Source organism: Tursiops truncatus, chromosome 1, assembly GCF_011762595.2.
Source record: "Tursiops truncatus isolate mTurTru1 chromosome 1, mTurTru1.mat.Y, whole genome shotgun sequence".
NCBI classification, from domain to species: domain Eukaryota; kingdom Metazoa; phylum Chordata; class Mammalia; order Artiodactyla; family Delphinidae; genus Tursiops; species Tursiops truncatus.
The window spans coordinates 35,190,035-35,261,470 of record NC_047034.1 but is presented as its reverse complement, the minus strand read 5'-3'; the positions used below and the strand labels follow the sequence as shown (position 1 = coordinate 35,261,470).

Genomic DNA, 71,436 nt, shown 5'->3' with positions numbered 1-71,436 from the left:
TGGCTGGGCCCGTGAGCCAGGGCCGCTGAGCCTGCACGTCCAGAGCCTGCTCTGCAACGGGAGAGGCCACAACAGTGAGAGGCCCGTGTACCGCAAAAAAAAAAAAAGAATCTGCATGCCAATGATGCAGGGGAAACAGGTTCGATCCCTGGTCCGGGAAGATCCCACATGTCGCGAAGCAGCTAAGCCCGTGCACCACAACTACTGAGCCTGAGCTCTAGAGCTCGCGAGCCACAACTACTGAGCCCACGAGGCACAACTACTGAGCCCACATGCCATCACTCGCTGCAACTAAAGAAAGCCCATGTGCAACAACGAAGACCCAACGCAGCCAAAAACAAATAAATAAATAAATAAAGATCTGTTCAAGTCCTAAACCCCCAGTACCTGGAATGTGATCTTATTTGAAAATAGGGTATTTGCAGATGTAATTAAGATGAAGTTATACTGAAGTCTTGTGTGCCCTAATCTAATGACTGTTGTCCTTATAACAAAAGGGAAATTTGGACACAGAGACACAGACACACAGAAAAGATGGCCATGTGGAGACAGAGGCAGAATTGGAGTTATGTTGCCACAAACCAAGGAACACTAAGGATTTCTGGCAACCACCAGAAACCAGAAGAGGCAAGGAGGAGTCTTTCCCAGAGCCTTCAAAATGAGCATGGTCCCGGTGACTCCTTAATTTTGGACTTCTAGCCTCCAGAACTGTGAGCGAATACATTTCTGTTGTTTTAAGACACACAATTTGTGGTGGTTTTTTACAGAAGCCCTAGGAAACTAATACCCTGGGGTCAGCTAAAATCCCAATCTTTTAAATTTGAACTAAGACCAAGTTACCTCAACCTCATTCTGTGTTGTACACTGAAGATTTTTACAGTAAATTTATGGCGTGTGCTCATCCAGGTCTGCTTTACTCTTAGATATTTGGACAACTGATCTAGCTTTTGATAAATGTGGCTTCTAGACTTTTGCCCAAGTTGATAGAACATTAAACATGGTGTGTCAAGGCCACAGCACATCAGCTAACAATCAAGGTCTTTCTGTCAGCTAGAGATAATAGACAACTATAGCTTAACCAAACATTGACTTTCTCAGATGCCTTGATGAAATCAAGATACTCAAGTCTGCATAATGGAAGTTCAAATCTACCAGTCCAATGACCATAGGAAACAAATAGCTTATTTAGAGCAGAAAGACCTCAGATCTGTCCTGTCCACACAAGACAGGCACTGTGTAAAAGCATCTGTTCATTTTGTGAACGAGCCTCAATTTCTCTGACCCACTGACAATCTTGCCCCAGCCTTCAGATTTGAGGTACTTTGTCTCCCAGGCATGAGTTTAAGGCCCCTCTAACATATGAGTCTGCACCCACGTCTGCAGACTCTTCCTGACTCAGGTGTCTCCCTAATGACAAGTGGCATGGCAGCCTTAAAGGTGAAACCTTCAACAGTGAAAATTTACTGAATCCTAGTGACAGCTGCCTTCTCCTCCACTTGCTCACACACCATTGGTTTAATAATCTGGCATTCCTCTCCCCTCCAAAGGTAGAGAGAGGCAGTGGGGGCAGTGTTTCCACATAGAAACTGGGAGTGAGTGGGAGACTGAGAAAGGAAAGATGCTCACATATTAGGAAAAAGATGTCACAGAAGCTGAAATGTGTTCAGTAGGAGATGGGACAAATACAACTCCATGTTTACTGCCAGAAACCAAAGCTCTGGGTGAGATCTTGAATTCATAGAGAGGAGGGAGGTTAGGGAAGTTCCTGACCTGCAGCTCCCTTGGGCTTTGGTGCATGACTGGGGTGTTTACTGGGTGGTTGATTTTGCTGTACTGGTTTCTTTTATTCCCTCCCTTCTCCTACTGTTTTTTTGTTGTTGTTGTTGTTTTGCGGTATGTGGGTCTCTCACTGTTGTGGCCTCTCCCGTTGCGGAGCACAGGCTCCGGACGCGCAGGCTCAGCGGCCCTGGCTCACGGGCCCAGCCGCTCCGTGGCATGTGGGATCTTCCCAGACCGGGGCACGAACCCGCGTCCCCTGCATCGGCAGGCGGACTCTCAACCACTGCGCCACCAGGGAAGCCCTCCTACTGTTTTATAACACATGATAACTTTCTCATCCTTCTCACTTCCATGGGAAAATACTATGAATGAATAAAGTCATATTAATACAAATAAATAATCCACCATTCCAGAATCACCACATATTTATTCCTATATCCTGAATCAAATGGCTTTCCTATCCACAATCTCTGATAGATAAGCAGTCAGCACCTTCTCTCAAGCCAGAAAGGAAGAGATCCAATGTTTTGGGTTTTTGTTCCAGATCTCCCAGAAGCTTCTTAGGATATTAGGATTAGTTAGACAGACATGATTAGAACTAGAGAGTCAGCTTTATCATCAGCTATGTTAGTTAAGGTAATACCATAATAGCTTGCTGTGACAGATAAACCCTGAAATCTCGCTAACTTAACACATTGGAAATTGATTTCTCACTCCTGGAAAGAATGTGTGTAGAAGGGGAGCAGCAAGGGAGGGTGTGTGGAGAGATACAGACAAGAACTCTGTTCTACATGGTCATCCATGCTGATGGAGGTTCTGTGTCAGAGTCACCCTCAGAGATAGGAGGGACCCCAAACGCACCCAAAATGTGGTTCGGATGACAAGACTGATCATCACACGCGCGCACACACACACCTCAAGAGGATATGGAAATGTTTATTGTTTACATAATGAGGCTTTCTGTGGGGAACAAGGTGGCTTCTCAAACAGGTCCAGGAATGGCTTGGGAGAGAGCAGGGGATTGGGGTTTCGTGATAGTTAGCTGAGGGGGCTTGCTAAGGATTCCCAGGCACAGGCTGAGACCTGCATGGTTTGAACCTCCCACCAGTGCCAAGGGAGGGTGTGCTTAAGCTTTCTTAAGTCTCCTGCGGGCAGAAGAGACAAGGGGAGTCGCAGTCTCTACGGATGTCAGCAGTCAAACATCAAAAACGGAGTCAAACTTAACCCACTTTGCTATCGTCGACCCATAGCTTTCGTGGTTGTCTTGAATTGTCGACATGGCAGCCCGAAGAGAAGGTATTGAATGGAAAGGAAAATGGAAGATTTATGGAGGTTTTTATAGGTAAGGCCTGGGAATGTGGGCATTTCCTTTCTGCCCACGTTCCACTGATTAGAACTCAGTCACTGAGGAAAATGTAGTCCCTGGCCGGGCATCCACTTCCCAGAGACAACAACAGAAGGGACAGAAATCTGCAGTGCAGAGCTAGCCTTTCCTGCCACAATGAATTGCAAGCAGTGAGGGATCTAGGTTTTGTGGGTCCCAAAGCTTGAATAATTTGGAGGCTGTCTCTAAGAAAAAATAAATTAAAAGTTACAGGTATGGACTTCCCTCGTGGTGCAGTGGTTAAGAATCCACCTGCCAATGCAGGGGACATGGGTTTGAGCCCTGGGCTGGGAAGATCCCACATGCCACGGCGCAACTAAGCCCGTGCACCACAACTACTGAGCCTGTGCCCTAGAGCCTGCGAGCCACAACTACTGAGCCCGCGTGCCACAAGTACTGAAGCCGGCACGCCTAGAGCCTGTGCTCCACAACAAGAGAAGCCACCACAATGAGAAGCCCGTGCACCACAACAAAGAGTAGCCCCCGCTCGCCGCAACTAGAGAAAGCCCGCGTGCAGCAATGAAGGCCCAAGGCAGTCAAAATAAATAAATAAATAAATAAAGTTATAAAAAAAAAAAAAAAGTTACAGGTACAAAATTAGAAAAGGCCTGCGCAACTCAGGGCTCTGAATTGAAGCTCCGTTAGCTTCACTGTGAAGGCCTCGCAGGACGAGTCTAAAGTGGCCCCCACTTGCCACTCTTCAGGGTCACCGAGGACAAACCAAGAGGAAAGCGTTGTGGGTTCTGACAGGGCTACAGAACTCTTTCCTGGCGGGGGGTGAGGGGTTGGGTGGAGTAAACTGTGACATTGGTGACAAGCTATAGAGTTCATGGAACTCCAGTCCAGATCCTATGAAAACAATGTCAAATGTGTTATAAGAATTGGGAAAAAATATTGTTACATATTTTCTTGTTATTATTGTCATATTATTGTTAGTGAAAACAGATAAAATGTTACCACTTTTGAGACAACAATCCCTAAAGAAATTACTTCCCTTTGGTTTTTGCTCTATATGTAGCTACTCAGTGTCTTGGAGCAGGGATACTTTTTAAGTAACAGGTTTATAAGGGTGAAGCATGAGCAAGATTATTTGGTAGTCTATGATTTCAGAAAGTCTGGGAAACAGCAGTATCCCTTTGTAGGCTTCCAGCCCTGAGATTCTCTGATTCAGGGATGTTCTCAGAATGTCCATCACTCAACCTATTCTCTGATGTACCTGGATAGGAGCATGTGATACAAACCAGAGAGGTTTTATGGGGTCTTAGGATCCCATAAGAATTGTGACCCTCCACTCTCCTTATAGACAACAGTAGGACTTTAAAGATTTTTTTTTTTAATTTATTCGGCCATGTCGGGTCTTAGTTGAGGCATGTGGGATCTTTCATTGCAGAGCATGGGCTCTCTAGTTGTGGAATGCGGGCTCAGTAGTTGTGGCACATGAGCTCCAGAGCACTTGGGCTCAGTAGTTGTGGTGCACAGGCTTAGCTGTCCCGCAGCACGTGGGATCTTTGTTCCTGGACCAGGGATCGAACCTGCGTCCCCTGCATTGGAAGGTGGCTTCTTCACCACTGGACCACCAGGGAAGTCCCAACAGCAGGGCTTTAAATATCTGGGTTTCAGCTCTACTGAGTAAGGGCTTCTACGGGATGTACTCCTCCTTACTACCCCACTTTTCTTTTTTCCTTGATTTTCTTATTTATTTTTATTCAGCTTTATTATACCACATCGAATACAGTTTGGGAAGCTTCTATGGGGAAAAGTGATATAAAAATAAAATACTAAACACAATAAATAATAAAGTGAAATAACCAAAAATTTGTTTAAATGATGTAGCTGCTGAAATCTAGACAGATGCTAGGTTATTAAAAGGAATTCTCAGGGCATCTTTTAACCCTCAGCCACATCCATCCACTCACCCAATATTTACTGAGCATCCTCTGTGGGTCCGCTTCCGACAGGTGCCGGGGATTGTGCCTCCAGGGGTTCACCCTACTCCAGGGGCAAAGCGTTTTCGGCTTGCCCTCCCGAGCTGCACAAGTTTGTAGCTACTTTGTGGCAGCCCCTGCTGGGCCTGCTGGGACATCAGGTTGAGGAATGAGGTGGGTTGGAATGGTTGGTGCGGTTACTGCCACAAGACCCACTGAGAGCAGAACGAGAGGAAATGGGCTGAAGCAGCAACAGGAGGGATGGGGGTTTGGCAGAGGGAAGGCTTCCCCTCTGTCCGGGAAAGAGGAGCTGACTCAGGTGACAGGAGAGCTGGAAGGATCAAGGTGCCAGCTGCCCTCTGGCACCTAGATCCAGGGTGGCTTTCCCTGTGTCTCACCAACCTCTGGGGACTGCTCCTAGCCCCATCATGTGCTGCTGTCTCCGCCACACCCTTTGGCGCTTAGTCATACAGTGCCTGGTGTTGCCTCCTCCAAACTGTCAGGGAGGTGGGGTCTCCGTCTTGTGCTTGTTACTAGGACGTTACTAGGTTCCTGCCAACGTTCAACAAATAGGGACTACTGTGTGCCAGGCGCCGGGATGTATCAGTGAATAAAGCAGACACTAATTCCTGCCCTTGTGGAGCTTGCATTCCAGTCATTATAAATAAGTTAAATGGCTTTTTAGAAGGTGATCAGATCTATGGGGGCGGGGGGGGATTAAGTAGGGTAATTGTTTTGTATGTACATCATACATCAATAAAAAACGGTTTTTAAAAATAAAGCCATGGAGGAGAATCCAGTGCCCAGAGTAAGGAGTTGGGGGTGGGAAGGAAGCTGGCAGTCTGAACTAGAGCTGTAAGTGCAGACGTTATTGAAAAAGTGACACATGAACAGAATGTAAAGGAAATAAGTTGTGCAGATATCTGAAGGAGGAGCGTTCCATCCGGGGGGCCTGGGGGCTGGCGGGAGGCAGGAGGTGCTGCACGGTGCCCTTCCAGCCCTCAGGTCCATGAGAGCTGTGGCTCGTTCACTGACAAGCGGCCGTGAGCCTCTCTGAGCCTCAGATGACTTCACTGCCTCCTCTTTGCCTTTGGGAGGTGTTCCAAGCAAGCTGTAAACTCCTGCTGACCATGTCAGGGCCCTGAACTCCAGAAGATTTTTTTCTAGGCACTCAATCAAGTTGAGCCTCCACTTACAAGTCTATAAAATGGGGATGATAATACCACTATCTCATAGGGTTGTTGGAGGTCAAAATCCACGAGAAGAGAGGTCGCAAAGCGGGAGGGGGCCTCTGAACTGAGCTGGGCGGTTCCTTCATTCACTGTGTGCCAGGAACTGGGCTAAGGGTTTACACTGATTAGCTATTTAATTCTCACAACACAGTATGACAAAGCTGCCCTTTCTGTCACTGTTTCACTGATGGGAAATTGAGGCTTACAGAGGGTGAAAGCTTTGAGCTGGCAAGTGGAAGAGCCAGAACGTGACCAGGATCTGTGGGAGTCCAGGGCGCTGGCCCACACCGCCTCTCCTGCTCAGTCACTCAAGCCACACTGTATTTGCTGGTGTGAGCACAAAGAACCAGGTTCTGAAACCCAACCTAGACACAGCTTCTCTCACATTTCCTTTCAATCAGCCCCAATCTCTGTGGCCTCCTTTGCTGGGATATAACCCAGTGGTTTTCACCTCCAAAGTCAGGCACCTGATTAATTTTGTCAACTGTGCGAGGGAGGGAAGGGGATGCATTCTTAGAACTGGGGCCGAGGCTGGGGCTGGCGGGCTCCACTTTCAGCTCATGCTAGATACCACCAGCACAGGGGTTTTGAGAGAAACCCTATGACTCAACCTCACCTCTCACAGCCCCTGTTTCACTCGAAGGCACACTGTCTTCGCATCAGCCTCCCTTGGCCCGCAACTCTGCCCAGCTGCTAACGCCCCCCAGTGACACTACCGCCACCCCCCCTCCCAGCTACTCGCGCTGCCTCCCAGCAAGTCACGTCCCAGCATGGGCGGGGGTCCTCTTTGCGGGCTGAAGAGCAACAGATCCAGTGGGTCCGAACAGCCCTGCCCCAGACCCTATAGCAGACTTGCTCAACCAAAGCCACCCAGTGTTAATCACCTTTACCCAGGCAGAAAGCAACGGGTGCCAGTCCAAGACACTGCTGGGACAGCTGCCACTGTTATGAAAGGGCATGGGTCACAGGAAGAGAGAGCTCAGAAGGAATAGATAAGGGAAGGGGCAGGAAGACACATTTCCAGATTCCCAAACCCAAACTCTCCTTTTTAGTTAAGTCAACCTGCTTGCACTGATACAATAATAAGACTACTTCCTATGATACATAATAACGAGTGCTGTGTGCCAGGCGTTATGCTCAAGCTTTTACATGTCTCTTACACAGTTTTTCATTTGTTCCTCACAACTGAATGAGGTCAGTGATATTATTTTGTTAGTCTGGGTCCTCCGAGAAGCAGATGACAGAATGGGATTAAATATGCAAATGTTTTACGAGGGGAAATGCCTTTACGAGAGAAAATAGGGTGGGAGACAGGCCAGGCAGGGAGAGCCATCATACCACGTCTGACCCCTTCGAGGAGCGAGGGAGAGGAGTCTGGGCACAGGAGTCCTAGAGGTTCCACAGAGTTGCCAGGGAGTCCTCCAGTCAAAGTCACTAGAGTTCTGGTTCCCCCAGGAACCCATGTGCCTTAGCATCCCTGCTGTGCCCAGTCATTGGCTGGGCACAGATGCAGGGGAGGATGGCCTCAGTGCAGATGCAACAATGGGTTTCAGAGCAAGCAGCTGGGGCCCTTGGGTGATTATGCTGTAATTGGATATCTGTGAGGCACCTGCTCATAATTAATAACTAAGTATTATAAATATTAATATTTAATTAATAGTTGTGGGGTGCCACAATTATTATCCCCATTGTACTGGTTGGTAAACTGAGGCTCAGAGAGGTCACCTGTCCATAGTTTGAACCCAGTTGAGTATAACTCCAAAGCTTTCTCCTGTGCACTGTGCATCTGAGTTATTGACCATCGTGTCACAAGCCTGATCTGACTCGGTAATCAGCAGATGGCTGAGCACACAATCACTGTCACAGAAAGGGTTTTGGGGGGGAAATGTGGTTGAGCTCCTGAATAGTAAGAAAAAATCCTTGCATGTCTCCTGTGTCCCCCATAACACCTAGGACCCTGAGTCAGAGCTATCTCCTCTGCCATGTGCCTTTCTTTCCCCACTCTCCCTAGTCAGAGGGGCCATGCCTCCCAGGTAACCTCCCATGGCACTCTGGGCCTCTTACAGCACCCGCCAGTCTATCTTACGTCAAAGTCATTTGCACACTGCAAACTCCTAGGTGCTCCACCTGGGACACTCGCTTCCCAGTCTGAGGAGTGGGTCAGGTAACCTGCTCAAAGTCAAATACCAGTAGGAGGCTGAACAAGGCTGAACCTCAGAATTGTCTTTGAGCCATTCTGCCTACACACCCAAAATTTATGCAAATAACCATAACTGAGTGAGCAGAGCTGCTGATGTGTGAGGAGAGGTTTTAGGAATCCCCTTGCCCCCTCCAGATCTGATTTTTCCAGTCGCCCACAATGTGGCCAATGGTATGCATCTTTTGGTTTTGAGAAGTGCTTTGAATGTCCTCTTATTTTCAGCTGACTTATTCTGTCCCCAGATTACCCCACCGCTGGCAGCAAATCCTTTCATGGACCTCTCATTCAGAAAACAATATGCAAAGTGCATTCATTCATAATCGATACTGTCTTTTTGGCAGTGCTTACCAAAACCTAAAATGTGTATACCCTTTGACGTAACTATTCCACTTCTAGAAATCTATCCTACAGAAATCCTTACACATGTGCACAAAGATATTGCACAAGATGTTTGCAACATTAATACTAACAGTTTAAAAAAAATGAGACATCCATCAGTAGCAGATAAATTATTGTATAGCCACACTATGGGCTGTTAAAAATGAATATAATGGTTCTGAGTTCAGTCACGGGCACCCACTAAGAAATGCTAAGTTAAAAAAGCAAGTTGCGTGTTGATTGACGGTATGAAAAAGTTCTGGGGATTGGTTGCACAACAATGTGAACATACTTAACACTACTGAGCTCTACACTTAAAGATGGTGGTAGTAAACTTTATGTTATGTGTATTTCACCACAATTTTTTTTTTTTTTTTTTTTTTGGCCGCGCCATGTGGCTTGTGGTCTTTGTTCCCCAACCAGGGATTGAACACATGCCCTGGTAGTGAAAGCACCAAGTGCTAACCACTGGACTACCAGGGAATTCTCTCACCACAACTTTTTTAAAAAGCAAGTTGCCGAACAATATGCCTAATGATTTCATTGCTACTTGTTACAGCCTTCAAAGGAATTTCTCACCTGTTTCTAAGCATATATGTATGTGGACAAATAATTAGAGTTTTTGGTAAGACTGGATAAAATCAAAATAAAATCAAGCCGCTAAAAGTAGTTATTTCTGAAGAGGAAGTTGGCATAGTTAGGTGAGGAGAGGTTATAAGGAGAAAGCTTTCACATTTCACTCTGTATGTATATGTAATTATGTGTGTATATAATTTCTTTGAACGATTGGACTTGCTTGTGTTAATTGTTCTTTAGACGCATTCATCCAGCCAGCAGATACTGCGCACGCACCTTCGCTGGGTGAGCTGTCATCCTCAGAACCAGGGCTTCCCTGGTGGCGCAGTGGTTGAGAATCTGCCTGCCAATGCAGGGGACACAGGTTCGAGCCCTGGTCTGGGAAGATCCTACATGCCGCGGAGCAACTAGGCCCATGAGCCACAACTACTGAGCCTGCATGTCTGAAGCCTGTGCTCCGCAACAAGAGAGGCTGCGATAGTGAGAGGCCCGCGCACCACGATGAAGAGTGGCCCCCGCTTGCCGCCAACTAGAGAAAGCCCTCGCACAGAAACGAAGACCCAACACAGCCAAAAATAAATAAATTAATTAATTAATTTTTTAAAAAGAGCCTGGAATAGGCGGATGAAACTGGATTCCTCATCTACCTCTTCCTCTTCCTTGCAGACTGGCTCAGAGAATGACCTGCCCTCGTCCCACTGTGGGTGGGTGGGGTGAGAGGTAGGATTAGAGTCTCACTATGAGGACCATTTCCATAAAGCAGGTTTCTGATCAGAAAAGGAGACAGCTGAGTGCCAGAGAGCCACTGGCCCCTCTAGGTCTTACTACAAACACCAGATCTCCCCATACCACAGGCTCCAGTCACAACTAACCAAGGTCTCGTTCTCAGAGTCAGATGAGATTGTGATTTCTTTGAAAAGTAAACCTCTGCCTGGTGAATTCAGAACCACTGGCCTCCAAATCAGAGGCTAAGGGCTGGGAGAACTCAGCTCTTTCTGAACCTTAAGGCCTCACAGCCTCAGGAGGCTCTAGCTATTTGAGGAACAAGAGACAACCAGCTGCAGGAACTGAGGAAGGAACAAGATCACGTTTCACATGGTCCCAGGCAGCAGTGACCTGAGCCAGCAACTTGGCAGGAGCTTGGGCCAGAGCCACCCAGACTGGAGACTCATTTGCATGATTTTTGCAGTACTTTGCATCATGGGGCCCGGGAACACTGTTACCCTAGGATCAGAGAGGTCAAGACCAGTATTTGGTCACACAGGGCCTGGGGAACAGAAACAAAACTCAGGGGACGAGAGGACTCATGAAGGGAGGGGGATGGCAAAGGGAGAAAGCCAGTTCCAGTACTTCACTTGCAAATACTGGCGGGGGGTGTCGGATGGGGTAGGAAACTTCACTGCCCCTTAGAGCAAGAAAGTTATGCAAACGAATATATTTGCATGGCAGCCTGGCCCCTAAAATGACTTACCACATGCAGGTTCCTGGCCTCAGGAGCAGCCACTCCCCCCAGAGCCCCACCTGAGATCCTACAGGCTTGAAGGCCAAGATTTCCTGACCAGAGGCTCTGGGTACTGACTTCCCTTCAGAGCAATCATTATTCCTTGCAGAGTGTGGATGGACATTCCAAGGTAACTCCAGGCCTGAGATGCTGGTGTGTGACAAAAAGTGTGATAGCTTAGGTACACTAAAATGTGTATTCGTTACAGGGAAGCTCCTAAGGGCTTCAGGTTTAATACACCTGGAGCCCATGGTGTAGGGACCACGGTGAATGGGGATGAGAAAAAGACCTGCAAAGAACTCTGGCTTTTCAGTGACACTCAGAGGGGAGAGGGGCAAGGAAGCCCTTGACAACCATTCACCCCAATTTTCCAGGACCCCCTAATCTCATGTAACGTTATCCTTTTCTATAATCTGTAAAATGCATAACTAAAAATGATCTAAGTTTAACGTATAACCTTGTAAGGATTCTTTAAAAATTAATGAACTTAGGGCTTCCCTGGTGGCGCAGTGGTTGAGAGTCCGCCTGCCGATGCAGGGGACACGGGTTCGTGCTCCGGTCCGGGAAGATCCCACATGCCGCAAAGCGGCTGGGCCCGTGAGCCATGGCCGCTGAGCCTGTGTGTCCGGAGCCTGTGCTCCGCAGCGGGAGAGGCCACAACAGAGAGAGGCCCGCGTACCGCAAAAAAAAAAAAAAAAAAAAAATAGTAATGAACTTAAGAATAGGTGGTGGTGGCGGGGTTTGGGGGGGGACTTCCTAGGTGGTTCCAGTGGTTAAGACTCTGCACTTCCACTGCAGGGGCTGTGGGTTCAATCCCTGGTCGGGAAACTAAGATCCCACGTGCTGCTTGGTGCGGCCAAAATAAATAAATAAACAAATAAAGTAATTAACTAATTAGTTTAAAAGTCTGGGGGGGGGGTTGGGGGGGGGACAGACGGCACTTCCCTGAAGGTCCAGTTAAGACTCCAAGCTTCCACTGCAGGGGGCACGGGTTTGATCCCTGGTTGAGGAACTAAGATCCCGCATGCCTCATGGCACAGCCAAAAAAAAAAAAAAAAAAAAAAAAAGAATAGGCGGGGGTGAAGAGAAGGAAGGAGCAAAGGGCAAGATGGAGGGATTAGGAGGTGCAAGCTATCATGTATAAAATAAATAATCTATAGAGCAGCTATTGGGAATAATCTATAGAGCAGCACAGGGAATATAGCCGACATTATATAACTATAAATGGAGTGTAAGCTTTAAAAATTGTGAATCACTATGTTGTACACCTGAAACTTATGTGATACTGTAAATCAACTATACCTCAATTTTTTAAAAAAAAGAATATGTGGGGAAATCCCTGATAGGCTAAGTTTTGGTTTTGGGGGAACAAACATGGCAAAAGAGGGGAATCCAGGTTGAAGGGGCTGAAAAGAGAAAATGAACAGAAAATACCGAGGACCCCCCACTGAGGAGAAGTCAGGTTTCCCATGGACAGAACTGATGGCCAAAGGTCCAGCTGAAGTGATGAGCAGACAGCAGTTCAGACCAGAAGACAGAGGGGTGAAACTAGAAAGAGCTGACTCTTACTCCGCAGAAACCGGAGCAGAAATCTGACGGCAACACCTCCACCATGCTGCTCCCTCATTTTCTACCATCAAATTTGTCCAATTTGCCAGCTTGAAGGCCTCCTGAGTCTCCGCCAGAAAAGCTCTACCCTCCCCACTGAGGCCCCCTGCTCTGTCCCTGTCCCATGAAAGCGTTGATCCTCCCTGCCTTCCATCATACTAACCCCCACCTATGCCTCTGAGTCCCAGGAGAGCTGGACCCACTTCTAACTCAGCTGTGTCTCCCCGAAGTCCCAAGCGCTGGGTGTGGCACATGGCAGGTGCTCGAGATGAGCTGAATCGGAACGTGCCATTTCTGTTCCTGGAGGGAGTCTCAAAGAACAGCTCGGGCCCAGGAGGCCAAGGCACTGACACTGCAAAGGGCGGCCTGTTTGGGGGAGGGGCCGTAGCCCTGCACACCCGGACAGTGCTTCCCTCCTCTTGAAGTCCTGGCATGGCCACGTGTCATCCTCCTGTGCCTGGGTCAGGGAGGACCGACCCTTGTTGTCCTGAGCAAGGCATGCATGGAGGGCTTCGTCCAACAGGAGATGAGGATCCAGGATCCAGGATCTTCTGACTTCACTCATCCCTCCAGTCTCAAACCCTCTAGGGCCCTAAGAGGCCACTTGGGCTGGGGCAGTTTTGAATGGATCGACTCAGACCACAAAGTATGTGTCCAGGCCTCCGGATACAGAGAAAGAAAAGATAAGGCCTCTCATGGTTGCACGCAGATTTTGTATCTCGCTGGGCAGCAACTGGGTCTTACACTTGGTTTTTCCCGAAGCATAGCACATATAGTAAGTGCCTGGGTATTTATTTGGTGATTTAGTATGTTGGGTCCGACTGAGTGCAGGGAAAGGAAAATGAGTCCACCAAAAGGCCCCACCAGAGGCTGGTGTCCCTTCCAAAGAATGGCTACTCCCCAACTCAGCCAGCCTCCCCCTGGGGTGGCCCCTAAACATGGGCTTCAAGAGACAGAGCCAGGGAGAGGCTGTATCCCTGGGGCTGATCAGAGGCTGGCTCCCAAAGCCTCCTCCAGCCCCCTCTGGCCCCCTGGAGAGCACCCAGCAGGTTTACATTCACCGGGGGTGGGTGAGACAGCCACTTTGCCCAGCCTCTCCAACTCCACCCTCCTCCCTTGAATAACTGAATTTCCTTCGCACCCTGAGCAGGCCAACCTACCCACTCTACCCACTGTCATTCCCAGCCCTCCGTGTTTCCTGTCTCCAACCCAGTCAAAGGAAAACCCCAGGGCTTCCCTGGTGGCGCAGTGGTTAAGAGTCCGCCTGCCGATGCAGGGGACGCGGGTTCGTGCCCCGGTCTGGGAGGATCCCACATGCCGCGGAGCGGCTGGGCCCGTGAGCCATGGCCACTGGACCTGTGCATCCGGAGCCTGTGCTCCGCAGAGGGAGAGGCCATAACAGTGAGAGGCTGGTATACTGCAAAAAAAAAAAAAAAAAAAGGAAAACCCCAAATTTTCTGTTATTGTTTACCAACCCAACTGCCTCCTCACCCCAAGGCACAGGTGATGCCCTCAAGCTGACAGGAACATGGACTCAGCCTAGACCACCAACCCTGCTCCAAACCTGGGCTTCCCTGTGCCCTCTGGGCAGGGCAGCCCACCAGAGGGTAGGACACCAATAGTGATAAAGGCCACCTGGCCCCTGACCAAACATTTAAATCCATCATCTTGCTGCATTCCTCAACAGTCACAGGGCCTAGGAGTGCCACCCCCATTCCCTAGAAAAGGAAATTCACCTCTACTCAGTGGAGAAGAATCCAGCTGTCTCCCTGCTTGGCCTCCCTTCCCCACTCCCTTATCAAGAGGACTTAGGTGGTGGTGGTGTTTTTTAAGAAACTCTAAACTTGGAAGCAGGAGACCCAAGTCAGATTGACCTCTGCTTAGTCATGAGGCCTTGGGAGAGTCACGTCACTTCTCTGATGCTGAGTTTTCTTACAGGTAAACTGGAGGCTAGACTGACTCTGTCAGAGGGCTTTTATGATGGTGATGAGATCAAGGGAAAGAGCCCAGCACAGCACCAGTGCTTCCTAGGTACCTGCAAGTGTCCATAAGCCCTCCTTACATCTCACACCGCTGAAGGGTGTTCAAGAACCATCTCCTGTTGCCCCCTGGAACCATGCAAGCCAGCATCTGCCTTTAGGCATGAAAGTTCCACTGCCATCCCACCTGGGAGTTTAGCAGAAGGAGCTTAAGTTCTTCCTAGAGACAAAGAATCACAGGGCCACACCAGTGTGGAAGGTCAGGGGCGTGGAGAGAGTAGAAAGTCATGGCAAGACCCCACTCACCAAGCCAGGCCCCTGCTGCCCTTCATCCCAGCCACCTTCCCTGAATGTCAGATCCAGTTTTGTGAACTGGGCTGACCTAGATGGAGGAGGAAGGAAAACACAAGTGTTAACGTGTGGGGCAAGAGGATGAGAGGGCTGTGAGATGGGCCTCTGTGGCAGAGCAGCAGCCCTACAGATGCTCACATCCCAATCCCTGGACCGGGGAACATGTGGCCTTACATGGCAAAGGGACTCTACAGGTGGGACTGAGGTGAAGGACCTCCTGCATTATCTGGGTAGGCCCAGTCTAATCACACAGGTTCTTAAAAGTGGAGGCTCCTTCCTGGCTAGGTTAGAGAGATGTGACAACAGAAGGTCAGAGAGATGCGATGTTGCTGCCCTTGAAGATGGATGAAGGGGGCCGTGAGCCAAGGAATGGGGAAAACTCTGGAAGCTGGAAACGCAAGGCAAGAGAATCTGCTAGAGCCTCCAGAACACAGCTCTGCTGAGACCTTAGATTTTAGACCAGGGAGACTATATCAGACTTCTGACCTCATAAATCTAACATATTACATTTGTGTCTTAAGCCACGAAATGTATTACAACAGCAACAGAAAACTAACATGGCCTCCAAAGACAGCAGAGCACTGATAACGCCCTTCCCCTGTACCCCAATTCCCGCCCTACCACCCCTTATCCCCTCTTCCCCCGAGTTCTTATCAATCACCTCTGATACCCACATAAGCACAGACAACATGACTGGATTGCTCTGAAAGCAAAACCTCATGCTGGTTCGTTCGAATAGTGGTTTCTAGAGTGATGGGTAGAGTTTCAAGGTAGGAGCCAGCCACATTCAGGAGTTGTGAGGGGGAGGCCATGGGGCCCCAGGCATGCCCTGCCTCTGCCACAAACCCGAGCAGGGGGGCTGCGATCCCACTGATGACTGGGGGGATGAGCAGGCTCTCCTCCAGGCAGGAGACCAGGTCCGAGGATGAGACCACCCCAGGCCTTGGGATCCTGAGTTCTAGTCCAAACCCATGAGCGCTGGGATCCCCAGCACATCCCTTCACTCCCTTGGTCGGTTTCCTCGCTCAGAAAACAGGGATAACCATCCTGCCTTGCCTTTTTCCCTGACAGCTCTGAGGATCCAGTGAGAAAATGCAGTTGAACTTATCGACGACCATTTTTCCATCTGACTGGGAGGGAGAGCAGTGGGGTCAATAGACCGATTTCTACCTTGGGCCCCACCGCGAACCAATTCACTGTGCGTCTCAGATACCCCACCTCTGAGCCTCAGCCTGCTCATCTGTGAATCGAGGGGAGTGGGTCATAGGAGCCCTGAGGCCTCTTCCAGGTCTGAGGTATTCTGGCTTCTGCCTGACCCCTATCACCTCCTCCTGGAACTTTCAGGAACTACACTGACCTGCTCCTCTGGACTCTTTCCCAGGATCTGAACCAGTTCACCACCAGCAACTTCTTCACAATCCTCACACCAGCCAGCCGCCCAGGCTGAGGGTGTCAGCGCCTGATTGTGGCTAAACAAGTCGAGGAACTGGGCTGAGAAGCAGCTTGGCTCCTGATTCAATGCTTGGCAGAAGAGCATGGGCTCCCCACACCGTGGTGGGCACCGGCCCTGCTCTCCGTGTCCCCATGCCAGGTCCTGGCCAGGCCCTCAGCCTCTCGCCCGGGAGCCCTCCCCTCCTCTCCCAGGACACACGGACTCTGCCCTCCCAACTCACAGAACCGCTCTCCATGTGCGGAAAGAGGGCAGGCGGGGGGTCAAGGGGCTGAGCCCCACGAAGGAAGAGAAAGAAAACCTTTCAACTATTAAATCTGTTTAGTAAAGACAATTTTGCTCATACAAAACAACAAGAGTTTACAACAATCTGAGTGCTGGACACGCCATCAGAGACGGGAGGTGCCGCGGGCACTCGGAGCCCTTCCCTCACACCCAGAGAAGACCCTGGGTGCGCCCCCCAACCCTGCCCCTGAGGGAGATGAAAGCTGTCACCCCTGCCCCAAGGGACCATGGCACAGAGGACCTCTCCCCACACTGTTGCAAATTAATACTGGGGAGGGAGGGCCCTACCCCCCTCCCCCCTCCCCCCCACTGGCCTGGACATATGACGCTGAGTTGTTTGGGGTCGGGGGGAAGGGGCTGATGGGGAGGGGGCAGGATCGGGACATCTTTGGTGTGAAGCCTCCCCCGCCCACTCGCTAGGCCGCATGATGGCGATCTGCAGGAGGGCCGCAAGAGTGGTGCTGTCTTTGCCCACCAGGGGGTGCTGCCGATGCCCCAGAGCCCGGGAGGCACAGGAAACGCAGCAGCTCTGTGTCACTCATCGACTGCCCAGGCTCACCCACGCGGGCTGAGAGTGGGCCTGTTGAGAAACAGCAAAAATGTAAGAAAATAAACACGAACGGGTTAATAGTGGCAGGAAGGGGAAGCAGAGAGATGACGTGGCAGATGAGCGCCTCGGAGGACCAGGACCAGCACTCAGCGGGGAGTGGGGTCCTGGGCGGGGCTCCAGCCTTCCTGGTCGCTGTGCCAGTGCTAAGTCACTCCTCTCCACCTCCCAGGACCCGCTCACAGAGGCAGGCACGGACGGCCTGGCTCAGAATCTGGACACGCTTCCCAGGCACTTTGGCAGAGCCAGCGCGGGCAGGGCAGGCCTGAGGAGGGAGACAGTTCCTGAGCCCCAACGGAGGCCCTCCCTCTGCAGCCCTGCCTGCCCCTGGCCCCTCAAATGCACAGGCCCAGGCACTGATCCAGGCACACGGGCACGGGCACACACGCGCACACACAACCACACTCACTCCTATCCGTCTGGCACACCGGTGACGTCTGAGGGCTCAGCAGAGGAGGTGGGTGGCCTCCTGGCCCCAGCCCTCCACAGCCTGCAGCTCCCAGAAGGCCTCAGCCAGCGGGAACCTGGGGCTGTAGTGGGGAAATTAGAGGGCTGGTGGCACGACACAGGGACGCCCCCTATAAGAGTTTCCACAAATACCCTTTAACAAACCCCAAACCCTTGTAGTATCCAGACAGGAAAGGGTCTGGGGGGAAGGAGCAGGAATGAGGGCAAGAACAATAAAAGAAGTTTCATAAAAATTCTAAGTCAAATTATTGATAAAACTGCAAAATGAGCACAGGTTCAAGAGCACCTTGCTCCTTCTCTCCACACCCTCCCAGCCTTCCAGGCTCTCCCTCTCAGGGGTGGCCAGAACCAAAGGCAGAATTCAGCCTATGACGAGGTCCGGGCTCCATGAGGCTGAGGAGGAGGGGAGGTGGGAGTGAACAGTTCTGTGTCTCTTCATTTAAAAAATAGATTCAGGTCACGAGTTATTGCTTGTCCTCCAGTGGAGCAGGACGGGCCCAGCGGCTCAGTGAGCGAGGGCCGCGGCCTCCAGGGCCCGAGCTTTCTTCCGCCTCTTCAGAAGCAGAGGGTTGGATGCATCTTCAATCTTTTTTATCTTGATCTGCTCATAGTCGACCCGCATCGTGGCCAAGGCACTGGTCATCTCCTCCTGGGGGGGCAGTGACCGAGAGAGCCGTGAGAGGCGACAGGCAAAGCAAGGGCAGGATGCGGGTGATGGGCGGGAGCAGAGGAGACAGAGGGCAGGCTGGGTGATGGGCCCAGGGCTGGGTCAACAGAGCCTGGCCACCGTGCTGCCAGCGCTCTCCTAGAGCCCTCCAGCGGCCCCACGGGAAGGCAGAAAGAGCGCCGACCAGGAGTCAGGAGACCTGGGTTCATGTCTGCCCCAGCCAATCACTAGCTGCGTGACCTTGACCAGGTCACCCCCCCTCTGGGCGTCAATTTCCTCATCTGCAAAGTGAGGAGATGGTACCAGATGACCTTTCAGGTCCCTTTAGAGACCCAGACAGTAGAGGGCTTGTAGAAAACAGCCACGGCCAACTTTACACCAAACACACAACCTCTGCCCACAACCCAGCAGGGAAGTGGCTCAGAGCCGCTGTTCCTGTTGTAACAGAGCCCCCCTGGGGTGAGCGAGTACAGAAGCAACCCCTCTGGGCCAGCACCGCCTCTCACACCCAAGCACCTCGGCGCGCACCCTCTGAGCCCCTCTTGGCCCGTGGTGCCCTCACCTTGACGTCCTCCCACCTCTCCTTGTCCTCCTTCAGGACCCGGCTGGTGTGCAGTGGGGTCTGAGGGACCTTTGTTGATTGCTGGGGACAAAGAAAAGGGTCAGGGTGAAAGCCTGGGTGGGGTGGAGCCCCAAGGGACAGTCCGCGTGAACCCAGGCCCCTCCAGCCTGCCAGGCTTACCATGATCCAGGGGTGGTTCATGAACTCGGTGATGGTCATCCTCTGGGTGGGCTCTGTCTTCAGCAGGTTCCGGATGAGCATCTTCACTGTGGGGGAAAGCGAGGTGCAGGGAGGGGACAGAGATGGCTAAGGGGCCACCCCCCTTCTGCTTCTCCTTCCCACAGTTTTCAGAGAAAAAACAGATTCAAAGGGGCATGGACACAGACCACCCAAGGAGCTAGCCTTGAAGACCATTACGGCACCAGCCCTGACAGCCCCACGTGCCCCATACCCCAGCTCTGCCACAGGCCCTTCACACAGACAGGACGTACACAGCAGCTGTGGGCCAGGTGCAGATCCACAGCCACGCCACCCACGTGAGACTGCCCCTGCACACGCACGCACACCTGCACACACGCACATGTACACGTGGGTTCTCTACCTTCCTCTGATACTTCTGACCATTCTGGATTGGGGAATTCATACTGGCCCATTCGGATGCGACTCTTCATGCCCGGAGAGATGGCAAGGCCATGGTTGGAATAGAAGGGGGGATACCCACACAGCCTGAGCCGAGAGGAAGTGGGAAGAGAGGGACAGAGCTGATGTTATTTAGGGTCCTGCACCAGGACTAGAGCGCGACACAGGCTTCTTCTTGCAAAGGTCACAGAGAAATTGGGACTCACTGACTCAGGTACAATATACAAAGTCAAGGACAGGGCCCGGGAATGCAACAGTATCTAAACCACACATTTTCCTGCCCATAGGCTAATTTATAGCATTTAGCTGTCAGAAGCCACTAAACGCAGAGAGACGGGGAATGCAGGGGATTCTCAGGCCATCTCCCATCCAGAAGGGGAACGCTAATCTTTGCCTCTTCTTCTCATCCCAGCCCTGCCCCACTTCCCCCAGGCCCCTCCCCACGCACTCACAGGATGTACATGATGACACCCAAGGACCACATGTCACAGGACTTGTCATACTTCTCTGGGCCCAGCACTTCTGGAGCTGCAAACCAAAGGTCAGCGTGGGTGGGCCTGGCCCTCAGAACACTGGGATCCACCGCAGTTCCTCGGTGGCTGGTGCTCCCCATCCAACCCTTCAGCCCATCTTGATGGGACCTTAGCTGGGCTGGGAAGGGGAACAGTCATAGCCCAGACCCAGGGCTGGACAAAGGAGACCAGAAGACCCTTCTCCACGAGAGCCCTAGGGCTAGAATCTCAAGATAAAACAAGTCTTAGACTGCAAGAGCATTTCAGACTGCCACTTAATTTGACAAACACGTTTTGAGAGTTTATTCTGTGCCAGTCAGCTGGGGCTCCTGAACCAAATCTGCATCCCAGACTCCACTGGGAATCTGATGGGAATGACAGCTCTACTCAGGAAAAGCGTGCGTGTGTGCAAAATCCCACCCATAATCTCAGGCAGATAATTTCCTGTAATGCTTCAGTCCCAGCTGAGTTCTGACGAGCCCTAGTTTGGGTCAGGTCACATCAGAACCAGTGCTAGAAAGGGCCTGAGGATTCAACTCTCCTAGGACCTGTGGCCCTGAGACCGGCAAGAGGAGGGCTTGAGAAAAGCTCTGGGGAAGACAAGCTCCCCAGGCCTCCTCTGGACTTACCCACATAGTATGGCGTGTAACAAGGAGTGGTCAGAGAGTTGTGGCTGGTGGTTTCCTTGGCAAAGCCAAAATCAGTGAGTTTGAGAATGGCGTTGGGCCTTTTGGAGGTGTATAAGAGATTCTCAGGCTACAGAGAGAGAGAAATAAATAGAACCTCTGCTGAACCTGTGAGGGGCTATCACTCCCTCCCTCCCTTCCTCCCTTCCTTCCTTTCTGCCTCCATTCAACAACATTTGTCCAGCCCCTGTGATCTGCACAGCTGACGGTGAGGACCCTCAGCTCCCTGCCTCCCAAGAGCTTACAGCGTGCATGGGAGTCGGACACTGATGCAGAGAACCGCAGTGAACACTGCAGTGACACAGAGACCGAAGGTGCGGTGGTGAGGTGTGGCTGAGGAGCACCGCAGGGTGAGGGTGGCCTCACAAGGCTTCATGACTGGGGTGGGGGTTTGCGGGCCTCCACTCTCGCTCAGGAACCAGGCAGCGGGGATGCAGGATGACTCTGGGGACCCTCCCTAGGGTCACCACGACCCTGACCCCTATGGCCTCCATGGCACCTGAGTTGGGGGGACTGGGGGGGGGGGGGGAAAGAACAGCTGGTACCTTGACATCCCGATGCGCAATGTTGATTGAGTGTAAGTACTGGATCGCCTCGCCGATGCTCTTCATGATCTCTGATGCCTCTGCAGAGAAGAGGGAATGGGGGAGCGGGAAGTCACAAGCGGGAGTCACAAGATGTGTCATTAGGTTTGAACACCCAATACACCAATCCCCCACACACAGCCTAAGGCTCCCTACGTCCACCCCCGCCCCCCAGAAACCAGGGAATGAGGAGCAGCCCTGGCTCAGCTGAGGAAGAAGGCCCCAGCGGCGAGCCGGAGAAGGCAGCAGGCCTCCGCACCTCTCACGAGAGCCCCTTCAGACACCCTGTGTCCCTGCCTGCCCGAGCCCAGGCCCCACAACAGACCCTTTCTACCTCTTTCTGTGAATGCCTGGTCTCCTCGGTCCTGGATTCGGCTGAAGAGTTCTCCACCATCCAAACTGAAACAAAGCCACAGTCAGATCTGAGAACATAGCATCCCACTAGCACTCTCCCCGCCGCCCCTCCAAAAAGCAGGCGTCTACATTTTAAGCTTCAGAGTCCCCACCCGGCAGTCCTCAGAAGGTGGGGCCTGGGTGGGGAGTGGGATGAGGCTGGGCCAGGAGCAAAGCGGGAGGGCTGCTCACCACTCCATGACAATCAGCAGGCACTTCCTCCCCGCGTACAGGTTCTCATAGACGTCCACGATCCGCACAATGTGTGGGCACTGGGAAGCCCGCCAGTGCAGCTCCACCTCCCGGCGGGCCTTGGGGCAGTCCTGCAGCATCTGCAAGCCAAGTGCCTCCTGAGTAACCTCAGCGGGGCAGCCGGCTGCTGCACCACCTGCACCTACCACAAGGCCTGGCCCACGCACTCGCCCGCATCCCCACCGACACACCACCGACTCTCCCTACCCAGGTCCAACACCAGCCCTTAGCACTTTCCCTGCACTTCCTTCTCCTAAGCCCCGACTCAGAGCTCTGCAGCTCCCTCATCTGCTCTAAAAGGAACCTCAAGATGACCCCTCGTGGGGTCTCGACAGCTACTCTGAGACCACCCTTGACCATTCAGGGGAATGGCCCAGCTGTGGGCATGAAGTCTATTCCAGAAGGCGAGCAGAGTTGAGCATTGGGAGACAGAGAGTAAAGGACACCTGGGCAGAAAGACAGACCGAGAAAAACCCAAACAACAATGGAAAGGGGCCTAGAGACAGGGGAGACTCCAGATCAGTTAGAAAAGGTACCTCCAAGATCCCTAAACCCAGCGTATCAAATCCCGAGCAATGTCCTTTCAACCAACAGATAGCCTCAGGAGTCAGCCCGGTGTGGTTTGAATCCTGGTTCTTACTAGATCTGCAACCTTGAGCAAGTTACTTAACTCACGGGCCTCGTCCTTGTCCCCTCTTCTTCCATGGACCAGGTGGCCAGGGGTATTAAAGCAGCCTGGCGCCCTCACCTGCCTCAAGGGCTGAATCTTTTTTTTTTTTAACATCTTTATTGGTGTACAACTGCTTTACAATGGTGTGTTAGTTTCTGCTTTACAACAAAGGGAATCAGCCATACGTATACATATATCCCCATATCCCCTCCTTCTTGAGCCTCCCTCCCACCCTCCCTATCCCACCCCTCTAGGTGGACACAATGCACCTAGCTGATCTCCCTGTGCTATGCGGCTGCTTCCCACTAGCTATCTATTTTACATTTGGGAGTGTATATATATGTCCATGTCACTCTCTCACTTCATCCCAGCCCACCCTTCCCCCTCCCCGTGTCCTCAAGTCCATTCTCTACGTCTGCGTCTTTATTCCTGTCCTGAAGGGCTGAATCTTGACTAGTCTAAGCCAGGCCCTTTACTAAGACCTGACACTGGTCAAGAAGAACTTTATAGGAAGTCTGCTGAGAGGCCTCTTAAAAGGAGCACAAGGAATGCACACCATCTCTCCTGCATATGACACCAGGTGCCACGGCAGTCATCTTGGTACCGAGAGGTACCCTGGGGTGGTGGGTGATGCATCAGGAGCACTAAGAGACCTTCTGGAAAGTGCATGAAGCTTGGTGAGTAAGATCAGATGGCCAGGACGGAGCCAGATTACAGAGGGCAGGGAAAAGCAAACACAGGAATTTCCAAAAATAAAACTAACATTCAGTTATGCTATGGTCTATGATACGCTGGTCCTTTTCTAATTGTACAACGGCTGCCCATTTTACAGGATGTGGAAACTGAGGCTCAGAGAAGTAGTGTGTCCCAGGCTCAGTTCCTGGGGAAAGGCAGAGCCCAGGGTTGGAAACCAGGCCTGGTGGATTCCAAAGCGTAAACCTTTTCCACGATAACACGCAACTTTCAGAGGAGGGGCAGAGACCGAGACTTGTCAGTCTCAGATCACCAAATGCAAACTGGCTTTGCAGAGGCAATCCCCCAACAGGGGCCAAGATAATTCAGTCTCCTAGGGAGCAGGCAGAAGACAAGGTCGCCATGGGGTCACACTGCCACCTGGTGGCCATCTAAGGACACTGCACAGGTCCTGAGTTTTGCCACCTTCAACTTCATTTATTTGGATGGACCAAGGAAAAAGGTTATTTTCCTTTCCCATGCACTATGAGAAGGAGGAGGAGACGCTGGCCAATTTCATTTGCATGTGTTTCAATTCAACAAGCATTTATTGAGCTCCTACTAGGCCACACACTGTGCTAGATGTCAAGATCAAATAGAAGAGTCCCAATCTGAAAGAACTCAAACTGGGGGGTGAGGGCATGAGGGGAGGTAGACACACAGAAAATGCTTCTAATCCTGAGATAATGTGCTGTAAGACTGATAAGTTCAAAGGGTTCAAGAGAAAAAGTTCTCAGAGCACCCAAAATAGAAAGACCTCTATCGCCCCCTACAGGCACATAGGAACTGAAGCCCAGAGAGGAAGAATTGAAGTTGTCAAATTTACTCAGAGGCAACATGAGGTCATTGGATTTACAATCATGAGAGACTTGGGCTTGGTCTGGAATTTGTCAATTTCTGGTTGCATAGCCTTGGAGAGGCTATTACCTTTCTGAGCCTGTTCCACATTTGTAAGTTGGGGGTTCAAATACCTGCCTGGCCCCCTCCCTCACAAAGCCATTGCAAGCATCTAATGAAAGAATACCTCTAAGTGTGCTTTGTTATCAGGAAGGCACTCACCACTGTAAACCATCAGCATAACTGCAACTGCACAGGGGCCCTCTCCATCACCTCTGAGTTGAGGCTGGAACATCCTGATACAACCAAGAAACCCTGATATATACAAGTCACCAGCAAGACTATAGGCTGGGTTTCAGTCTGCAGCCCTGTGACCACCGCCTGGAAACCAGCTCTGTGCTGTAACCAACCACAGCTGTACTAAATGAGGACACACCAAGGCCCAAACCCAAGTGCATGCCCCTCGGCCCCTCCTAAACTCAGAGCACGCACGGCAGGTTCTGCTTGCTCTCTTTGCTATAGACACGTTAGCGTGTGTGGCATTAGGTAAAAGAGAATCTACAGCCAGAACGCCTGGGTTCACATTCCACCTCCAGGTTTACACACAATTCCCTACCTGGCAGAGGAGCTGGATTGGCCTAGCACAACAAACCTGGTCTTGGGAATCGCACACAATTTGCATCCCAGTTCTGCACTTCCCAGCTTGTGTCAGGCAAGCCAATCTACCTTTCTGAAATGGGTTTCCTCATCTGTAAAACTGGATTCAATGTGGCAAAATAAGAAAATTGGAAAGAGCAAGTATTTTTAAATTCTAAGAGAAACATAGTAAGAATTTCCCATGAAGACTGGTAATTGACAGCCAGGTATGTATTTATCAGAAATCCTTGAATGGATATAAAAACCAGCCCACGCAATGAAGGCTAGACCTTCAATCCAGTCAGGAGGACAGGCTGGCTGACGTCACAGGGGCAAAGCCATTAAGAGCCAAAGAGACTTTGTAGACAGCTGTGGGGTACAGAAGCCTGGAGAGAGGAAAGGAAGAATGTGCTAATCTGGAGTACCGGGCTAAGTAAAGATCAGCAAGGGGGCTGCTGAGCTCTGAGCCAGAGAAGAGTCAGGGAAAGAAAACAGGATTCCCCGGGTGCTGCCAGGGGCCACCAGCAGAGGAACACAGCAGGTTCAACCAGAAGCCAAGAGTCACGTGGGAAAGGCTCCTACCTCTTTGGCCTGGACAAGGACAGTGGAGGCGAAAGGGCCCAGAACCACAGCCTTGAGGGCTCACGTCTGAAGGAAAGAAGGGTCTTCCCACCAAAAAGCCACAGGCCCTGAGACAAGGAATGCCTGAAAGGGATTATAAAATATTTTAAGCCCATGCTAAGCCTGGAATGGATACTGCAACTTGCCTCGGCCCCCTTTTAGTTTGCATCTGAAATTCCCTCGCTCTGTAGAGAAGGTCAACTGTTGCATGTGCTAGATTGCAATGCAATAGGCAAGGTCACCTACCTACCAAGTGTGGCGGGGGGCCAGGGACCAGGCCACAGAGCCCATTGCCTGGGGAGGAACCTCTAGGGTAATGGTGGCAATGAGGGAGCTGTGGGAGCTCTCCCAAAATACTGTTCCATTACCATGCAATCCAGCAATCCCAATCCTGGGCATATATCCAGAAAAGAGGAAAATTCTAATTCAAAAGATACATGCACCCCAATGTTCACAGCAGCGCTATTTACAATAGCCAAGATATGTAAGCAACCTAAATGCCTGCCAACAGATGAATGGATAAAGAAGACGTGGTATATATATGCAATGGAATACTACTCATCCATTAAAAAGAATGAAATAATGCCACTTGCAGCAACATGGATGGACCCAGAGATTGTCATATTAAGTGAAGTAAGTCAGAAAGAGAAAGACAAATATCATATGATATCATCTATACATGGAATCTTAAAAAAAAATGATACAGATGAACTTATCTATGAAACAGAAACAGACTCACAGAGAAGAGACTTGTGGTTGTCAAGAGGGAACGGGGTGGGGGAGGGATGGAGTGGGAATTTGGGATGCAAACTAGTATACACAGAATGGATAAACAACAAGGACAGCACAGGGAACTCTATTCAATATTCTGTGATTACCTAAATGAGAAAAGAATCTAAAAAAGAATGAATACATGTAGATGTATAATTGAATCCCTTTGCTGTACACCTGAAACTAACACAACATTGTAAATCAACAATACACCAATAAAATTAAAAAAAAAAAAAACTGTTCCATGCCTGTCTTTGCCGGGACGTGGAGGGAAGAGGATGGTGCCCCTTATATCCCCCACCAAATCTTCCATCATGGGGCCACATGAAAAGACTCAGGAGTAATCAGCATCCTAAGCCTAGGTGAGCCGGAGAAAAGGAGAGAAACAGAGGCTGGGGCCTGCGCTTCGCAGCTCACCAGCAAGGAGATCTGAGGACAAGACAGGAAGGAACAAACCCCAGGTCCCAAGGCATCATGCCCTTCACAAGCTCCACCGCTTACCAAGTGTGTGAACTTGGGGAAGTTTTTAATCCCTTTGTGCCGCCATAGTTTCCCTATCTCTTAAATAGGATAATAATAGTACCTACCTATATTAAATGAATTAATACATATGCATTATGTAAATTACTAAGAACGGTGCTTGGCACATAGTAAGCACTGCATCAGTGTTTGCTAATATATTGTTCTGCCCCCCAAACCACCCCCCACAGTGTGCCAGAGTCCCACTGGGGTGGGCAGCTGGGATCTCACTCACACCCATCTCATTTAAGGTGCTATTAATAGCTCCAGGCGCTGGGTGGAGGGGGACCCAGAACACTGGGAGAGAAGCGGGCTTAGGCATCCTAGCCCTGAGGCTCCCTCTCCCTCCCACACCACCTAGCTAGATAGCCGGGGGTGGGGCGCACATGTCCTGAGAGAATGAAGCCATCCATCCCTTCCCAAGACTGATTTGGTGCCAAGAGTGATGCAAAAGTCTGAATCAGGCAGAGCGTGGTGCCGGGCGTGTGGTGCACCTTGGTAAATAAGACCTCCTCTGCACTCCCAGCAGGAGGGCACCAACCCTGCTGTGGGCCAGGCTCACCCACTCCCCTCCCTACCACAAGGAGGGGGCTGACCTGGGCACTCTGCAGGCCAGAAGAAACGAGGAGGACTTGGGAAGGAGAGGTGCTGCTGTGGGCTGAGTCCTAGCAAGCTCCTTAGCACAGAGCTGGCAGCAAGCAAGGAGCAGCCGAAAAGGAGCAGGGAGAAGGGAGCCCCTGCTTCCAGGGAGGGCTCTGAGTTAAAACGTGTGCTAAGCACTTCCAACGGGGAGCCCTCAGACCCGCCCCAGGAGGACGCATCCTATTTTATAAATGAGAAAACATAGGCTCAGAGGAGCTACGCGATCACTTCAAGGTCTGAGCTGGCTGTCCCCAGCAGGGCTGGAATCTGAACCCCATTCTCACCGCTCCCAAAGCCTCTTTCCCACCACCCCGTGGTAAGGCAAAGGGTACAACATCTGCCCAAGACTGTCCATGACACCAACAGCCAAAATGGGGGCTGAAAATGTACATAGGCCTTAAAGTACAAACCAACCTTTAACTTTGAAATTCCAGAATTCAAGAACTGTAGAATTTTAGAATTTACCCTATGGCACTAATCATAGGTGGAGCTTTAAGGCTATGTATATTCTAAGAGTTGTTTACCTTAACTAGAAATGGCTAGCAAACCGAATGCCCAGCAACAAGCAATAGAGGTTGCTTTTTCAAAAGGAGTTTATCTATACACTCTTCAATCATTAAAATGATGTTTCGGAAGAATATTTAATGCGAAACGGATTCCTAAGTGTCTCAGTCACCTTGTCGCTATCAGCAGTAGCACTTTATTTTTTTTCTTTTGCAGCACAATTCCCAGTCTGAAATTTCCTTAAATTTATCTGACAGTATGTGAAAAAGCAACCTACAAAGCTTAACGTACAGTACAGTTCTATATGTATATCTGTCTATATTCGTGTGTGTACGTGTATGTACACAGATGTATATAGTATGTGTATGTGTGTATATATATACATATATATGGAAGCGCATTCACAGTACAATGTTAATATTGGTAATTATATATCTGAAAGATAGGATTACAGGTGCCTTAATTTTCTTTATTATAACTTAATTTTCTAAGTGACTTACAATTAGCACATATACTTTTAAAGAGGCAAAGCAGCTTCTCTCCCAATTTTACTTGGAGGCTGTCACCCATACCCCCAGGCCCTGTGGCCAGGGAACAGCAGCTATGGGCTTCCAGGCAGTTCTGCCAGGTGGCTTAGCCACAGACCAGGGGCTGCTCAGTCGAGTCTTGAGCAAGAAAGCAGCTCAATGCCCAGTGGGCGCTGGATGCTGCACAGCCCTCCTCTAAGGAGAGGAGAAGAGCAGAACTGTAGTGCAACCTACACAGTCACTCTCTGTCCTGCTCCAGCTCCACCTGGCCCTTGACCTAGCCTCCCCAGCTCTCCAGCTAGGAGTGGGGCATCCATGTCTGGCTCAAAAATCCCTCGACCTCTCCTTTCAACCTGAAACCTACAACACTGGGCCCCCAGAGCCCTGAACAGTGAACAAGGAGGTTATGAGGAGTCACAAGGCTGCAGGACCAGGACATGCTGTCCTGGCATCATGTGTTCTCTCTCTAAAGAGCCAGGTCCCTCCAAAGCCCCCATCCCTGGCTCTGCAGCCATCAAGGGGATGGGGAGACATGTGGCACTCACAGCACTTGACCTCACCTACCCAGATTGCCATCACTTGGCAAACTCGGAGTGCCTGGCACGTGCCACACGCTGGTTTGGAAGGTGCTGGGAAACAACAGAGAACACAACAAATAAGGCCTACACCCCCATGGAGCTTACATTTTAGTGCAGGAAGTACACAACAAACAAGATTTTTTAAAAAATTTTTTAATTACATATCATGATGTGTGCTTATAAAGGACATAAATTGTGTGCTGCCACAATATCTCCCAAATTTCAGAGAGACGAAAGGCTGGAGAGAGGTGTCACACAGCTCTTTTCATCTAGCCCAACTCGGGAGCATAAGACATGACAAACAGATAAGTCTTGGTTGAAATGATGGTTTTCCTCTAATCTATAGGGGCAGAAAGAGTATGTCCCTCTTCTAGAACCTCTGCACAGCTCAGAGAGGAGCAACTGATGGGCCTCCCCTAGGAAGTGATCTAAACAAACAAATCTAACAGCAGATTTTTTTTTGATCTTAGAAGGTCACTGAAAAAAAAGACACACAGAAGTACATCACTGGGTCCTTCATGTTAGCACACACATTCCCAAACATTTGGTTGGGAGGTAAAAGCGGTTTTCTATTTTGCTAACTGATTTTCATTAATGTGATGGGGGGAAATCCCGACCTAAAACAAAGCTAAAACTTAAAATGGGGAAGGAACCCAGTACAAAAAGCCTTTAAAAGCACTGAGCCACACTGCCCAGAAGATGAGCGTGACCTTCCCTGTGGTCCCCACCCTCGCCCTCGCTCTTACTCTCCAGGACCTTCCCTGGGGAGCCACAAAGGACCAACCTTCAACCAAAAGACAAGAGGCTTGGAAGTTACACTGTAAATGACAAAGTTTTTTAAATACTTGCAACACATGACAGATAAAAGATTAACTTAACTCTGGCAAATCAATGGTAAAAGATTAACAATCCAATATAAAAATGGCCAAAGAATAAGAACAGGCAGTTCAAAGCAAAAGAAACACAAACCAAAGATGCTCGATGCAACTCATTAAAAGAGAAATGTTTATAAAAAACAGTAACAATAACTTCACCAGAATGGCGAATTTTTTTTTAATGTTTGACCAAAAACGAAACAAAAGAGGAACTTCCCTGGCTGTCCAGTGGTTAGGACTCTGAGCTTCCACTGCAGGGGACACGGGTTCGATCCCTGGTCGGGGAACTAAGATCCTGCAAGCCGTGAGGCCAAAAAACAAACAAACAAACAAACTCCTGAGTTTATGCAAAGATTGCTGAGGAAAAGGCACTCTCTCATACACTCAACAGGGATATAAACTAGTATATTTTTGGCTATATCTATCAAAATTGTAAATGTTCAAACCTTAGGCCCAATAATTACTTAGCTAGGAAATCATCCTACAAATACGTTCCTAAAGTATCTTAATGGCAAAAAAATTGGTCAGAACCTGAATGTCTACCACTGAGGAGATGGTCAGATAAATGGCAGCATCTCCACATAACAGAGTGTGGCACAGCCTGCTGAAAGAGCGCGGCAGGGCTGCATCCGCCACTGTGAGGGGAACTGGGTGTTAATAAATGGAAAAGCAGACAAAGAACATGATGATACATTGGCTTTTTTGTTTCTGTTCTAATTTTTTTTTTAATGGAGCTGCATTCACATTACTTAAGTAACTTTTTTTTTTTTTTTACTTAAGTAACTTTTAAAGTATGTTCACATAGACAAGAAGCAAACACACCAAAAGGTTCATTAGTGGTTATTCATAAATGGTGGTAATATAGGTAGTATTTTCTTTTTTGTGTTTCTTAAATTTCCAAAAATAAAAATGTACTAAACAGAATGTAAAATATACCACTTGGGTGGTTTTGTTGTTTTGTTTTGTTTTTTTTAAGGCAGAGGGAGAAGATATACAGACACGTCGATGCTTAACATTTTTCTGGAGGTATTTACCCCCTAAAACATCGACAGAGTTGACCCCAGGGGAGTAGGCACTAGAGAGAAGCTAGTACCATTTTCCATTTTTTCCCCTTTTCATTTTATATCTTTCTGTATTGTATGGATTTCTACCATCTGCGTGTATTTCTTCTTAAAAATTAAGTCTAGGGATTCTCAGGGGTAGTATGCTTTGGTCCTATATTTGACCCCCAGCCTGAGTGCCCCAGAAGCAAGCTGACCTGCTTGTTAGAGCAGGAGGTGGGTGGAGATGGGGATACCATGCTGACCTCGGAGGGGGAAAGAGGACCTGCTGGAACTCAGAGTATGAGGGGAACCCAGGTGACAGAAAGACCTGGCATCTTCCTGGAGAGTATAGCCCAAATATGAGAAAGAGCAGGCTGAGGCCCCAAACCGCTACTGCTGACCGCTTCTGACTTATTTGGAAATGAGTCCTGCGCACAGCAGGGATGTCAACCACGGTGGAGTCTTGGAAAGGAAAGTGAAAGGCTACAGGACACAGATATTTCTGTTTCTTCCAGCCGACTTCGAAAGAGAAAGAAGAATATTCGTGTATACCGCACCAACCATGCGTCAGGTGCACTTTATATATAGAAAATATGCTATATTTAAGCCTCCTAACAGGCCTCTGGAATAGAGCCAATGCCTGACTCCATTTACAGGTGTGGCAACCAGGGCTGGCGAGGTAACTTGCCCAAGGTCACACAGCTAGTGACTGACAGAGCCAGGATTCAACCCAATTCAGACTCTAACCTCCAGGTCCCTTTTTTCACTACAAACGAGGCTTTGACAAACAAACCCTGAGCTGCTGATATTAGTGTACTGTTACCCTGTCTCCTTCCTCCTAAAGGCCTCCTTTCCCTGCTCTGTTTGCTGGTCAGCCCCATTTATCTCTGCATCCGTCAGGCCCAGCACAGAGCTTAGTGCAGAGGAGCTGCAACACACACTTACTGATTAAATGGGCAGACTGTGTATCAGAACAATTCTATAGGCCATGGCTTACAGCAGGATACAAGGCATCTTTCCCCAGGACACAGGGTAGATGACAGGAGGAAGGAAACACACTAGGCTCTCCAAGTTGGCTGTAAGCTAAAATCTGAGCAGGGAGAAAAAATGCTCTGCTCTTTGTAGTATGTAGGTATGACTTTACGAAACCCACAGAGATGGACTATTAAGAGAAAATAAGACAGAAGGAGGTCACGAACACAGCTTCTGGTCCACACGTAGCTCCCATCCATTTGACCCTATACAACTGACAAAGCAAATATAAATGTTCAATTGGAAGTGATAAATGCCACTCATCTTCATCACCCCAGTTTAGCGGAATGAGACTCAAGGCATGTATATACCTTAATCAACAGATCTAACGGGAGGTGGAGGGAGTTGAGAGAGAAAGTAGAGGAGAAGGGTCTTACAAATCTCACACACACACACACACACACACACACACACACACACACACACACACACACCGCCCCTGACAACAATTACACACACCTAAGACTGGAGGACAGCTGCGTGAAGAGAGAAGGAAAAAGAACAATAAGTAGCTATTGTGGTAACGTGGTAGAAGATATGAACCACTCTTTCCTACACAGTTTACAAAATGGCCCAGATGCAAGACAGAACTCAAATCACCCACCATGAGCACGAGGACATCTGCGAGAGAGACTAAGTCTTTTTCTGCCAAGAGCAGGGCGCCTGATACATTCCTGTCTTGCCTTACTAAAGAGTTTGCCTCTCACACAGCTGAAGATGGAAGAAGGGAATTGCTACCCAGAACTTGATTCTGACCAGAAAGCAAAATCTAGTAAATTATGTTTTAAAAAAAAAACAAAACCAAACCTTAATTAGCAAAACAATAACAACAAGAATCCCACATTGGGAGGAAGTAAACTTGTCAATTCAGAGTTCAAAGGAGGGAAGAAAAAGCCTTAGGACAAAAACAATTGTTTAGCCTAGACTTCCAGAAAAACAGTATTTAGAAGTTGAGACAAAGGAATAGCATGATCAGAGATCCCAAAAGGGAGGCATTTTGAAGGACAAGGCCTGGCCTCCAACAAGTGGATTCTGATCATCTAAAGCATGATAATCCCGGAAAAAGGAACCAGGAGGAAGCAGCTGCCAATGGCAAGGCCATGCACAGGGGGCTCTAAGGATGTGTCCAAAGACACGAGCACCTGCCCATAATCCAGGACAGACCCAAAGACAGTGGTGTGGGCTCATAAAACAGCATAAGCAGAGCTTGTGAAAATGCAAGAACTATGAGAAATGTGGCTAAAGGCTACATGCAAAGCTGTAAGAAGCAGCAGGGAGGAAGTGGGCCCCTCATGGGGACAGAGGCTCTAATCTACCAAAATGACAGAGAAGGGGGGAATGTTCATCTCCAAAGTGTTCCTTTTTTTCTAGCAAGGAGAAAGCACTTCAAATTGGGACATACTTAAGGGAAACCTCAAATCCAAGATGGCCCAAGAACCAACCAACTTATAATCACCCAAAGATGACTGAGTTAAAAGACGCCGGTCTTAGAAGAATCACATCCCGGGATACAGTAGGAACCTGCAGGTATGATTCCCGAACCACCGCTGGTAATCACTGAGGGGCCATGGGGAAAACAGGCAACGCCCTGCTTTTGGGCAGCTAGCATTCCCTCAGTACCCACTCTGCTCCAGGCACCAGGGGGTTCAAGGAGTTCAGTCTAGTGAAGGAAACAGAGTCAAGGCAAAAGAAACAATATGTACACAGAACTGTTAAGAAGAAGAACTGCTTAACTTCACATCTGTCTCTGGCAGAGCTCTGGAGCAGATCATGAATTGGACCTTCACAACGCAGCCTGCTTCCCTAAGAAGCCATGGCACACTTGTCTTGCTACCTTTTCTAGCAGGGTTACTAAATTATAGACCAAACAAATAACAGATACCAGGGTCCTTGACTTCTACAAAGTACATGGACAAAGTCTCCTGCCAGACCTTTGGGATGACAAAGAAAGAGGGGGTGAGATGACAAAGCATTTTGATATTTGTAATTGTTATAAATGACCAATAATAAAAGTGTTATTTAATGGACCTAGGACAGGCTGAACATGCACCAAACTGAACTCACTGCTCCCTCTGACTTGTTGCCCAGTCTCAGTAAATGACAATGACATCACCATGTAGCCAGGTTCCCACATATAAATCCTGAAGTAGTCATCTGCAGCTTCTCTCCCTCCCTCACCCACAGAACCAATCCAATTTTGTCTATGGAAATATCTCCCAAATCTAATCTTCCCTTTTCCAGTCTTGCTGCCGCTTGCTTGGTTCCCTTTTATTTTATGCGCTTTCTAACTGGTTTCTAGACAGTAGACTTAATCTGCTCTCCAATACATCCCACATCAATCCCTGAAAGGCAAATCTGAGCAGGACATTTTCTTCCTTAAAGATGTCCATTGGCTAAGAGGATAAAACCCAAATTCCTTAGCTGGGTCTTTCCTAACTCCTAGCCATAATATCTCTGCCCCCACCTCCTAACACATTCTATTTAAGCTACACTGAACTTCACTGTCCTCAAACATGCCATGCCTTGTCACGACTCCACGTCTTTGCATCCTTTGAGCGCCAGTGCAATGTCACCTCTTCTGTGAATCCTCCCTGGTGACTTCCAGGCACAGTCAGCCCTCTTTCCTCTCTGCTCCCACAAGGCTCTTGTTAAACTCTTACTGCAGCACTCACTAGTGTTATTTACAAGACTGGTCCTCCTCCTGCTGAATAGACCGTGTGCCTTTTGGAGACTAGGACCATGTCTTTATTCACCTTTTGATTCCTAATCCTGGGTCTAATACATGGCATTATGGACGTACTCAATATTTGCTTGTTGACTAAACCCAGAGAACACCTCCAGCGACAAACCAAGGCATGCAATCTTTGGCTTTGCCTAGAATTTTACCAATAAGCTGGCTGAAGACATAGTAGACAGCAAGCTCATCAGACTTGCAAGTGACCCCCAAAATTGGAGTGTGCCGGGTAACAGATTTTTTACAGATCACAGTAGGTGAAAATACGGGCCAAAGTGACCCCCTAAAAAAGCCACATGTTGGGGCTCAAAAAATCATCTATAACGGCCTGTGATGAGAGAGACCTTTCTCAAGTCAGATCCATACCACACGATGAGCGAGAGCAAAGGCTCTGAAGCCAGGCTGCCTGGGTGAGTCTCAGTTCTTCCATTAACTAACCATGAGATCCTGGAAGTTTCCTAACTTATACCTCCAGTTGCCTTCATTGTAATACAGGGATAATAATAGTACCTGCTGTATAGGGTTGTTGTTTAGTAAAAATAACAATAATGTACTTGCACTTAGAATTGTACTTAATTCAATAAACTCTACTACTGTTTGTTGGTGATATTGTTGTTTCTGTTGTTAAAAGCTACTTCTAAGAGAAGAGAAGCTATAGAGCACTGTTAAAAGCAAGGGCCCTGCGATTAGACTATCCTAAATTCAAGCCAGCTCTAAGCTTAGTAGCTGCCTGACCTTAGGCAGTTATTTCGCTTTCTTTCTTCCTTTTTTTTTTTTAATAATTTCCCTGACCAGGGATGGAACTCGGGCCCCCTGCAGTGGAAGCACAGAGTCCTAACCACTGGACCACCGGGAACTCCCTTCACTTTCTAATCTCCATTGTTTCATCCATTAAATGGGGCTAATGATAGTATCTGTCAGAGATACTCGCTTTAGCATTACGGTTGATCCTTGATCAACCTGGGTTTAAACTACACAGGTCTACTTACATGCGGATTTTTTCCAATAAATACGTACTACAGTACTACAGCATCCCCAGTTGGTTGATTCCACGGATGCAGAACTGCAGATGTAGAGGGCCGACTGCAAAGTTATACGTGGACTTTTGACTGCATGGGGGTCAGCACCCCTAACCCTCACATTGTTCAAGGGTCAAGTGCATTTCAAATGGGGGAAAAAAAATGAGATAAACTAAATGCCCATTAATAGATACTGGTCAAATAAGTATGGTATACCCATAATGGTGCATTAAACAATAGGCAATTATAGGACAGAAGGAAGTAGATCCAGACAAATGAGATCAAAACTTCTCCAAAAAAGATATCCTTCCATGAAAAAGGCACGCTGCAGATTGATACATGTAGTCTGGTCCCATTTTTGTAAAATGTTTTGAAAAAGAAAAAGCAGACGTACGTGTGTGTGCACGCACGCATGCGCGCACGTGTATTTACCCAAACTTTGTAACTATAGACAGCCTTTGCTTTACTTAGTGACATGAAACCATACAAATGACCACACAAAGCAATCTTAATCATCAACGGGGAAAATTAAGATTGTTCCATGACCTTTAGAAATTTTTGTCAAAACATTAAAAACTCTTTTACTGTCAGCTATAAATGAATAGAGAAATGAAAAAAAATATTTAGTATAAAACTAATATTTATTTAGCACACTGTAACTAAAAAATATCAGACATTGAGAATGAGTGTTTTGTTGCTTTGTAAAGACTCATCCAGAGCCCTCTGAACAGGGCTTGCCTTTTTGTTATTTAACACACAATACCGAGCAAGCATCGCCTTTGCAAACTGCCACGCTCCTTTCTAAGTTTGGATCAGTTTCCAACATTTTATCCTTTGTGCTTTCAATGTTGCAAAATATCTCCAAGAGTGCCTTCAACATGAAGTTTTTTTCCCCAGTGTCACTCCCTCTAGAACTTCTTCATCCTTTGCATCACAACCACTGTGTCAACGAGTTTGCCTTCACCAAGTTCCTCTGGCTGCATACGCAGAGTCTCAAACAGCGGCAATGTCAACATTCCTACAATCAGCTATTTATTCTATAATTTCACTTATGTTCAGTTATGGAATTTCACTTTTCATTTCTTTGCTGAAATTTCATCAACGGTGGGCAATTTCCTCTTTTGATTATCCATTTTTGTAAAATGTCACACGAGTTTATCGCTAGGGGACAAGGAGGCAACACAACTGCACACTGTCCTGTGTATGTGTGAACTCAACAACAGATGGGCGGTGACCACGACCAACAGACTCTGAAAGAAGGGCTGTGACTGGTCACTGATCATAACAAACATCTGTTAGGTACTTAGTGATTTGTGGACTGAAGAGCTAGTAGCAAAGTTTGTACTCTATGCAATCACTCAGAGTTCATATACCATGGCAACTGGAATTGGAACCATGCTGTTGGGAGACCGGTGTTATTTAACTAAACTGTGATAAATGAAATTCATGTATATTGTAACTGTGAAAAGCAAGGACTGCCCTTACAAAGAACATAATAGGGAAGTATATATGCTAAGGTGTAGCAGTGGTTACCCTTCAGGAAGAGCTACATTATTTAAATTATTTCAATGACTAAGTTCTACACCGTGGCAATGGTTCTCAACCTGAGATGATTTTCCCCCACAGGAGACATCCAAAAATGTCTGGAGACATTTTTGATTGTCGCAACTTGGCAGGGCACAGAGAGGGCTGCATCTGGGATCTGGTGGGTAGAGGCCAAGGATGCTAATTCCTAAGAAGCATAGGACAATCCCCACAACAAAGAATTATCTGATCCAAAAGGTCAATAGTGCCAAAGCTGACAAGCCCTGTGTTAAACCAAATAGTTTTTATTAAGTTCTTTTTAATAGCACCTTTCTCATAAAGTGGTGGCAAAGATTAAACAGGATGATGGCAAGCAGAAGGTACACAGTAGATGCTATTAATATCAGAGACTCTGTCTAAACGACTTTGAGCTGCATGAGTACCTTAATATCACCTTAGATTTGCGGTATTTTTTTACGAACATTAACTCATCTGATCCAACACCATGATGTGGCTGCCAAAGAGTCAGCATCACCTTCAGTTCACTAGCAGATCAAGTACCTAGATCAAGACAGGAGTCCAGATCCAACCACACTCTGTACCTCTCAGACCACATCTAGAATCCAGTGTCACCTGCTAAGCAAAAAAAAAGTATTAAACTTCCAAAGAATGATGAGCAGTGCATAAAAGGTCTGAGAAGCAAGTCACAGGAGAAACGGGTCAATAAACTGGGACAATTATCCTGAAGAAGAGAAACCCCGAAGGAGCAGCTGAGGAACTAAATTTGATTAACAGTCCCAAAATTCTATAGGGCTGTCACAAAGAAGGCTAAATTATTAGACTTGCCCTATGTGGCTCCCCAAGGCAGAAATTAAAAGGAGCTATCCCCCAATAGCGGGGGCCTGTAAGGTAGTAAGCTCCCTATCCCTGGAAACACTCAAGCAGAGGCTCTCAGGTGGGCTCTCAGGGGATTCCTACATTGAGTGAAAGAATAATCTAGATGAGCAATAAGGCACTTTCTAATACTCACGATCTTGGGTGCAGAATACAGAGTGTAATTTCAGGAACAAGAAATTAACAGCCTCCTTTGACCCAGCAATCCCACTCCTAGGTATTGACCCAAGAGAAATGAAAACATTATGTCCACAAAACGACCTGTGCAAGAACACTCATAGGAGCTTTATTCATCACAGCCAAAAATTGGAAATGCTCCGAAGAAGAATGGATAAGCAAACTGTATCATAACCATACGACGGAAAACTACTCCATATAGAAAGGAACGGGCTACCAATGCAGGTAACCAGGTGGATGAACTTTACATAAAAGAGTTCATTGTGATTATTCTATTTATAGGACATTCCAGAACAGGCAAAACTAATCTCTAGTGAAACAAGCACCAGAATTGTGATTGCCTGGGAAGGAGCATGAGGGAACTTACCAGGGTAATAAAATTTTTTGTTCTCTACCTTGACACAGGTTCAGGTTGCACAGATGGAAGCATTTATCAGAACTCGTCAAATGATACACTTAAAATCTGAGAATTTCACTGCTATATAAATTTTACCACCAAAAAAAAATTACTTAAACGCATGAACAAACATTGAACTCTAATTAATGCCTACGTATGCTATGTTTAAGGGCAAACGGTACTGATGTCTGCCACTTACTATAAAATGCATTCCCAAAATAAGATAGGCTGATAAATGGATAGGGAGATGGAAACATGGAGAAAGACATGAGAAAGCGAGTAAAATGTTAATGGTAGAATCTAGGTCGTTGTGTATATGGGTGTTCACTGCACAGTTCTTTCAAGTTCACTGTCTTTTAAAGTATTTCATAATAAAGGTGGGGGGGGCGGTGGAGGAAGTAACAGCCAATAGGGAGCACTAGGGAAAGAAGAGGTGGCGGGAGGTCATGGGAGGACAGCAGCAAGGGGGAGAAGAGGGCCTTCAGACAGCACAGGGGCCTCTCAAGGGCAGAACTGCAAAAGGCGCAGCTGACCTGGGGACAGGCAATCTTAGCCAAGATGGAGGATATGTGAGGTTAGTGCTCAGACCTTTGCTGTCGTAAGTTCTTGTTCCCATGGGACAAGCTCCATCTCTATCGGACTCTAGCCCTGCCCCTCTCTGGCCTTGGTATTCACCCCTGGACAGTGAAGGGACCAGCTCTGACAGTCAACTATTCACCACATCTTTGCGAACCATGTTTCTAGACAGGAACCAAAGGATGCAGAGATGCAATTAGAGCTGCAGCAAGCTCCAGCCACTTTCCTACAGGCAAGTTTCCCACAACAAGAAGATTGCTATCGTATCAGTATGTACTCAAAAGAAGGGACTGGGTACAAATAGCTCTGTCTGAACGAGAATACTCCACTTTGTGGATTATCCACCGCAAACACTGAACCAATGAGCAGAAGCACCCTGCCCCCCAAGACCCAGCAGGTTTCTGGGACACAGAACATTACGGAAACCCAAGAGAATTAAGGAGATGTATTTGCTGGAGAAAAACAAAAGAAGTCACTGATATTTTGAAAAGTCCAATTTCAATAATTTGAAGATTATCTACTTGACTATCCCTGCTCCCCTGCCCACAATAGCATAGACCATGTAAACCTGACTGCATACAAGACTGTCAGATTTTCTGTGGTATGATTTGCCTACTCTGGCTCTCCACCCGGAGGACGCATGTCCTGGAGTTGGCCAAGTGAAAGAAGAAGACGCCGGAAAGCTGAGTGGCCTAGTTCTAGTCCCAGCTCTACAGTTAGTTACCTTGCTGAGAACCTGCACTCTGTCCCCTCCTCTGTGGTATCTTAGATAAGCCTAGCCTACCTGAGGGCAAAGGTTTCTTCTGACGCTAAATTCTTTGATATGATTCTCTCTTTCTAGGTAGGTAATATAACCTGAAAATGTGTTCAATTTTCACATATTCCATAGCCCTTTAAAGTCACAATCCGGTTGCGGCCGACAAGATCCTCACTCAGGCACGTGGAAACTAGGGTGCAGAGAGTTTAGGACGTTTGCCAAGGTTCCACACTGGCTGCTGATGGAGTGAGGGGTACAACCCAGGGCCCTGAGAAGACCACATACATTCCCTGGAAAAGTATAGGAGACCCCAGGAACCCCTCTTAGATTTCAGTACCTACAACCAGTCCCTTCTTTCTCTGCCTTATCCATTCTGGTTTCCCTGGAAACCAGAGAATCTAGTACTTTTGGCCTCAGACCTTAAAGGGAAGAAGGATATGTTATGTGCTTCTCAAACCAAAGACAGTTACCTCACAAACCAAAAAACAACTTCCAGCACGACTTCCTTCCTACCATTCTCCTTGTGGGGAGGGGGTGGGGGGCAGGCTGCTTGGAGGTCAAGACTCTTATAGGAGCCTGGAGTGCCTGAGGGTGGGGGAAATCCCACTCCTCCCCTGGAATAACTGTGGCCAATCACCTAGGGGAAATCTGGAATCCTCATCATGCAGGACAACAGGACACCCTGTCTAGGTCCAAATGCGTCCCAGATGCAAGGAGGGCCATGACAGGAAACGGAGACCCAACAAGGCTAGGACCTGTGATAAAGAGGAACACCAGGCGTGCTGTGCCACCCCTCCCCCAATCCATGCCTACTACGCACCAGGCTAGAATCAGGTGAAGACAGAAGGACAGGTGAAGGGAGAACAAGAAGGAGAGATGACAGGAATGGGGCTCAGACACTGCCCTGCCTTCTAGCCTTGAGGGGGCAGCAGGTCAACAGCTTAGTGCCTCACTGCCAGGACCTGGAAAGAACACATCTGAAGGTTCTTCTAAACAAGGAAAGCTCCACCCTGGAGTAAGAAAGAATTTCCACAGTGACCAATTTGCCTAGAAGTGGCGGGAATGCATTCCCAGCAGTGGTGCTGCATCCCAGCTGATGTGAGAGGGAGGAGCCACCCCTTCTCCTCTCCTACTGCCCAGCCCCCCTCCACCCTTACCCAAGACCCACCAGAGGTTCCTGGCAAGGGCTCCCTCCCTGGGGGCCGCCAGTCCTCAGGGCTCAGAGCTACTGGTCCCTCTGGGGATGCCAGAGCCTGGGAGTCTGCAAACACAACCCCAGTTGGCGGCAGCAGCTAATACTCCTGCTTCCCAAACCAAAGCCCGGCCCACCCAGACTTCCTGTTCAGGGGGCACTGAGGGCAGCATCTGCCCTTTCTCTACTCCCACAGGCAACAACCAGAGGGCCTGGGTTTGCTCCTCCCCCCATCTGAGCAACGCCAGGCCGCTGCTGTGGCTATGGCTGAGGTAAGACAGGGAGATGGCCAGAGAAGCTGGGAGATGAGGGACAGCTCACCGTAGTTCCTGAGGACAGACTACCTCCCTTCCCTTTGGGGAGGTCAAAAGAGGAAACAGAACATAAAAATATAAATACATACACACTTACAAACAGGAAATCCTGGGCCTGCTTTCATGACACTGAGCTCTACCTACATTGGAAGTGCATAATCTCCAGGAAGAGGGACTGATTCCCACTAACATTCCCTTTTTCCCTCAGTGGTTAATTTCCTTGTAAGCAACCATGACCTCCGTGCAAAGCTGCACCAGGAGGCCGCAGAGGCCCACAGTGGGCTTGGGAACTCCCCGGGCCTGGGTTTGTTCCAAGTGAAGAAGCCAGTGAGGCCTTCCTCGGGAGCCGGCCATCAGGGGGACCACCGACAAGTCACCAACGGTCTGAAAAGAATTCTAGCCGAGACTCTTGAATTTTAAAACTCCACAAACTTTATTTAGTAAATCCACTTCCCAATTCTGAATTCTTCCTTAAATTTAAACCAAAATGCCTTCACCTCAGTTCCCCCGGGTGATGAAAAGCCAAGTGCCTTTCCACCCTGGTCTGCCCTCCAGATGCCCTTGGATGCTGGGGAGGGAAGGAAATATCCAGCCCACCTGTTTCTCCCACACTGCCACCTCAAGGTTCAAAGTCCTGCCCCGTCAGACAAGGAGGACGCACAGAGCTAAGGGAGCTAACTCCTGCGCCCTTACACTTCCAATCCTAGCAAGCAGCTGCCTCCGGATCAGCAGGCCCTCCCTTCTCCGATGGTGAGGAGCTCTCAGCAGCCTGGGCCTCAAGCAGGGGTGTCTGCTCACTGCTTGTCGTCGCCCCCCTCCCCACTTCCCCACCCCCCAAACTGCACACTGCCACTTCCCAGGCATGACAGATGTAACTGCTATTCAGTATGTTCAAGCCAGGACAAAAGCATTCTCCAGAAGCACAAAGCCAGCAGGAATGCAGACAGGCCAACTTCAATGGAAGCCACCTGCCAGGGGCCCTTCTCTGCCACACCCCCAGCATGCACACACACAGTTTTTTAAGCCTCTCAAACCTGTGTTAACATATAGTCAGGTGAATTTTTCTCTGAATCACTGGACAGTTTTCCCAGAGCTGGGAGACCGTACTGCCATTTCTCAAATAGTATTCTGTAGGATGTTAATAAGTGATAGGTAAAAAGGGGGCCCTAAATGTGTCAGAAGCACCAGGTTATACGCAGTCAAATAGATTCTTTTACTAGAGAACTTCTCAGAGCCTTTAGAATGTTAATGTGCACTGCAGAATGTTTCCCAGATTCATCTGATCACAGAGTGTCTCAGGGCTGGTGATGCACCAACACATTCCAAGCCTGTCTGGTGTTTGGAGAAATGGGTGGCTCTTTCTTCCATGCTCACCCAGTCCCCAGTATGCAGCTCTTCTACCGTTTGGAATATATAAGAAATATTTTGCTTACATGTTCCCCCCTCAATAAGCTTCCAGTGAACAGATGAATGAACAGATTCACGAGCGCGCATGCGCTGTGGTATCTTCACAATTCAGTTCAACCGGTGACAAAGCTTCCGCAAGGACCATTAGAACTTCATCCAAAAGACTGAACCTCTGCACACACTCAAGCCAACATTGGCTGTGAATCATATGTGCTTATGTCACCAAGGACAAGGGTTCAACGCCAGATAAGCCAGCTGGTTTTATTCCCTTACCAAGTCTCCCCCTACACTCCTCCAACTGTTTTGCATTTGTCCATAATGGTAACTGGGTGACTGCATTCAACGTACACACCTGTGGTCAGGGAGAGGCCACCACCGTAAGTCTCACACATGGTCTGGGTGAGCTCAGCCACTACCACCACCAATTCCCAAAGAGAAACCTTAAAAGAATAGCAGGCTAACCAAGCTCGACTAGCAAGGGTTCTCATCCAACCTTCCCCTCATCATGAGAGTGACAAGACACTCAGACATGACATTAGCTGTCAACATCTCCCAGAAAGTACAGTATTTTTATATTCAAACTATATATCTCAGACCATCTCTTGGACCTGGAAGTAGTGCCCCCCGAAAAAAAATGGTTTGTCCGACAGATCCTTCCTTTGCGTTGGAAAAATAGAGGCTGTGTACGCTGGGGTGAACTTGTCGAAAAGCCCCTTCAGGAGCCTCTCTGGTTTCTTGGTGTGGGCTTTCTGTTTCATTCACAATAAAGCAGACTCTGAAAGGGCATCACCCACTGACCTCTGCAGCTGAGCATAGAGGCAGGTGCCCCCTGATGACAAGTTGAAGGCACTCTCCAGCCCGCCACCCCTCACACAGGAAGCCTCTTAAAACCTCTGCCCTTGTTTTGAAGCCACGGACTGCTCCTGGCATGCATATTTCTTAGAACACCTTCAGTGGAGATGCAGATCGTGGTTAGTATCTGGGCAGCACCAAGAGGTTGGGGAACTCCTCAGGCTCTGGTTCTGACCCAAGAAGGGAGGAAGCCCTACGTCAGCTCTTCCCTCCCAACCCTAGTAGCATCAGAAGGAAACAAGGTGAGATCCCACGAGGTAATACTGAACAGTCTCCATCTATCACCGAATACAAAAGTGCATGTTTCATCACCTTAGGAAAAAGTCCAGAGTTTATTCCTACCCTACCTTTCCAAATTTCTCTTTTTGCCCACCTAGCAAAATTAGTTCAATCTATAGAAACTGGGAGTGAAAGGGAACACTGAGAGCTCTTTCTAGTGAAGCATCCCCCCATCTCCCCAAGCAATCCCAGACCCCACCTCCAAGAGCAGAAACAGAAAAGCCCCTTTCCCGCTCCTGCCACCACCACCCCCATGCCCCCCCCCCCGATCCCCCCACCCCCGCCCCGGCCTCTTCCCCCTGGACTCCTCAGGCTACAAAGAATTCTTTGGCTCCATTATTCCACTTACCTTCTCTAACTGGGAGGGCTTGTGTTTGGATGTAGTGGCTTCTGAAGCTGACACTTTAATTCTTGATTTTAAAAACTTTATTGTTTAAATACCAGTTTTGCCTCTGAGGCAGCCAAGGCTCTGCTCTGCTCGTTAATTATCAGCTGCTAAACAGTACTTTTTTCATCCAAGCTGATAAGGCCCAAGGCCACTGGGGGTAAAAATGCTGGTGCTGGAAAAGAGGCTTCAGCTCCTCTGTGGCAGTCTCGTCAGAATCCAGAAGAAGACAAACAGGCAAGAAGCTAACCCACTTCTGTGGGTATGGTGCAGCTAAGCTAAGAGCCTGGCACTGTGCTTGCACTCGCGGACACCAAACGAACGAGACACACTCTTGTCCTCAAGGGGCTCAGAATCCAGCAGGCCGAGATATGGGAGTGACCATAATTTAAATTCAGAGCAGTCACAGAGCTCGCGTGAGCTACCACCAGTATAGGGCAGAAAGGTATTCTGCCTGGAATTGGGGGTGGGGGGACAGGTAAAATCTAAGCCTCGAAGGAGAAACACAATTCCACCAGGAATAAAAGGATGAAGAAGTGAATGGTGCAAAAGAAGATCTGGAAGCAGAAGAACGCACTGCAGAGTGGGATGGAGCCCTCTCCTCTCCTGGAAGGAGAGAGAGAAAAAGAGAGAGAAAGAGAGACGTGCGCATACATGCGTGTGTGTGCGTGTGCGTGTGTGTGTGCGTGTTGGGGTGGGGGAAGAAAGAAAGGTCAAAGCCAGCTTGCCTGAACACCATGTTTAGGAGTTCGAGGGACACACTGGAGGCAAGGGGAGGCCACTGAAGGTCTCTAAATAGAAGTAATGTTTGTGGTCACATCTGCCTGGGTACAGATGGCTGAGTCTCTCAATGCCTCTGAAGAAAACCAGATCAGTGGCCTCAAAAAGCAAGCATTAACCATGCAGAGAAACAGCGACTCCTTCCTATGAAGCAGGATGTAAAGAGGGGGAAGGTACGCACGGCCTGTACCAGCTGGATGACCCTTAGGACTCTCCACTGTCAGGGTCCACTGAGATGTGGACCTTTCCTCAATCTCTCAGCAAGGCCTGATGATCAGAAGAATCCTGGGAATGATGTCACATCTCTGCATCTCTCTAGGGCCCCTGGCAGGTCAAGTAGTCTGAAACCCTGCCATGACGCTGGGGCAGCAGAGGAGCACACACAGCCCTGCGCAATTATCTGCAGAAGGCCGAGTGAGGAAGATGTGACTGATGCGTTCTGTGAGGCTCCAGAAAACACCACTAGCACCAAGGATGATACAACTTCAGGGAACTAAATTTTGACTTGATGATCATAAAACTTTTTTTTTTGCATTTTATATATTTTTAATACAGCAGGTTCTTATTAGTTATCTATTTTATACACATCAGTGTATACATGTCAATCCCAATCTCCCAATTCATCCCACCACCACCACCCCCCACGCTTTCCCCCCTTGGTGTCTATACGTTTGTTCTCTACATCTGTGTCTCTATTTCTGCCCTGCAAACCGGTTCATCTGTACCATTTTTCTAGATTACACATATATGCGTTAATATACGGTATTTGTTTTTCTCTTTCTGACTTACTTCACTCTGTATGACAGTCTCTAGGTCCAACCATGTCTCTACAAATGACCCAATTTCGTTCCTTTTCATGGCTAATATTCCACTGTATATATGTATCACATCTTCTTTATCCATTCATCTGTCAGTGGGCATTTAGGTTGCTTCCATGACCTGGTATTGTAAATAGTGCTGCAATGAACATTGATTGGGGTGCATGTATCTTTTTGAATGATGGATTTCTCAGGGTATATGCCCAGTAGTGGGATTGCTGGGTCATATGATAATTCTACTTTTAGTTTTTTAAGGAACCTCCAAACATAAAACTTTAAAACCAGAAAAAAAAATATTTTAAGAGTAAGGTTTTCTTGAAAAGGGATAAGCTCCCCTAACACTGGAGGAATTTAAGAATAGATTCAAAAGGTTGCCAAACACAGATAATTATCACAGACAAAAACACACATTCCTGAACACCACCTCTGTAGTCTTGTACAATAAGATACAAAGAGTGGAGTTCAGGAATCTGTATTTTCAAATGTTACCCACAGGTGATTCTGACAGTCGACTTGGCTGGGAGCAATTGGGCTAGATGACCATCTGCTGGAATGCAGCCCTAAACAAGACAAACAAAATACTATTTAAAGTCCCTTTCTAAATGATCACCTTCTTTTTACCCTCTCGACTGGGCCCCAAAACCTCTCCTCATGCTCTTACACAAATCCCCTTCCAGCTCCGCTAAATCTTTACCAGGGTGTAGAATGATGACCTCAGAGCCTGGTACTGTCTGAGAGAACATTCTGCAGTGATAGAATGTTCTCTTATCTGCGCTGCCCAACACGATAGTCACTAGCTCTATGTGACCCTTGAGCACTTGCAATGTAGCTAGTGCTACGGAGGAACTAATTTTTAACTTTATTTAATTATTTAAATTTAAACACTCACATGTGGCTAGTGGCTACTGGACCAGCCAGTGCGGCTAGCTACGAAAGAGGGTTTATGTATTCACTCTGAGATTTACACAAGCAAGAAACTTGTGACTCTGCTCCTTCCACTACCACCTCTTGGAGCTCATCCCCAGCCTGAAGAGACCGGCCTGATGACAAGGAGATTAAATTCAAAGAAAACAGCAGGAAAGGAGGAGCTCTGTGACAGCTGTACCAGAGACAACAGGTACAGAGAACAAAGAGTCTGAACAAAAATCTTCACCCCCCAGGGCTTTGCCCTTCTCTGCCCAAGAAAGCAATTAACACCAACAGTGCCAGCAGCCGTCACCCCATCCCGGACAGTGGGGCCTGTTGCCTGGTGCAACCACCCAGTTTCCCCAGAGCAAGCAGACCTCATTCTCAAGGATGACCTAAAACATCCCTTAGCTGACTAAAGGTGGAGTCTCAAAGCTGGTTTGTAATGGAACATTTTGGCTGTTCTGGGGTACAGAAATCCAAGGGAGAAGAAATAAATCTCGCCAAAAAAAAAAAAAAAAGTTCCACTACTTTTCCAGACCTCGAACGTTTTCATCAGGAAAATATATCATCTGCACACTAAAAAACACAACTGGATTCCTGCCCAGGTACAGCACAAAGGCCAAATTCAAACCTGACCAAGGACTCCAGCTTCACATGTGTGGTCCTTCAGCCTTGATTCCTGCTCCCATGTTTCGGGACCCTTTTGCCAGCATCTGCCTGGACACACACTCACAGTGGACAAGATGCTTTCTCAAGGCTCCCTCAGACCAAGTTACTGACTGCCTCCGCTCGGGAGAGGTGCTCAGCCTGCTGCAGAGACACAGGCCCTCAGAGAAGAGGGACGGTGGCAGGGATGGCGGGTGAGGAAGGATGGGAGAAAGACTACAAACTAAAAAATCCCTGCGGGGGAGGGGGAGAACAGCCATCCTTCAAAGACCAGATCTTTTTTCTGAAGTTTACTGGAAGACTTATTTTCCCCCCTTCTTGCTCTATAAAAAGAAAGAGAGAGAAAAAAATGTTGCAACTTCCTTTGTCACAGCACATGCTCAGGAAAAAACAGACCTGACCCATTGCTTCACTTTCCCATCTTCACTAACGGTCAGCTCCATCCCGAGCCCTGACTTCCGCTCACCCAGCTCCTGAGAGACTGGAGGCAAAGATGGCCAGAGCTGGGGCTCAGAGAGCACCCTGAGTGTACCTGCCCACTGGTCTACCTGGGAGGCTCAACACAGGAAGGATGCAACTCCTCAGAGCAAAAGAGAAACCCTGGGAGGGCCCAGAGAGGACAAGAGCCTCAGCCACAGCTGCAGCCTGGCCAGCCCTTTCTCATCACCCCCTTCCTCGCCGGCTCCAGGCGATAGCCAGTCAACGTAATCCCAAGCATTTCCCATTACCAGAAACATCCCTAGGGAGACCTTGGGTCTTCCCCCCTCAGCAAACAGAAGATGGGAGCCCCAGTGGAGTCCCTCAAACTACTCCTCCCACTGGCCAAACTTCTGTCTGCACTGGCCCCGGGCCCTGTCACAGGTGTGAGTCCATACCAGGCAAAAGTGACCGCACCCCTGACCCCTCCGGCCTCAAGGAGCTCACCCTGAGTCTCTGTATCCTTTGTGGCCCTGATTCCACCACTTTCCCACCACCTGCTCCCTGAACCTCTTTATGTATAAAACTTGGAATCAGACCACCTGGACTACCTCTGTCAGAGGTACTGCCTCTGTCAGAGAGGGTCAAGAGGGAAGACATGTGAAGGCACACAGTCCAGATTTGGGGGGTCAGTCTAGATTTACTCCTTTTATATATATCCTGGGGGAGCAAGGGAGAAGACCTTGCTCCCCCAGGCAGCAGCCTGACTGCAGCAAGCTCCAGGGCACACCGGGCCCTCCACCAGGCCACCTGCATTCCTAGTGAGCAAAGGTGCTCACTCCTCCTCTAAATTTTAAGTTCCCAAAGGCAGCACTTCCATCTTATCATTGCAGCAATTTGCACAAAATAAGCATTCCATACATATTTGATGATAAAATAAAGAGGTGAATCAACTAAGTACTGAATTATAGCAGAGTCAGGGAAGAACTATTAAGAGAGGCAGTTCTGCAAGCTCTAGGGAGCCAGGTTTTAGGGCTAGGCACGCCCATCATTAATAGCCTCAGGGCTCTGCACTTTTATTCCTTCTGCTTGCCCCCACCCCAATCACTTCCAGGGCTCACTCAAATGTCGCCTTCACAATGAAGCCTTCCCTGAGCCCCTATTTGAAATTTCAACACCACACACGGAGTTCCTTGCCTTCCAGGGTCTCCTCCCCTCCTTTACTTTCTCCTTTGTACCTGTCACCATCGGACATTTATCTGATTATATTCTGTCTGTCTCCCCCTGCTAGAATGCAAGCTCCATCCATGCAGGCAGGATCTTTTTTTTTTTTTTTTGGTCTTCTTGGTACACTGATGTATCCCCAGAGCCTGAAATAACACTTAGTAAGTGCTCAATAAATAATTGCTAACGAGTGAATGATTTTTTTTGGTCTGCTTGGTACACTGATGTATCCCCAGAGCCTGAAATAACACTTAGTAAGTGCTCAATAAATAATTGCTAACGAGTGAATGATTTTTTTTGGTCTGCTTGGTACACTGATGTATCCCCAGAGCCTGAAATAACACTTAGTAAGTGCTCAATAAATAATTGCTAACGAGTGAATGATTCTAAACATGTTTCCTCTTCTGTAAAACGGGGACTTTTACTTTGCAGTATTATTTTAAGGATTAACAAGGGTGTACGTGAAACACCTAGTACAATGCCTGATACATATAATATCTGCTCAATAAAGACTTGTTACCAATCTGGGAAACTTTCACAGTGTTGCTAAGCTTTCAACAGTGATCTGAAGGAGACAGAAGACAGAAGATTGTTGTAGGTATCAAAGTCATTCTGCTGTTCTGATCTATCCTTAGGGAGGCAGCAAAAGTCATTCTTGGCATTTCTAATTAATTTTCTTGGGTAGTGGGTTGTTTTGGATCTCAGAGGGCTAGAAGGCACCCTAAGGCAAATCCCACTTAGAAAGGCAGGGGTCTAGTCTAAACTGCAAGAAAGAATCAACCCTCATTGTTCTAAATCCCTCTCATCTCATATAGCAGAGGTATTAAAGGGGTCTAAACCCAAGGGGATGACCCTGACTAGTCGACCTTCTAGGTTAATCTTGACATCTGGGCCTCCTGATGGCCAGTCAGCAGGGAAGACAGGAGGTAGGCACAGAGAAGAATCCATGTCTATAAACATCGGTTGAATGCCTGAATGAATAAAAATACTACAGCCCGGAGAAGGGTGAAAGAACACTGGCCTGCAGAAAGTGAGGACAGAGAGGATGGCACCCAATCCCGGGATCCCTGGAACCTGGGCTGACCACCTCTCTCCCAGCATCGGGTTCTTTCCCAGCATCGGGTTGTTTTCCCAGCAGTGGGGTTGCAGCAGCAGTAATGAAAAAAGCCCTTCAATACAGGAGAGCCCTTAGATTTACGAATGAAGAAAATAAGTGAGGCCCAGAAAGGTTCAAGGACTGCTGAGGACCACACAGCCAGGTAGGTCTCTCACATGCCAGTCCAGTTCTGTTTCCCCTGCATGGAATTAACCGGTCCCACGAGGTTCAAACCTTTGACCTCAGTCCCAGCAACATGAGGCTCAATACTGGTCCTCTTGCAACACACAGGAACAAGGCCAGCAGACAGATAGATCACCTTGGACTGCATCTGTGTGTCTCTGCTGTGTCTGGAGCTGACGTGAAGATGCCAAGAACTGCAGGAGAGCTGGCAAGCTCCACATCTGTCCCTCCCTCAGTTAAAGTTCTCCAAGGGGCAGAAGGGTCATCTCCACAGCACAACAGGAAAAGGAGGGGCTCTGGAACTGGGAGGAGGAGGAGAGGCATCAATGGGAAACTGTGGTCAGGGCCCTTACAAGAACGAGAACTCCGTTAGCAGAAACATAAGGTGACAGCTTGAGTCAGCAGATCCGAGTGGGTAAAGGGAAGAACGCCCAGAAGGCTGTCCTGAGAATGGCTTTTTAGCAGACAGGAGGAAGAGCAGGGAGAGACACTTAGGGGGACCCTCACTATAGCCCTGGCTCATTCTCAGAGAGCCCAGGCAAATACTGCCCCTCACCCAGGGCCACCCCCCTCCACCCTGAGGATCACTGCTAGTACCTTATACTTGTGTAGGCAGCATGCACTATTACTCAGTTTTCACACCTTTGTGAGGCAGCTAGGTATAATGCACAATGCCAAAATACTCTCTGAATTTTTTTTTTAATGGCGGCATATAGTCACTACATAGAACTAAGAGGATACAAAAATAATGGAGATGTGGGTCTTCAAGGAACTTACAATCCAATATCTCCACTTCACACATGGAGAAATACATTTAAAATGTGAAAGAAAATGTAAGAGTGTCTTGGCAAGTGTGACAGGGAGGGATGGCGGAGACCTGCTTCTGGCATGAAAGGCTTCACGAAGGAAGGAGCAGCATGTGTACCGGGTAGAAGAGGCAGATACAGACGGGCTGGGGACGGGGAGCATGGGGTGGGGGTGGTAAGGGCGACATAGGACGAATGGGGTACAGGCCACGGGTGAGGGTGTGGGGCTGGAAAGCAGAGCCCCATAAGGAAACAGCATATATAAGCCACTTAAGCTGAGGCACAGCACACACTCAGAAAAAAACAGACTGGGGTCAGATCTGAGAAAGATTTGGAAATCTCCTGAACTCTGCGTCCAAAGGGAACCCATGGAAGGGTTTATGCTGGGAAGCTACATGATCAGAGCTGGGCTTTAGGTAAACTAATCCCCATGCTCTCCAAGGAACTGAGGGGGCAAGACCTCATTCCAGGCCGGGGTCCTCAGGGTCGGCCACATGTTCGAAGGCCCAGCCCACCCCCACCTCTACTCTCTAGCCCTTCCTTCTCTAATTACACCTCCAACTCAATTTTATTTTCTTTTAAAAAATCTAAAGCAAGGTAACCAAAAGAGACCATGATAGCAGGGGAGATGAGGCACAGAGGAAGGGGAACTCACAGCCCCTTCCTCCTCCCTAAGAGCACAGGTGACTGGAGTGCGGCCAGGGGGAGGGGACACAGAAGCGAGGAAGTCCCTGGGAATCCCACAAGGGCTCCAGTGGAAGGGATATGGTGCTGGGGAGCCTGGCAGTCAAAGGGAATAGCAAAACGACATTTCCGTAAGCGTGAGAGTTTGCAAAGCAGGTTACTCTACGCACTCATTTTGCCCCGTGGCCTCCAGCCTTCCTCAGATCCGGGGGCCAGTGAGGAGAGAAGCACAACGAAAGGTACAAGAAGACCTTGCTCCCCCAGGCAGCAGCCTGACTGCAGCAAGCTCCAGGGCACACTGGGCCCTCCACCAGGCCACCTGCATTCCTAGGATGCTCTAAGTTCCACACACGTGGCTCCAAGCGCCCAGGGCTCCCCCTCTTTCTCCTGCCCCACCCCCCAACTCTTTGAACTCTGCAGAAATCAGGCATGACGAGCAATCTGCAGATTCTTCACTTAGAAACGCTTCCCTCACCTAAGGCTCCTGTGAAGACTGCCTTTAAAATCCTTCCTTTAAAAATCCCTTCCTCTAAGAATTACAGAAGCCAGGCAAGGAGGCCCAGGAGAGGGAGAGAAGAGGGAGGGCATGGCTACTCCAAGGACAGGGACTCCTTCTGTCAGAGTTAAAAATAAACTCTTAGCAATTTACACCCAACTCCTCCCCTCCAGAGGCCAATGGGCCTTGGCAGATAAATCTCTCCCTGCAGAGGAAATGAGGCCCCAGGGGGAAAGACAGGAGTAGGCAGTCATGGAGACGTGGTCTGGGTATGTAACTCTAGCTGAAAGCAGAGGGTCCCCCAAGTCCTACCTCTCCCATGCACTCCTTCTCCCAGATAAACCCTAATACCAGAAAACACAGAATCCTCCTATCCAACAGGATTAGTACCAACACCTGCCCAAGGATTAGAAAAATCAGAAAGAAGAGAATGTCAAAGTCAACTAAAGGAAATACTCTGCCCAGTATCTATCAGTTAAATAGGTACCTCAGCTACCCGAGCCCGTTTCCTCTCCTCGTTCTATAGTGCCCCAGGATCCCCGGGCAGTAGGGGAAGAGGCCACCTCGACGGACCTCAAGGGACACAGATCACCAACAGCCCTGCCCCCACAGTCAGGAGGTAGAAGACACCCATGCTCTCTGTGACATCCTGCAGGTGGCTGAGCTGGGAGGGCCAGAGGGGCCATGGCCTGACTCATGAAACAGGCCCTGAGAGCCAGGGCCCAGTTATTCTTGGAAGCCAAAGAGATGAGGTCACACTTTTGAATCTGGTAACCTGAAGCCCCATGCTTCGGAGGTGGAGAGTATAGCTTAGCAGCAGGGCAGGAGTCCTGGGGCAGGTAGCACCTCAGCCACAGGGCGTGTGGCTGGGTGAGAGCCTGGAACAGCCGTGCTGGACTCCTCTGCTCATCCCCACACTCCTTCTGCCAGGGAGGCTAGCTTGCGGGTGGAGTCTGGAGGAAGCCAGATCTGGATGCAAGCACACACACAGTCTAACGGTGCCAAGCCCGCTCACCTCCTCCCTGGCTAATTCAGCCTTCCCCGAGCTCCACGGAGCCTCCACACATAAATCTCGACACCTGGAGAAGCAGCAGCCACGGCTCACTCTCAGCACTCAGAAAAGCCAGTTGGCCCCAAACCACCCACCAAGCTCAGGCTGGAAGAGAAGGGGGCCGGTGGGGAGGGTGTGCAAGTGAGTGTGAGACACAGCTCAGCAGTGTGGCAGGAAGACCTGGGACAGGCGTCAGGGCCTGGCTGTGGGGGGAGACTGCAGCAGTGGCAGGTTTATTTTTAGCCGTTGAGACAGAGGGGCTGAGTGACAGTTCTGGGCCCTGGGCGGGAGGCCCGGTTACACATGTCCAGTGTGGGCTGGGAGCCTCATAACAATATGAATAATCAAAATGGCAGCAAAGTGATCAACTCAATCACCTCCTGGGAGGGCCCGGGAGGGTAAGGAGCCCCACAGGAGCATGAAGGTGGAGAAGCTGGCGGGGCCGTCAAGGGCTCTCCTCCCACGCCCCTCTACCTGTGACTAGAGAGATTTCGCCTTTGCTTCAGGTTCAAAAGAACCATCCCGGACATAAGCCAAACAGAGATGTTCGCCACATCTTCCCGGAGACAGAAAAGGCTTCACCTTCACTCCTCACCTCCCTGGAAGAGCCCTGGATGGACACTGGCCATGGAGATGCCTGGAAACGTCCCTCAAGAGTAAGATGCCCTTTCATACGATCCTTCTGGACAGCTCAGGTTCCTGGCGGAATGAACACACAGCTTGGCTGGTCTTAGAAGGGAACATCAATTACAGATAAAGTTGACCTTGGAGCCACGTCCCAACCTATACAACCTGGCAGACGGCACATTAAGGTGTTTACCGGATCAGAGAATAAAGACCCCCAAGAACTCTGCACTGCCAGAGGGGAGCACAACCCTATCCCCGCTTCCACTCAGTCTCCTCTTCCTCCAACAAAGTCTTGTGGCCTGGCACTCAGGACCTCAGTCCAAAGCTCCAGGGCTAAAAGCACTGCTTTAGCCCTGAATGGCAGGAAGAAGAGAAACGAAAACAGACCTCGCTAGGCATCTCCCACTCCTCTTGCTTCCTCATTCTCCTTACATCCCTTAGTACCCAGTCCTACGGGTAAGAAGTGGTACCTGGATGTACATCCTAACTTCCCCATAAACTCTGGGAATCAGTCCCCAGCTCTCACCTCAGAACAGCCCCAAACCCATACTATAACTCCAAGTGAATTAGAAGAAGGCACCCATCTGTATGGACCCAGTCACACACCGAGGCAAAGCCTGACAAATGGACAGTGAGTTGGATTAGAGCCCTCCTCCTCCCTCAGCCAGGTGCCCTGTGCCGGGCACAGCCTGCACAGCCAACTGCAGCAGCCATGTTTGGCTCTGTAACTTCAAACGGGAAGGAGTTTCAGATGGCGAAAAAAAATGAAGAGTTTCCATCTCTACCCTGAGCCACCAGAACACTAAGATTCTTCTGATTTCAAGGAAGGAGCGGATTCACACCCCACTGAGTTACACAGTCCATCCTCTCTGCTGAGGCACTTGCTGGAACACTCATCAAGTCTTCACACAAGGGAAGGCGCAGCTGGTCAGGGATGGCTATTAATTAAGTGGACGGGAGCTGCCCTGCAACGCAGCAGCGAGCCTATCAAAAGGGCATCCAGGCTGGCCCAGACGCTGCCGGCGGTCAGACGTGCAGCAAGTCAGCAAGCTCTCCTGCCTCCTGCCTCCAGCACAGCCCTCCACTATCCACACTGCCGTGTCCCAGGAGCCACTGGCAGCCTGACCTTCTGATGTGTACACTGAGGCCTAGAAAGTTTAACTGACCTGTTCAAAGTCACACAGCTAGTTAGCAGGGCACCAAGACTAGCTCTATCTTTCTTCCTTTCTCTCTCTCTCTCTCTCTCTCTCTTTCGAATCTAGCACATAACCCATGGTATCGGGTTCATCCCTAGATATTTATATCCATACATATCTTAAAACACAAAATATCACTATTCCCCTAAGGACTAGAAAAGGTATAAAATCTGATTTTGGTTACATATCTGGTGTACATCGAGCTGCTCAGTGGCATGGTCCCATCCCAATACCAATGTCCCCGTTTCTAAGATGACTAATGTAGAAAGATCCTAGTGACCAGTTAGTGGAGATGAGTTTTGCACTGCCAGCTCCACAATCCCCATACTCTTACCTCTAGCAACCAAAACACCAAAGGAACCCAGACCAAGAGGAGGTCCCAGTGAACCAGGTCCCAAGACACGGCTCTGATGCTGATACCACGTAAGACCTTGGATATACCACTGAATCTTTCTGGACTGGCCCAGCCTCTTCCTCGGTGAGGTGGAAAGGGTCAAGAAAGATAAGCAGGGAGTGTTGTGAGCTCTAAGGAACTATGAGTTGTGGGTCTCTTTGCCACTGAGCCTTATTTCATTACCAAGAGCAGCTGCAGCCCCTTCATACACGAAGAACAGCTCTGCCCTGCCCACTCACTTCTGTCCAGGACACTGCAGCAACTGGAAAGGTGCAGCACAGGGAGGAGGGGAAAAAAGAGACCCCACAGGATCCTTGGGAAGGCCTCATGCAGAGGAGAGGGAGTAGGAAAGTATGAATCCTGTGCCACAGATGTCAAACTACCAGGGAGAGTCCTGCATCAGAGCACGGGAGGGCCACTTGGGAATCGTGAGAGGACTCAGATGCAGATACTGATGCCCTGTCTTCCCCGCCATGGCTGGCATTCCTCTTGGCACAGACTCCACACATCCCTGGGCTCTGCAGGTAGGGAGGGGGCCTCCGTCATCCCCAGGATGTGGCCAAGGGTTAAGTTTGCCTCCAGCAGTCGTGAAGCTTGGCTCCTCCAGGCTTCTCCCAGAATCCCCTGCACCTGCTTCTTAAATAAAATCGTCAACTGATGATGGCCCAACTCCTCAGATTCCAAGCAGTCAAAACATCTTAATTATGAATACCAATACCTTCATCCTCTAAAAAGGACCCCTTCATTTCCCAGGCACCCATCAATATTTGGTCCTGAGGCCTGGGGCTGCTTTTCTCCCCCTTTTGTCAGCCACTGATCCCACATCTTAGCTGGAGATTATTTTCAAGCTCTATCAAAGCCCAGAATTCATAAGTGAAAAAGAACCATGAGCCGCCCCGGCTTTGATCCTGCCTCAGTGGATGTCAAGAGCCCTGCTGCAGTAGACAGCAACCAGGGTAGGGCCCAAAGCAAAGAACAGGGTCTCTGAACCCAGAAGCTACACCTTCCCTCAAAAAACCACAAGCCCCAACCTTAGAGATTTGTAACCTTTCTTTATAACATCCTGTTAGTTTACTTCATGCTCCTCAAACACTTTAAAACCTGCTTTTAACACAAAGATCGGTTAGGCTCAATTCTGAGTCACCAGCCCCACTTGCTCCTTACCAACTGATCCACTCTCCCCTCAGCTGCCCCGAGGGCAACGCCACCATCACCTCCTGCAGATGTGCTCATTCCTCAGAGACTGTCCTCAGCTCCTTCGGTCCTCACAGATTGCCTCTTCAAAGTTCTTCTATTCCCAACCACACAATTTAACCCCTAGACCAGCAAAGTACAATAGAACTTTCTACAAGGTCAAAAATGTTCTTCTCCACTGTCCAATTCAGTAACCATTAGCCACATGTAGCTACTGAACACCTGACATGTGGCTAGCAACTGATTTTTAAATTTAGCTTAGCTTAATTTAATTAATCAATTTTAGCTAATTTTAAATAGCTATACATGGGCATTGGCTACCATACTGGACAGTACAGCCCTAGACTACATTTGTTAATTTCACCTTCTCCAAATAAGCTTCCTGACCTCCAAAATTTTAAGGCCACTTTCAATGTCTGTATCCTCCATACAACAAAGCATATGGTAGGATGCTCAGAGAATTGTTAACTACTGTAACAACAGTGGAGATAAAAGAGATTGGTTGATTAATGAAACTTTCCTCACCTTGTGATTCCATCCAGCAAACTGCCCCTCACCCAGCCACAAACTCTCTTGCTCCCCGACCGGTACACAGCACGAGGCGTGCTGGAGAGGGTGCAGCCTGCACTGTGGGGATGTGGGAGCCCCGGCTCTCCCTCTCAACCATGAGAGGTTCTGATCAGCTCCCCTTCAGAACACCAAGGAAGCCACATGGCGGTGACACAAAGTCACCTGGAGGGAGGACTGCTGGAGAAAGGCAAGGAGAAGGAACAGTACTTTGTTTCCTCTAATCCACACAACGGAAAGACAAACAGAGATAAGTTATGACAACATTCTATATTTTGTAAAGCAATAATATGCTTCACCGAATCAGAGTCACACGGCAGAGAGGGACAACGGTGCTGGCTTTAATTAAATTTGTTCAGCTAATACCTAGGAGTCACCATGACACAATGAAGCAGTAAGCAACTGAGGAACCCCACAGGGAATAGGACCAATTACTGCACAAGTGAGCTGAGACCAGGCGTCCCTACCAAAGAAATAGTGAATAGAATTCTCATGTTCTTGCACAAAAAATAATACTAGTAAATAAGGTTTCTAGCAAACACTTCCTAAAAAGGGGAGGGTGTGGTAAAAAAAAAAAATGTTTGTTACTGAAGATTCAAAACTCATGGAGCTGCTGAGTTGGTTTATAAGCTGCCTCTCCAACTCTGGCAACCTCTGCTGGGAAGCCGCTAAGTCCCTACCCAGCACCCCCTGGCCGACAGTCAAGGAGGGCCTGTGGTGACAGTAGCTCCTCGGGCTTGAGAGGCTCTGGAGCAGCAGCCCGTCCCAGGGCCAAGCCTGCTGATGTCAGTGCAGTACCCAAGTGGGAAGCGGTCAGGCGTCCTGGGTGCTAATCCTGGTTCTGCCCAGTGCATGGCTGTATTACCTCAAGCAAGCCTTGCTCTGGGCCTTGGTTTTCTCATCTGCAAAATGAGGGGGTTGGATGAGATGACCTCTAAAGTCCCTTCCAACTCTGAGAGAAGTATAAGTATGACTCAGATCTTCGCAAAAGCAGCCAGGAGAGATGGTGAGGCAAGGTCACAGCACCCACCAAAAAGCATGTAAATGTTACCTCTCTCAGGTGGAGGTAGAGAAATAGCAGGGCGGAACGGGACTATTTTTTAAAGCACTGATTACATTTAATAGGACTAAGAAGTCACCAGACCACAGACAGGGAGCAGGGCATCAAGGCAGCCGCCACCTCTCACCAACTCTCAGGGCTGTGAGATAGCAGATATCAGAACCCCCATGACAGGCCCTGCTGCTGCTCTACAGCTCTTTGACCTAACTCCCCAGGAATGGCCTAACACCCCGGGTAGAGCAGAGGTCTCCTCCCTTTTTCTTCAGGCACCTTTCCGATGAGGCAATCCCTCCTGCCCTACCACATCTTCCTCCCTTGCTTAATAATCAAAACACTCCTGGTTTTGAAAATCATTTCAGTACTCAGCACCTATGGTTAAGTTAATCAAGATTCAAGATCTAGAAATCTCTTTGGTGTGTGTCTCTGGAACAGAATTCTTTGAACCAGATTCCCCCCACAGCTATAATTATGTCTCAGCCAGTATTTGGATATTGGAAGCGCTGTTGACACTGCTATCAGTCTCTGAATGCCTCATCCCTTCTTTCTTCCTCTATTATTAAGTTTTTACACAAAGATATGTGGGAAATCTACAGTTTAACAGTTGAGTCAACTTGTAAGATCTGGGAGCAGGCTGCCTGTCAAAACACACTCTGACTTCAATCTTCATCCACTTCTAACCTGCGAAGGACAAACTATGAGTGTTATTTAAAATACTCCTGGATCTTTAGCACAGGGAGATCAGCTCGGTGCTTTGTGACTACCTAGAGGGGTGGGATAGGGAGGGTGGGAGGGAGGGAGATGCAAGAGGGAGGAGACATGGGAACATATGTATAGGTATAGCTGATTCACTTTGTTATAAAGCAGAAACTAACACACCATTGTAAAGCAATTATACTCCAATAAAGACGTTAAAAAATAAAACAAAATAAAATACTGCTGGATCTTTCCTTTCAAAACCATTCAAAGGGAGAAAAAAATCCAAATCTCTCTCCGATTAATTACAATAGAAATCTGAATTGCCACCCAAAAGCATTTTAGAGGGTGGTTTTTTGTGTCTATTAAAAAGAATAAGGAGAAGTTGAGAGCTTTTGTTCTGAAGTCTTTATACCATATTCCAGCTATCCAAGAAGATGAGCAGCCAGTGTCCCCAAACTGCTGATGGGTGAAGGCAGATGGCGTCTCAGAGGGGATAGAAAACTCTCCTGGAAAGAATGTCCGTCACTTCCTCAACAGTACAGGTTAACTGTGGTCAAACAGTATTCACTCAACTCCACTCCCCGAGGTCAGAGCCATGGGATCAAACAACCACTCTCCTTCCCTGCCCCCAGTTATGAGCAGGGAAAGAACGGTCTAAGGCACAAGTATTAAAGGGTTCAGGATACTGATATATTCCTTCTCCAAAAGTCGACATCAAACAACCAAAAGCCCTCAGCAACAGCTTACAGTAAAAACCAAACAAATCTGACAGTGTTGAGGCTAGCTGAAGTTCTCCCCCAAAAGGGAGGATGAAAGCAGCAAGAAAATAATTTCAGAGGCCTTAAAATCTGTTAAGTTGAACATGTTTGTCTTCTACAACCCCCAAGTACCAGGGTCTTATTCTATCTAATTATATATTCCAACATTTCCACCCATAACACATATCTGAGTTTTGTATGAATAGCTGAAACACAGCTAGCCACAGGGATTGAGGGGGAAAAGAAAATATAACACAGGAAGTATTTTACTCCTCCTCCAATCATTAAGACACCCCAGGGGAAAAAGGCGTTTTGGGTCACCTTTAGAGATGTGGTTTGATCTGAAACCCCTCTTTGGGGAAAACCTTCTTCATGACCCTGAACATTGGCTCACACTGCACTGGCGACTCATCAGACCTCCAAGTCCATTCTGTTTAACTTCCGAAGTAGATACTCTCACTGAAATCCCCATTCTCCCCCCTACCAGATCCCCTTAAAAAAGAAAAGAAAAAGAAAGAAAGAAAGAGGTTGGTTTTCCCCAGCTCTAGGAAAACGCTCCCTCCTCTGTCCACCAATCGCCCTTGTCCAGGACTCAAGTGGCCATCTCCGATTTGCGGAATCAGCACTGGGCCAAGCCGTGGTTTACGGACCCGGTTTACAATGATCAATGGAGCTATGGGAACAGCAGACACCGCGAAGGAGCCTGCTGGCCTCCCATCTGGAGCCTCACAGGCACTGAAGGTAGGAGGGGGCACGCTCTCGGATCAAAACAAACCCTCCCCCGCGCCCGGGGCGGTCGCGGTGGGGATGGGGGGGGGGGTGTCGGTGTCCCAGCGGAATCTCCAGCCTTGCACCTCCCCGGCCGGCGCGCCCCAAGGCAGCACAGCCGCACTCGCAAGGCCCAGGGAAGTGAAATCACACATTCCGGCTCCCAAATAAGGAGCGAGGCTAAATAAACCTCTGAGATACGACTTCTCCAAACCAACCGACCAACCAGCTCAATGAGTAATGGGCCTTTTGTGCCCACAGAAAGAAAGAAGGGAGGAGAGGATAGGGAACCACAACCCCCGAAAATCACTTCCATGAGACTAGGGGGAAAATTAGCAGAAGTGGTCCCGAAGCCAACCGTTGCGACTCGGCTGGATGCCGCTCAAACCCAAAATGGCAGGGTCCTCACGAGTCCTCTCGAGTCCCCGCCACTCACACCCGGAGGTGACCGGAAACTCGGTCTCGGCTGTGTGGTCCGCCGGGACCTGACCTTCCCGCTGCCCCCCGCCCCCTGCCGCGCACTTGGCACCCCTCACGCGCGCGGGACGGGCAGCCCCGCCGCGGCCACTCCTCCGCGGCTCCGACGCCAGACCGAGGAAAGCGTCGGCGCGACCACGCTGAGCCACCGAGAGCTTAGGCCGCTGCGGAGTGTCAGGGGTGTCCCCGGGAGACCCCATCCGCCCGTCCTCCCCTCCCTCGGGCCCCAAACCTACTTTTAGGGCGAATTTCTCCTGGGTCCTCTTGTTGAAGATCTGCAAAACTTTCCCGTTGATGCCCAGTCCCAGGACCTGGGTGGTGACCTTGTAGTCGTCGATGATGGCGTTCTTCTTGATCTGCAGGCTCGACTTGACGTGGAACTGGGGGAACTGCTGCGGGGGCTGCGGCGGCGGCTGGGCCGGGGGGTGAGGTTGGGCCGGGGCGGGGGGCTGCGGCGGCGGCGGCGGGTTGGGGAACATCGCCGGCGTTGGACAGCATGGTGCGGTGGCGGCGGCGGCGGCGGGCTGGGGAACAGCACCGGAGTTGGACAGCATGGTGCCCGTAGGCGCGAGAGCAGCGGCGGGAGGGCCCGCGGCGGGCCCCTCCTCCGGCTCCGGACGGGTTCCCCGCCACCCCGAGCCCGGCTGCGAAGTTTGGTCCGGGCTGGAGCCGGCTTCCCCGCCCCGGCCCGGCTCCAGGCTCGGCGGGTCGCGGGGCTCCGTGGGTCCCGCTGTGCGCCGCTGGCGCCCACCGGCCCTGCTCCCTCCCTCCCACCCTCCCCCCGGGGGCCAGGCGCTCGGTGGAACGCGGGACGGAGGGGCCCCGGCCGGGGGGGAAGCGGCCGCGCGACAAAGTACCCAGCCCGAGGGCCGGCGGCCGCGTCACAGCCTCGTCTGCGTCCGGGGCCGGTCCTTAAAGGGGAGGGTCGGAGGGGGCAGGGCTTGGGGAGGCGGGACGGAGCTGGGGAGGCGTGGGCGTGGGGGAGGGGCTGGCCTTAAAGGGGAGGACGCAAGGCTTCCGGAGCGTGAAGGGCCAAAGCTGGGGACTGGGGCTGGGGACAAGGAGCGGGGACCGAGAAATCTTAGTTCTTAAATAATCAGGGCCACGCAAAGGGAAAGGGGAGGCGTATGAAAGTAGCTGCATAATCAGATAGATAATCCACTTTTCTCCAATTGTCTGGCTCTTTTAGAGAGCAGCAGCTGAGGGTGTATTTCGAAGGCGGGGGATGACTAGCAAGTATGCGCCAGATGAGACCTCCGGGGTGACCTGGAATTACAGAGGCCACTCATTCTCGGAATAGGGTGAGGCAAATATGGAATATTTTAACTTGAACACTTTCCTCTGAGTTTTGCATTTCTTTTCTCACAAATTCGGTGCACCTCTCCCAGTGGGAAGAATAGGGTGTGGAGAGAATTCCCTGAGATAATGTACCAAAAAGGGAACGTCTGGGGAATAGGTCCTGATTTCCAATGTGGAAAAGTTAGGCCCTAAACCTACAGCCATAAGAAATGGGTATTTTTGAAGAAGCCAAGTTCTAGTCCAATTTAGCCCCCTGTCTCTGAGGAAGATACTAAGGATCTAGCTGGACCTAAGCATAGCCCAGATCAGGGGAGGAGATTGGGGAGGCCCTAAATTTAAGCTGCCAGAGGGTGTTGATACATATTCTGATGGGCTTTGGGGGATGATCATGAAATAAATTCCTGCTGACCTCCTCCCCACTCTGACTAGTAAAACAGCTCAGAAATAAGACAAGGAGCCTGAGGTGAAGACAAAACCTCAGCTTAATTACTGATAAGGCCGAATTAGAGAATGTGACTTTACCTGTGGCCACACGTGGCCCCTAACACGTTCCCCCAACACTCTAGAGCCCCCTTGTACAGGGAGACCTAGCTCAGGGAGAAGCAGAGGAGGGAACATCCTAAGGAGAGGTGCCCTGGGGACCGAGCCCAGGCAAGCATGGAGTGAAGGGTAGCCTGAAAGGTAGAAGTTACCCTCTTAGCAGAGTCCCTCCCTTCCTGGGACTCACTCCAGGGCCCACTCCATGGACCAAGGAGAAATATGAGTCCCCTAACACAAATACTCGCTCTTTCTGAGCACAGTTAATTTAGTGTACACCTTGACTTTGTGCAAGGTGCCGTGCTCAGGCCTGCAGTGGTGGATGGTGTTGATCTGTGGAGGAGAAGAGAGGTACAAGCAGACAGCATCAAGAGAGTGGCACTGACACAAGTCTGGGAGGTGAGGGCAGAGGGATTTTCCTCTGCAATAGCAGGTGGTGGAAGCTCTCCTCTCATGCTAGAGGGTGCATAAGTTAGACAGTTCTCCATTCCTCTGACTCCTCAAAGATAAAAAGACAGCCTACGGCCACAGAGATTGGAAAACACCTCACCCATTCTGCAGCACTACTATCACTTCCCTTAGGCACACAAGGGAGAAGCCCAAGGACTGAGAGAAGGACGCAGGGATGGGGAGGTGGAAGCACCTGCTCCTTGCTTCTCATCTCAGCTGGGCTGGGGCTGTGCAGGGCTGAGAGTTGGTCTCTTTTCCTCTGCAGAAGGTCACCAGTGGCTTCCTACTGCCTGGTACTGAGTTTTCACCTGCTTCCCTCCACACGGCTAGAAAGAGGATAAGCTCTTTTTGCCCTTTCAGAGACAGAAGGCACAGTGGAAAGAGAATAGAATTTAGAGACAAATGACCTGAGTTCAAGTCTCTCCTCTTTGTATCTGAAACAAGGAGAAAAATAATAAAATTGAATATCGGGGCTGAGTGAGAATTAAATGAGGTAGTGTTCATGAGAACTCCCCAAAAGCTAGAAATGATCATGAAATAGTAAATCTTATAATGACTGAGGCATTGCTGGCTTGCTCCTCTGCTCTGTGCCCACTGCATGGGGATCTGCCCCTGATATCAAAGCTGCCTTCCTATCTAGCTGGGACTCTGGGGAGATGCTGCAGCCCAGTGACCTAGGAATAACTAGACAACTGAAACCACAGCTGGGGCTTCCTTCTGGAATTACAAGGACCAGTTAGGCCCAGGGGGCACACAAGGACTCAGTACATAGAGATTACAGAAGCTGCACACACAGCACCCAGAAAACATATACATATATCAACACAAAGACATAAGTGCAATGTGCCTGGCATGTAACAGACATGGAATAAATGTCTAATGGATGGATAATAACTGGGGAGTGAGATGGGCTAAAGGAAGAACCTAAGATGGGCAAGAGATCCAGAGTCTTAAGTTCCATTCCAGTCCTAACTAACTATGTAACCTCATGCAAGTCCCGCGCCCTCTCAGTTCCCTCTTTCTCATCTGTCCAACAGTGATGTTAACATCTGTCCTGCCTCCCTTGTAGAGCTATTGTAAGAATAAAATAAAATATTTTTCCTTAGGACATGGAAGTCCAAAGTCCTATTTGTATAATACCAAGCTCTCAACCATCTGTAATGAACTACTTAAACAATTTTTATGGATATGTAGAAGCACTTCAAAAGTTAAAAGTCTATGCAAATAGAAAGTACTATTTTTGTCTACTATTGACATGCAAACACATATGCCATGAATACTGTACACACAAAGACAATTGAAAGACCTCAGGTACATAGAATTTGGTTAATTATAATCCTCCTCATCATTGAGTCATTGGTCCATCTCTGCTTTTATTTAATTAGCTATTAGTTTGGTTGTTTTGTTTTGTTTTGTTTTTGGGCAGGTTTTTTGGCTGCGCCTTGCAGGGATGTTAGTTCCCTGACCAGGGATAGAACCCAGGCCATGGCAATGAAAGTGCCAAGTCCTAACCACTGGACCACCAGGAAAGTCCTTCGTTATTTTTAATAATGCAGTAGGCACCTGTGAATCCACTACCCAAAATGAAAACTAGCACTTTGACAGTAGCATACATCTAACTAGGTGGTTCCTTCATTCATCCCCAACCCACCTCTGTTTTCTCTGGCCAAGATAAACATTATCTTGAATCCTAGGTTCATTATTCCTTTCCTTTCCTTTTATGTAGTTTTATTTCATAAGGACACATAAAGGTGTCTGACCTTCATAAAAGGTGAAGCTCATAGTGTCTTAAAAGGGAGGTGGATAGGGTTCCCTGGTGGCGCAGTGGTTGAGAGTCCGCCTGCCGATGCAGGGGACACGGGTTCGTGCCCCGGTCCGGGAAGATCCCACGTGCCGCGGAGCGGCTGGGCCCGTGAGCCATGGCCGCTGAGCCCGCGCGTCCGGAGCCTGTGCTCCGCAACGGGAGAGGCCACAACAGTGAGAGGCCCGCGTACCGCAAAAAAAAAAAAAAAAAAGGGGGGGAGGTGGATATGGGTGACTTTATCAGAAAGATGAGGTTAAAATAAGGAAATGTCTTGTCATAGTTTCAGAGTATTCGCCACCTCCTCATGATGACGGTGACGATGATGATAATGATGGCGATTATTGAGTGCTTACTCTATACCCAACACTGTGCTCAGCCTGCCATTGTCTCATTTAAATCTCATGAGGGTCTGTGGTAGAGATTGCTGTCTGTTTCCGCCAGTATCCATTTCCCCCTCTTTGATAGTAAATAATCTTCAGTATTTAGCTAAGCACATGACTGCCCGGAATAAAAACTACATTTCCCAGCCTCCATTACAGCTGTCTGTGTTCATGACTTGTAAATGGAAGCTGTTGAGAAAAGAGGTAAGTCCTCCTCCTTCTCGTCCTCTTTTCTCCTTCCTGGTGCCCGGAATAAAAATGTAATGGCTGGAGGAACCTCCCTGGTGGTCCAGTGGTTAAGAATCCATCTTGCGATGTAGGGGACGCCAGTTCAGTCCCTGGTTGGGGAACTAAGATCCCACATGCCGCAGGGCATTACTAAGCCCACGCGCCACAACTACTGAGCCCGAGTTCTGGAGCCCTCGCGCACCACAACTAGAGAGAATCCCGAGCACTGCAGCGAAGAGCCCACGTGCAGCAACTAAGGCCCAATGCAGTCAATAAATAATTTTTTTTTTTTTTTATGTAATGGCTGGAGCTTGAGCAGCCATCTTGAATCATGAATTTGGAGACCACAGGTTGAGGATGACACAGCAAAAGGATAGAAAGAGTCTATGTCCTTCTATCCATGGAGTATGCATAGAAGATGGAGCCTGGATCCAACATATCAGCCCTAAACAACTTACCCAGCCTTTATATGAAATAGAAATAAATGTCCTTCTTATTACAGCAACTGATGTTCTAAGTTTTCTATCACTCACATCCAAATCCCATTCTAACTGTTATACAACCCTATGAGATACGTACTGTTATCCTCATTTATCTATTTTAAAAATGAGGAAACTTAGTCCTAGAGAAATTGAATAACTTTCCTAGGGGTACATAGTTAGCAAAGCACAGAACCCAGGTCTTTCTGACCCAAAGTCCATTTTCATGGCCCCCACTCTAAATCCTAAGCAGACATACACCCACATATCCTTCTTGATGTCCAAAATATGGTATCTTGCCATTTCTGGGCAGGAATGACCTAAAAAGGTATGGCCTATACTTTCCATTTTAGATAAACTTTAAATCTCCCACACCTCAATTTCCTTCAATCTTGACCTAATCTGTTACAGAGTATAGGTCTGTGTTAATTTGCATGACTGTGTTATATGATAGGATTACTTGTGAATCCATGGCAATATCTCTTCTCAAGGCTTCCCCCGTCCTGCCTTCCACCATCAGGGAGTAAAAATTTCCTATTTTGCTGTGATATGGCATTATGAATGGATGACAAAGGGTGAAAATCTATGGAGGTGAATTTCCTGCAAATTTTCAGATAACACGCTCTTGATGAAATACGATCATCCGCAAGCTGTTGGATAGATATATGCACACAGATAAAGTGGGCTTTGTATCTATTGCTGGGGCACACAAACTACTGCCGAAGGCAGCACGATTCACAGGAAAAGCTCTCTTCACTGAAAGCTCACTCTTGGAAAGGAAAATGACTTGAGGCCAGGGAGAGATAGTCTTCATCTTATAGGCTAGTTTTTCTTTGAGAGATTGAGAAATTCTCCAAAGCAAAAATGACAGATATATAAGAATTATTCATCACAAAATTTCTGAAATCTCTGAAAGTGCTAGGGACTGATCCACAGAAAGAAATTTTACCCAAAGTAAATATTGTGGGCAATGCCCTATGTGAGGACATCTCAGAGGTGAAGAGATGCTCTGCTCCTCCACCCCAATGCCCTTATCTGCACCCCATCCTTTGACTGTTTAATGCCACAGCAGGGAGCAGCTGGAGCAGAGGGAAAGAGAAAGAAGGAAGTACCTAAGGGGGAACAGAAACTTAGCCTCAGCACATCGACAGACATGACCTGGTCCAAAGGGACGGAAAACGGGACTAATTAAGACTACAGGTTGCCTAACTGTAAATTCTGTGCCTTAGTCTGGGAAATGGAGAGGAAAGGGGTAAATATTCCATCATAGTCAAGATAGCCCAAGACTGTTGTCCCATATTAAAAGCTTTGCCCGTCCAGTCTAGCCTGTATCTGGCATGTCCATTGCAATTCAGATGAGCATTCAGCCTGGATAGTGAAATGGGGAAGGGAGAAAGGTAAAGGGGATTTGCCATCCAGGAACACAACCAGGGTGTGTCAACCCAAAGGGTCATTGGTCTTTGTCTGGTAACCTGCTGACCCCTGGAATTTTTTTCCATCCCTCACTTAAGATGAGTAAATGGGAGTGGGAAGGTAGGAAAGGTAGGAAGAGATGGGGAGGGGACTGGGTAGCGATTTCCTAAGTGTATAAGAATAAACAGCTTCCCGTGAGACCATAATTTTGAGGCAGCGGAACATGGCGGAATCAAGTCCTGGGTTCAAATCCCACCTCTACCACTTACTACTATAATAACTGCACCTCTGCATTCTTTTTGTATAATGAAGGGGGAGATAATATTCCCTAGATTAATATTCCCGTGCCAAGTTTTGAGCTGTTACTGACACATACTGATTGGCCTCTGTGGAGCAGTTATTATGCAGCAGGTACATTCATACCAGTCATCTCTTTCAATCCTTTCGACAGGCTGTACTTAGTATTATTTCTGCTATTCCAATCATTGAAAGCACTGTGGCTCAGAAAGGTTAAATACCCGGCCAAAGTCATCACAATAGAGCAGAAGAGCTGGAATTCAAAACTCATGCTGTTTCCGCTCATGTCAAAGTCCATGTTCCTAAATGCTCCTGTAAGTTGCATTTGGCTCAGGAGAAGGAAACAGTCTGCAACCTGCATCTTACTCAAATTCCAAAGACTCTTCCTCCAAGACAGAGAGTTAAAGGCAATGAATAAAGCCATTTAAGCCGTAATGAATTTAGGATCCTAGGATGTATAAGCTTTTGAGAAATGACTTAAATATATGAGGTACATGTGGCATAACCCACATTTTGTTTTGGTTTTGCTCATTAAATGACAGAGGTAGGAGCTAACTTTTCCCCCCATGTTTCTCTTTAGGTTATGAAAACTGTAATATTGTAGAGACGAAAAGGACCTATGAAGACCACCTGATCTGTCAACTTTCTCAAAAGACCACACCTACATGAAGACAAGTAGGTGTGTGACCTTCAAAGCTTTAGGCTCTCAGAACTTCCGGTGTCTCACTATATCATGAAAGGAAGTTCTTCCTTTTGTGTGACCTATATAGTACATGTTGCGGGCAAGTCCCTCTCATTCCTGGAAGCTCGCTCATTGATGCTGGCCAGGGGTCTCCCCACAGCTTTGGATAGATGTCTAGAACCCTCCCTTCACTGGAGCAGTAGGTGCAGGGGAAAATTGGATGTGCTGGAAGAGAGAAGTTGGCATGTGGGCCAGCCTGGTACCTGCACCTGACCCCCACCATCAACTTTGCACCCCCTTTCATATCCACAAACATTTACTGAGCACCAGTTCAGGTCAAGTATTGTACTGGGCATAGGAATGCTCAGAGGACCCTGATGGACCTTGAGTGCCTTGAGAAGTTACATATATATATATTTACATATATATGTAAATGGTGACATTTATGTATACACATAACATAAAATGTATCATTTTAACTATTAACTAGTTCAGAGGCATTAAGTACACTCACGTTGTGCAGCCATCACCACCATCCGTATCCAGAACTTTTCATCTTCCTAAATTAGTTCTCTGAACTCATTAAATAATAACTCCCCACTCCCATCCTTCTCCCAGCCCCTGGCAACCACCATTCCACTTCCTGTCTCTATGGATTTGACTACTCTAGGAAACTCATATAAGTGAAATCATACAGTATTTGTCTTTTTATGACTGGCTTGTTATACTTAGCATAATGTATTTAAGGTTCATTCACGTTGTAGCATGCGTCAGAATTTCCTTCTTTTTTTTAAGGCTGTACCATTGTGTATATATATATATATATATATATATATATATATATATATGTATATACCACCTTTTATTTATTCACTCATCCCTCTTGATGGACACTTGGTTTGCTTTCACCCTTTGGCTATTGTGAATAATGATGCTATGAACATGGATGTACAAATATCTGTTTGAGTCCCTGCTTACAATTCTTTTAGGTATATACCCAGAAGTTGAATTGCTGCATCTTATGCTAATTTTATGTGAAATTCTTTAAGAACTGCCATGTTAATTTCCATAGCAGCTGCATCATTTTACATTCCCATCAGCAATGCATAAGAGTTCCAATTTCTCCACTTAGCTAACACTTGTTATTTTCTAGGTTTTTTGGGGTTTGTTTTTGGTAATAGCCGTCCTAATGGGTGTGGCCTTGAGAGGGTTTAAGTTTGGGTCTTCAGGGCTCACAAACAGGAGAGAGTCATCTAGAAAGTTCTCACCAAAGAAATGACATTTGACCTAGGGATCTAAATATGGGCAAGAATTCTCCAGGTAGGGCTTCCCTGGTGGCGCAGTGGTTGAGAGTCCGCCTGCCGATGCAGGGGACATGGGTTCGTGCCCCGGTTCGGGAAGATCCCACATGCCGCGGAGCGGCTGGGCCCATGAGCCATGGCCGCTGAGCCCGCACATCCGGAGCCTGTGCTCCGCAACGGGAGAGGCCACAACAGTGAGAGGCCCGCGTACCGCAAAAAAAAAGAATTCTCCAGGCAGAGGAGGAGAAAGGGGTAACACTAAACAATGGAGCAAAGGGAGACGAGAAATTGCACAGCCTGTTTAGGAGCAGCAGGTGGTCAGCACAGGCTGGAATGCAGGGTGTGCAGGGGAGAGTGTCAAGATGTGGGGCGAAAAGCAGATTTAAGGGCTAGACATTCCACTAAGGCTTTGGACTTTGGGCAACAGGGAGCCATTGGTAATACTATGTGAAAGTGCTGTGCAAACTTCAACACATGATATAAATGCAAGAACTTAGAACAAAAAAGAAAGAAATGTTTTTAAAGAAAAAAATGGGGACTCCCCTGTGGTTAAGACTCCGCCTGCCAATATGCAGGGGACATGGGTTTGAGCCCTGGTCCGGGAAGATCTCACATGCTGCAGAGCAACTAAGCCCGTGCGCCACAACTACTGAGCCCGCGTGCTGCAACTACAGAAGCCCAAGCGCCTATAACCCGTGCTCCGCGACAAGAGAAGCCACTGCAATGAGAAGCCCGCGCACCGCAACGAAGAAGAGCCCCCGCTCACTAGAGAAACTAGAGAAACTAGAGAAAACCTGCAACTAGAGAAAACCTGCGCGCCACAATTAGAGAAAGCCTGCGCGCAGCAGCAAAGATCCAACACAGCCAAAAATAAATAAATAAATATTTTAAAAAATAAAATAAAGAAACAAATGTACTAAGACTAATACACATTACCTGGAAATTGGAGGCAGTTTCTGGCAGAAAGGACACTGGGCCCCCGGAGTGCTGGTTCAGGCCAGCCCCCTGGTGTTGGGTCCCAGTGCAAAGGTGGCCAAACGACCCACCCATGTCGACCTCTCTGATACAGAGGGGCTTAACTGTCCATGAGATGGGAGAGTGGCCTTCCAGGCCTAGAGGGTCACAGGTCCCCCCTCCTTCCTCCTGGACCACTGCACTCAGCAACGTGTCACCTTTTAGTGCAAGAT

The 71,436-nt window shown here is 48.7% G+C and overlaps 1 protein-coding gene and 2 long non-coding RNA genes across 3 annotated transcripts; 1 reads left to right on the top strand and 2 right to left on the bottom strand.

Moving 5' to 3' along the window:
- Positions 1–17,941: 17,941 nt before the first annotated feature.
- On the bottom strand, positions 17,942–62,145 carry MAPKAPK2 (MAPK activated protein kinase 2). Its single transcript, XM_033852681.2, has 10 exons — positions 61,616–62,145; positions 21,959–22,098; positions 21,708–21,772; positions 21,335–21,414; positions 20,733–20,859; positions 20,044–20,119; positions 19,554–19,678; positions 19,133–19,218; positions 18,953–19,033; positions 17,942–18,372 (listed from the first exon to the last, which is right to left on the bottom strand). Exons 1-10 carry the CDS (start codon positions 61,931–61,933, stop codon positions 18,229–18,231), a joined length of 1,242 nt encoding a protein of 413 aa, XP_033708572.1. The 5' UTR covers positions 61,934–62,145; the 3' UTR covers positions 17,942–18,228.
- Positions 22,954–60,438, bottom strand: LOC141278327 (uncharacterized). The gene is made up of 3 exons (XR_012330874.1): positions 50,742–60,438; positions 46,604–46,670; positions 22,954–25,598 (listed from the first exon to the last, which is right to left on the bottom strand). It is a non-coding gene; the product is annotated as an uncharacterized lncRNA (long non-coding RNA).
- Positions 60,484–71,181, top strand: LOC141278325 (uncharacterized). Its single transcript, XR_012330865.1, has 3 exons — positions 60,484–60,875; positions 62,569–62,680; positions 68,847–71,181. It is a non-coding gene; the product is annotated as an uncharacterized lncRNA (long non-coding RNA).
- Positions 71,182–71,436: the final 255 nt, after the last annotated feature.

Excerpts from the sequence above, each read along its gene's own strand:
- MAPKAPK2 (XM_033852681.2), bottom strand. The coding sequence starts at position 61,933 with ATGCTGTCCAACTCCGGTGCTGTTCCCCAGCCCGCCGCCGCCGCCGCC. Across the intron at positions 21,415-21,707 it reads CCAGGCATTCACAGAAAGAG|AGGCATCAGAGATCATGAAG; the intron begins GTAGAAAGGGTC and ends TCTTCTCTGCAG. Across the intron at positions 19,034-19,132 it reads TGAACCACCCCTGGATCATG|CAATCAACAAAGGTCCCTCA; the intron begins GTAAGCCTGGCA and ends CTTTGTCCCCAG.